General features: G+C 46.3%; 2 protein-coding genes across 10 annotated transcripts in view; one reads left to right on the forward strand and one right to left on the reverse strand.

The window, feature by feature from the left end:
- The window catches only part of cadpsa (Ca2+-dependent activator protein for secretion a), a 279,926-nt gene extending 278,423 nt beyond the window's left edge, over positions 1-1,503 (reverse strand). For 5 of the 9 annotated variants that reach the window (XM_055647589.1, XM_055647592.1, XM_055647588.1 and 2 more), the window contains exons 1-2: positions 1,299-1,502; positions 587-958 (exon numbers count right to left, since the gene is read on the reverse strand). In XM_055647589.1, coding sequence (XP_055503564.1) covers positions 587-928 — 342 coding nt within the window. In that variant the 5' untranslated portion in view covers positions 929-958; positions 1,299-1,502. Of the gene's footprint in view, positions 1-586; positions 1,098-1,298 lie in introns of those variants that run through there. The other 4 variants (XM_055647593.1, XM_055647590.1, XM_055647594.1 and 1 more) reach the window with 3 other exon arrangements.
- Positions 1,504-20,383: 18,880 nt separating this feature from the next.
- On the forward strand, positions 20,384-53,462 carry nampt2 (nicotinamide phosphoribosyltransferase 2). Its single transcript, XM_055647595.1, has 11 exons — positions 20,384-20,600; positions 28,627-28,762; positions 30,323-30,426; positions 32,968-33,096; positions 34,689-34,847; positions 40,244-40,374; positions 43,645-43,870; positions 47,391-47,510; positions 48,866-49,006; positions 49,628-49,753; positions 52,534-53,462. The coding sequence occupies exons 1-11, from the start codon at positions 20,547-20,549 to the stop codon at positions 52,627-52,629; spliced, it is 1,422 nt and encodes a 473-aa protein (XP_055503570.1). The 5' UTR covers positions 20,384-20,546; the 3' UTR covers positions 52,630-53,462.
- Positions 53,463-72,089: the final 18,627 nt, after the last annotated feature.

Genomic DNA, 72,089 nt, shown 5'->3' on the forward strand with positions numbered 1-72,089 from the left:
GTGAGCGAGGGGGAGGATGTTTTTGAGGGGGAATGTTATGGGAGCAGGGGATGGGGGGGTTGGGTTGAAGTTGGGGGATTGGGGGGAGGAGGGGGGGGATGGTTCGGGTTGGGTGAGGGAGGGGGGGGTTGAGAGAGGAGGGGGGAGTGGGGTGAAGTTTGGGGGGTGGTGGTTTGAAGGGAAGGGGGGGTGTTTCGGGATGGAGGGGAGGGGGGGGTTTCGAGAGAGGGGGGGGGGGGATTGAGAGGAGGGGGGGGATTGGGGTGAAGTTTGGGGGTGGTGGTTTGGGAGTGGAGTGAGGGAGGGGGGTGAGAGAGAGCACTGAGTTTTCCGGCCCCCCCGCCCGATAGGAGGGGGTGAGAGGGGGGGGTTGAGGGGGGGAGGGGGGGATTGGGTGAAGGGGTTTGGGGGTGGTGGGGGGGGGAGTGAGGGGGGGGGGATTGAGAGGGGGGGATTGGGGTGAAGGGGGGATTGGGGTGAAGTTTGGTGGTGGTTTGAAGGGGGGGGGGGGATGGTTCGGGATGGAGGGGTGAGAGAGAGAGAGAGAGGAAGGGGGTACAGTTTCACCGCCAATGCCCCCCTTTACCTTCTGCTGCCTCCTGGCCATGTCGGTGGGCTGCTTGGCGTTGAAGGGGTAGGCGATGCATCGCATGACAAAGACGTAGAGCTGCAGTTTTCTCTTCCTCTCCTCCTCCTCTCTCTGCAGCCTCTCCAGCTCCTCTTTCTCCTTCTCGCTCACCACGGACGGGCTGGGGCTGGAGGGACGGATGCTGCTACTGCGGCTGGTGGGCTGCAGGCCGCCGCCACCGCTACTCTCGCTTGTTCTGCTGGGGGACAAGCGGCTGCCGGCCGCCGGTGCCTGCACCTCCTTGCACTCTTCCTCCACCACATCCTCCGTCTCCTCCTCGCTAGACGACGGGTCCAACATCTTTGCAGCCCCTCACTCTTGCCCCCTCTCCTGCGCGCACACAGCACACCAAATAAATGCCAGCAAGGAGTGGGGAGAGAGGGAGAGGGAGGGAGGCAGAGAGAAGGAGGGAGAGAGAAACAGAGAAAGAGGGAGAGAGATGGGGAGAGAGGAGGTGAGAGGAAGGCAGAGGGAGGGACGGAGGCAGAGAGAGAGAGGGGGGAGAGAGAGAGAAGCAGAGATAGAGATAAGCAGAGAGAGAAAGGGAGAGAGATGGAGAGAGGGAGAGAAGCAGGGAGAGAGAGAGAGAGAGAAGCAGATAGATATCACGCCAGTTCTATCTCGGCTTCGCACGGCTTATCTATCAGCAGAGAGGAAACGGATTGCTTACGTTTTAGTGATCTAACTCTGCTCTCCCCGACACAAGGTATTAAGGATGTACACAGTTCAGGATCGAGGCTTTATCCAAACCACAATCCCTTTCTGCCTGCCGGATTCTGTCAATTAAAAAAAACCTGATCGATGTACCCCACTTCCTGCTAGTAGTGTGTGCAGCGCAGCCGAGACACAAGCGGACTGGCCCGGCCCGGTACTGCCCACTCCAAACACAAGGCTGGCCCGGCCCGGTACTGCCCACTCCAAACACAAGGCTGGCTGGCCCGGCACTGCCCACTCCAAACACAAGGCTGGCTGGCCCGGCACTGCCCACTCCAAACACAAGGCTGGCTGGCTGGCTGCCTCTCACATAAAAGCTGCTCTCACTCTGGTTGTGCCAGAACAATACAATGTGGACTCAACACAGGGGGCTTCTGCACTGTGCAGATTCACACACACACACACACACACACGATTTGAGTCAGTGCCAACCTTCACATGAAACTCAACGGCGAACATTGCTGCCCAATTTGCACTAAATGACCGTCGGAGTTCATTCCTTGCGTTTGTTCAAACGAGAGACTGAAATTACTTGTGTGGGAAGGAACTGCAGATGCTGGTTTACACCGACTGTAAACACAAACTGCTGGGGTGTAACTCAGCGGGACTGGCAGCATCTCTGGAGAAAACGGAATAGTGACACTGAATTTCCGCCGAGAAGAAGGGTCTCGACCTGAAACGTCACCTGGGGAGCTGCCTGACCCGCTGAGTTAGTTACTCCAGCAATTTTTGTGTGTCTTCCTTCGGAAGAGAATGACCCAAACGTAAATTCCCTGAGAAAAATGACCCAAACAAGATGTCCCAGCTAAATTGTCCCACGAGTGATATTAATTGGAAGAATTCATTTAAAAGACAGGTGATTTCGAAAGCATAATTTAAAAGCGATGGAAACAATATCAATCTCAAATTGAAGAAGGGTTTCGGCCCGAAACGTCGCCTATTTCCTTCGCTCCATAGATGCTGCCTCACCCGCTGAGTTTCTCCAGCATTTTTGTCCACCTTCGGTTTTCCAGCATCTGCAGTTCCTTCTTAAACACTCAGAATAAAAAGACGTCCCTTTAGAAAGCAGATGAGGAGGAATTTATTTGGTCAGAGGGTGGTGAATCTATGGAATTCATTGCCACAGACGGCTGTGGAGGACAATGGGTATTTTTAACGTGGAGTTTCTCCAATATTCAAGATTCAAGAGAGTTTATTGTCATGTGTCCCTGATAGGACAATGAAATTCTTGCTTTGCTTCAGCACAACAGAATATAGAAGGCATGAATACAGAACAGAATACAGAAATACAGCCAGCACTTGTGTCTACCATCAATATCATATTCACCAGAGGCAGAGCCTTTCAATTTCAATTGGAATATAATATTCAGTAACAAATTACTAAATATGCTGATATTTAACAGGGTGATTAACACAACAGGACACAGGGTGCTGGAGTAACTCAGCGGGACAGGCAGTATCGCTGGAGAGAAGGAATGGGTGACGTTTCGGGTGGGCACCCTTCCTCAGACAATGCTGGCTGACATGGCGAATTACTCCAGCACTTTGTATCCAATTGTGCATTATAATATTATTTGTTGGGGTTCACTATATATTGAATTCTCTAAAAGTCTCTGATTGGAATCCACTCTCCAGCCGCGGGCCATATTGCTCTGACATGACTTATTCAGAGGAAAGCTCCTCGGGATTATTCTGAGGACACAATAGTTGAAAGGTTTAACATGAAACAATGGATAATTTACAATCTCAAAGTAGTCCTCAGCAGAAACCCGTGCCCTGCGCCCCCTGCTGCAAAGTGCTTACGTGGCAGGCAGTCTCCAAGATTTTTTTTTGGAGACCCATTCATAAACTGGGAAATCAATGTTCTCACCACGTTGTGACATTTAAGTTTACAATACCTCCTCAGTTTTTGCAAACTTTTACAGACGGCATTCTGTATGATGTTCTTACATAATCCCCGCCAGAGGAAGCAGTAAATAGGGCAAGTCGGCGTGTAGGAAGGAACTGCAGATGCTGGTTTGCAATGAGGATAGGGCCCTTCTACTTCTTCTTTCATGTGGCGTGCACAGCCTAAAGTTGTTGGACAACTTGTTCTATTTGATCTTCCGTTTGTGCACGCTGGGTTTGATTGCATTAGTTGAAACAGGGCAGACCACGTGAAGGTTGCAATCTTCCACCCCAGACCCTTCTTCAATGAGAGTCAGGGGAGAGAGAGATATTTCTAATATGGAAGTGTACGGTGTGAAAAATGTTGGCATACAATAATTTTAATTTAATTTAGTTTAGTTTAGACACACAGGCCCTTCGGCCCACCAAGTCCGCACTGACCAGCGATGCCCCGCACACTAACACTATCCTACACACACTAGGGACAATTTACATTTATACTTAGCCAATTAACCCACATAACCTGCACGTCTTTGGAGTGTGGGAGGAAACCACAGATCCCAGAGAAAACCCACGCAGGTCACGGGGAGAATGTACAAACTCCGTACAGACAGCACCCTTGGTCAAGATCCAACCAGGATCTCTGGCGCTATAAGGGAGCAACTCTTTCAATTCAATTCAATTCAATTCAACTTTAATGTCATCGCACAAATACAAGTATCAGTACAACGAAATGCAGTTTTGCGTCAGTCCGTACTAGTTGTACATAAAGAAATAAAAAAAAATAGAAAGAGAGAAGATACAGAATAATCAAAAAATACAGAATAATTAAACAATGGGGATGGAGGGACCGGAGAAATCTATCGTCGGGACTCCGAGTTCAGCAATGTGATTGTATTGTTGTAGAAGCTGTTCCTCATCCTACTAGTACGTGACCTGAGGCTCCTGTACCGCCTCCCTGATGGGAGGAGGGCAAACAGTCCATGGTTGGGGTGTGAGGGGTCTTTGATGATCTTCCCAGCCCGTCTCAGACACCGTTTTCGGTGGAGGGCATCCATGGCAGGGAGCGGGGCACCGATGATGTGCTGCGCGGTTTTCACCACCCGTTGTAGTGCTTTCCTGTCCGCAGCAGTGCAGCTGCTGTACCATACCGTGAAGCAGGTGGTCAGGATACTCTCTATGGTACAGCGGTAAAAGTTGGTCAGGATCCGGGGGGACAGGTGGGCTTTCTTGAGCCTCCTCAGGAAGTAAAGGCGCTGCTGTGCCTTTTTGATCAGCTTGGAGGTGTTGAGGGACCAGGACAGGGACCTCACCCACTAAAAATGTTTTCCTCATTTAATTTTTAAACCATTCGTCCTGGCCAAATTGACTCTCTCCTGAAACATTCAGTCTGTTTCCACATACACAGTCCGATTTGCTGAGTATTCCTAGTATTTTCTATCTTTTATTTTAGTTTAGTTTAGAGATATATAACAAATGAAATGTATAAGATTGTTAAAGGCGCTAAAACACGCTAGAGGCAGGAAGCATGTTCCTGATGTTGGGGGAGTCCAGAACCAGGGCTACAGTTTAAAAATAAGGAGTAAGCAGTAGGAGGCCAGTCGGCCCTTCGAGCCAGCACCGCCATTCAATGTGATCATGGCTGATCATCCCCAATCAGTACCCCGTTCCTGCCTGCTCCCCATATCCCCTGATTCCGCTATTTTTAAGAGCCCTATCTAGCTCTCTCTTGAAAGCATCCAGAGAACTGGCCTCTGAGGCAGAGAATTCCGCAGACACACAACTCTCTGTGAGAAAAAGTGTTTCCTCGTCTCCGTTCTAAATCCATGTCCATATTCTTTCTGCCTTTTGGGCCACCTCACACATCTCCATATTAAATCTCATCTCACACCTGTCTGCCCATTCGGATGTGTAGGAAGGAACTGCAGATGCTGGTTTAAACCGAAGATAGACACAACATGCTGGTGTAACTCAACGGGTCAGGCAGCATCTCTGGAGAAAAGGAATAGGTGACGTTTCGGGTTGAGGCCATTCTTCAGTGAGAGTCAGAGGAGAGGGGAACTAGAGGTATGAAAAGGTACTGAAGAAATCGGAGCCTGCATCTATGGTAAATTGGAGGAACAGCACCTCATATTTCGCTAGGGCAGATTTCATCCCCATGGTATGAATATTGATTTCTCCAATTTCAAATAAATCTTGCTTTCCCTCTCTCCATCTCTCCTCCACCCTAGTGATCATGCTACTTTCACTGTTCATATCCCATCGTTCGCTCCTCTTCCCCAGCCAACAAGGGACCATTGTGGGCTCTAGGCCACCCATTCTGATGCAGTGCATCACTATCCTTGGTATTGTTTACTGTACGTCCAATCCTCGACTCGTTGGAAAAGTTTGCAAGTTCACCCTGTAAAACCATGTCTACGTTTAATAAGAACACAAATTGCTGCAGGAACTCAGTGGGCGAGCAGTTCGCCAATGTCTTGTACAATTGTAACAAAACGTCCTAACTTCCTTACTCAATTCCCTGAGTGATGAAGGCCAGCATGCAAGTCTAGCAGAGTTCACCAGTCTGTCTATCTGCAACACTGCTTGAAACTAAAAGTAGCGGTGGTAGGCGGCGCGACTCTCGTCAGCAGCGGCCTCTGCAGCCCGTCTGCGTTTTTATTATTTTTTGTCTATGTTTTTATGTAGTTTTTGTTATTTTTTGTTGGGGTGTGTGTGTGTGGGGGGGTGGGGGTAACCTTTAATCTCTCCCTGCACGGGAGACCCGACCTTTCCGTTGTCGTTGGGGCTGCAACGAGGAGCGGCCTCCAACAGGAAGACCGGGGGCTCTGGTGCCGACGACTCACCTCACCGTTGCGGAGCTGGCCGAGTCCAGAGCGGGTGGAGCGGTGGTGGAGCGCTGCTGCGGCCCGACCTCTGGAGATTCGGAGGCTGCAACTGCGGGTCTGGCGGACGGCGGAACCGGGAGCCCGCGGGTCCCTGAAGGGAGACCGCTTTTCAGGGCTCCCGCAACGGCGACTTCTCCCGCCCGAGTTGCGGGGTCGAAGAGCTCCTGGAGCGGGGCCTTACAGCACCACCCCGCGCAGCTTGGAATGGCCGCGGGACTCTGCGAGCGCACGCCGGGGGCTCTAACATCAAGAACCTGTTGTGCGACCTCGCACCACCCGGCGTGGCTTTAATGGCCGCGGGACAATCGCCATCGCCAGCCGGGGGCTTTGACTTTGACTCTGACTTCGGGGGGGAGTGCAATGGAGAGATAAGTTTTTTTGGCCTTCCATCACAGCAATGTGATGGATGTTTATGTAAATTATGTTGTGTCTTGGGTCTATTTGTTTGTAATGTATGGCTGCAAGCATTTCGGGTTCAAATGACAAATAAATTGTATCTTGTATCTTGTATCTTGTAAAATGAACCCAAGTTTCCGCACAGGGTGAATGCACGGAGTCTTCTGCCCAGAGTAGGGGAATCAAGCACCAGAGGACAAAGGTTTAAGGTGAGAGGGGCAAGGTACAACAGGAAATTGAAGGGCAACATTTTCACTCAGAGAGTGTTGGGTAAATGGAACAAGCTGCCAGAGGAGGTAGTTGAGGCAGCGACTGTAACAGCATTTAAAATCTCTTGGATAGGAAAGGTTTAGATGGATATGGGCCAAATGTGAGCAATTGGGACATGGGGCATCTTGGATGTTGGACCATGGGACCTGTTCCCATGTAATTAAGGGGATCAGGTCCCCGATCTAAATTGCTCTGAATATGGGTCCTGGCCTGAATCATCAATAGACAATAGACTGTAGACAATAGGTGTAGGAGGAGGCCAATTCGGCCCTTCGAGACATCGCCTCCCGCATTCTCCAGGGATGCTGCCTGACCAGCTGAGTTACTACAGCACTCTGTGTCTTCATTCGTCATTATTTCTGAAGCAATCGATCACTTGATGGTACCTCAGCACATTCTTACTCTCACTGTGCATTTCTTAAAATAAGACATTGGAGACGAATTAGGCCAATAAGCCCACTGAGTCTACTCCGCTATTCAATCATGGCTGATCTATTTTTTTCCCTGTCAACCCCATTCTCCTGCCTTCTCCCATAACCTTTGATGATCTTATTAATCAAGAACGTATATCACAGCTATGCACATGTGGAGATTGACAGGTTGTTGATTGGTACGGGTGTCAGGGATTATGGGGAAAGGCAGGAGAATGGGGTCGAGAGGGAATTGTAGATCAGCCATGATTGAATGGCGGAGTAGACTTGATGGGCCGAATGGCCTAATTCTGCTCCCATAACCTATGCACATCTATTGAATTTCCCCTCAACCTTTTTTTGCATCTTGGAGACCAAACCCAGCTTCTACAGTCCCACCTTAGAGCTGAAATCCTTCATTCTGGTTCCAGGCCAGCAAATGTTTACCAAAGACACAAGGAACTGCGGATGTTGGGATCTTGATTAAAAACACCACGTTCTGGAGGACATGAAAACATCTCTGGAGGACATGAAGAGACGAAGCTATGGGTCAGGACCTTCTTCAGGCTCTTCAAATGTTTTCTGAACACTCTCTAAAACTTCTTCTTAAGATGAGGTGTCTCGAGGTGGGTGCAACATTCCAATACTGACCTAATTAGTGCATTGCATTAAGTTAGGTTTCGGGTTATTGTTGTGATGTGTACAGTGAAAAGTTTTGTTTTGCATGTAATTCAATCAAATCAGATAATACTATACTTCAATACAATAAAGTCAAACTCAAGTACATTAGATGTTAGTAGGGTGGCACGGTGGCGCAGCGGTAAAGCTTCTGCCTTACAGCGCTAGAGACCCAGGTTCGATCGTGACCACACACGCTGTCTGTACGGAGTTTGCACGTTCTCCCCTTGACCACAAGGGTTTTCTCCAGGAGCTCCAGTTTCCTCCCACATTCCAAAGACGCGCAGGTTTGTAGATTAATTGTCCCTAGAGTGTGGGATATTGTTAGCGTGTGGGGATCGCTTGTCTGCGCGGACGTGGTGGGCCAAAGAGCCTGTTTCCGCGCCGTGTCCCCAAATTAAACTAAGATAGAGCTATAGGGGGGAAGATAAAGAGTGCGGAATCCAGTTCTCAGCATTGTAGCGCCCCAGTTCCAGAGACAAAGTCCAGTGGCCGCAATGGGGTAGAGGTGAATCGGACGGTGCCCTAGCTTATGGAAGGACCGTTCAGAAGCCTGGTGATGGAGGGGAAGAAGCTGTTCCTGAGTCTAGTGGTGCGCGCTTTCAAGCTTCTCCGAGGATATGACATGGGCATCACACGCCTCAGCACTGGTGAGTAAGGCAAGGCAGCGCCTTTACCACCTCAGGCAATTAAGGAAATTCAAAGTGTCTCCAAGGATCCTCCAGTGCTTCTACGCAGCGGCGGTGGAAAGCATCTTGTCCGGGAATATTACCATCTGGTTTGGGAATTGCTCTGCCAAGGACAAGAAGGCTCTGCAGAGAGTAGTGCGTTCGGCCGAACGCACTATGGGAACTTCACTCGCCCCCCTGCAGGAACTATACAACAGGAGGTGCAACTCCAGAGCAAATAAAATCATGAGAGACCCCTTCCACCCCTGCAACGGATTGTTCCAGCTGCTACGGTCAGGCAAACGCCTCCGTTGCCATGCGATGAGAACGGAGAGGTTGAGAATGAGTTTCTTCCCAGAGGCAATTCGGACTGTAAACGCCTATCTCACCAGGGACTAACTCCACTGAACGTTTTTCCTTCCATTATTTATTATGTAAAAGAATATGTGTGTTATGATTGTGTTTATAATTTGTTTGGTTGTTTTGTTGTTTGTCTTTTGCACAAAAGTCCGCGAGCATTGCCACTTTCATTTCACTGCACATCTCGTATGTGTATGTGACAAATAAACTTGACTTGACTGTACCTTGCACTGGACAGGAGTGGGGAGAATATAGAATGTGGCTTTCCTACCACTGACCTAATGAGAGATTGTATATGTTGAGGGTAACTTTCCCATATCTAGACTCAAGGCTTCTATCTATGAATCCCAGTAAATCACTCTCCAACTTGCCGTGCTATTGTTAAGGATGTATGTATGTTCACCAACATCTCTCTGTTCCTCTGCAAACTGTAGAACTGTACTCTTTAGTCTGAATAGTCATTCAGTCTTTTTTCTGGCCACGTTTATTTTTCCTTTATTTGAATTTCAACTTCCCTACAACTGCTCTGTCTAACATGCAATTCCGTACCTGGTTTCAATGTGGTGAGTGCAAGAAAGTACCAGATGCATTCACAGTTGTCAAATTTCTGAGTTATTGATTAGCCCCAATTACATTTTTTTTCACCAAACGATCAATAACATTCATTTACTGTTGATTTAAATGCCACAGCGGATACAGGTTGGCAGCAACGGTTCCTGATCAGTCGCCGGCTGGCCTTCCGCACGGGCACGCACACGGGGTTGACCTCTACAACTGGAGGAGAGAGAGAGAGGGAGAGAGAGAGAGGCTGAGAGAGAGACTGAGAGGGAGACTGAGAGAGAGAGACAGACAGACAGACAGAGACAATGAGAGAGAGGCACAGAGAGAGAGTCAGTCAGAGACAGAGAGAGAGAGGAGAAAAGTGGAGAGGAGAGGAAACAGACACAGAGCAAGAGGGAGGCAGAGAGAGAGAGAAACAGAGAGAGACAGAGACAGTGAGAGAGAGGCACAGAGACAGAGTCAGAGACAGAGAGAGTCAGAGAGAGAGAGAGAGAGAGAAAGAGAGAGAGAGAGAGACAGAGAGAGAGAGAGAGAGAGAGAGAGAGAGAGAGAGAGAGAGAGAGAGAGAGAGAGAGAGAGAGAGAGAGAGAGAGAGAGACACAGAGAGAGAGAGAGAGAGAGAGACACACACACACACACACAAATAATTTGCAGCAAGCAAGACACTTTTTGATCAAAAGACATACAAGGCTGAAGTAACTCAGCGGGTCAGGCAGCATCTCTGGAGAACATGGACAGGTGGTGTTTTGGGTGGGGAATTTCTTCAGACTGATTAAAGGGGGGAGGGGGGGGGGGTAGAATGCTGGGAGAGAGGAGGGGCAGGACAAAGCCTGGCAGGTAACAGGTTGATGCAGGTGAAGGGGGGGGGGGGGGGGGGGGGGGGGGTTGATACTTACATAGATGAAACAGTGGCTGGAGATGAAATGACGGAAGGTATCATATTGTGTTGTGAATTGAATTTTGTATTTACTTTGTGTACTAGTCATGTCTCTACTATTTATTTCATTCCCCTTACATGTTCTTCCTCTACCTGCTAAATTTTTGTAAGGTGTCCTTGAGATTCTTGAAAGGCGCCCATAAATAAAATTTATTATTATTATCAGGCAAAAGGATGAAAGAGTTGCCAATTGTGAAGTTAGAGGAGGAATGCTGGTGGAAGGAGAGGGGGAGGGGAGAAATAAGAGTGAGTCCAGGTGGGTGGGGGAAGATGTAAGGGGGGGGGGGGGGGGGGGGTTGGTAGTTACTAGTGAGGGTGGCACAGTAGTAGAGTTGTTGCCTTACAGCACCAGAGACGCAGATTCAATCCTGACTAGGGCTGCTGTCTGTGTGGAGTTTGCATGCTCTCCCCGTGACCGCGTGGGTTTTCTCCGGGTCCTCTGGTTTCCTCCCACATTCCAAAGACGTCCAGGTTTGTCGGTTAACGGGCTTGTATAAATAATCCCCAGTGTGCAAAATAAAATTAGCGTAGGGGGTGATCGCTGGTCGGCGTGGACTTGGTGGGCCGAAGGGCCTGTTTCCATGCTGTGTCTCTAAAACTAACAATAACATTTGAAAATTCAATGCTCAGACTTAGTGTTGTGAGCTAACCAAACGGAATATGAAGTGCAGTCCCTCCATTTTGCGCGTGGTCTCATTCTGTCAATGGAGGAGGCCCAGGACAGAAATGTAGAAAATAGGTGCAGGAGTAGGCCATTCGGCCCTTCACCCCAGCACCGCCATTCAATATGATCATGGCTGATCATCCAAAATCAGTCCCCTGTTCCTGCTTCCTCCCCATATCCCTTGATTCCATTAGCCCTATGAGCTAAATCTAACTCTCTCTTGAATACATCCGGTGAATTGGCCTCCACTGCCTTCTGTGGCAGAGAATTCCACAGATTCGCAACTCTGTGGCTGAAAAAGTCTTTCCTCATCTCAGTCCTAAATGGCCTACCCCTTATTCTTAAACTGTGGCTCCTGGTTCTGACGTTCCCCAACATTGGGAATATTTTTTCCTGCATCTAGCCTGTCCACTCCCTTTAGAATTGTATTTGTTTCTATAAGAAATCCCCTCTCATCCTTCTAAATTCCAGTGAATATAGGCCCAGTTGATCCAATCTTGCATCATATGTCAGTCCCGCCATCCAGAGAATTAACCTGGTGAACCTACGCTGCACTCCCTCAATAGTAAGAATGTCCTTCCTCAAATTAGAACAAAACTGCACACAATACTCAAGGTGCGGTCTCACCATGGCCCTGAACAACAGCAGAAGGACCTTGTTGCTCCAAAACTCAAATCCTCTTGCAATGTAGGCCAACATGCCATTAGCTTTCTTCACTGCCTGCTGTACCTGCATGATTACTTTCAGTGACTGATGTACAAGCACACCCAGGTCTCGTTGCACCTCCCCTTTTCCTAATCTGACACCATTCAGATAATAATCTGCCTTCCTGTTCCTGCCACCAAAGTGGATAACCTCACATTTATCCACATTATACCGCATCTGCCTTGCATCTGCCCACTCACCCAACCTGTCTAAGTCACCCTGCAGCCTCATAGCATCCTCCTCGCGGCTTACACTGCCACCCAGCTTTGGGTCATCCGTAACTGTGGGCCGAAGGGCCTGTTGCTGTGTTGTGCCGTTGTGTCTTCTATAGATGAGTATATTTCGCCACTATGCTCAAATCCTCTCGCTGGGAAAGGTCAGGAGATCCATTCGGCCTTGGACTGAGTCGGTCTGAGCGCAAGTGTTGGGTGAAACGATCGCCGTGTCGACGCTTTGTCTGGCTGATGTACAAGAGGCCACATCGGGCACGCCAGATGCAATAGACTGGATTGTCAGGCTGTCATCCTGAACAAGAAATATTAAATCCTGACACCATCTGTTGATGCAGACGGACCAAATATCTCACGGCAATATTCCAAAAACTCTCGTTCAAATTTTCCCAGTTCTCGTCCAATAAATATGCCTCGGGGAACAACATGTAAAATAGAAAACATGGTTATTTATTTTACATTTTGTTAGTTGCACAAGGATTGGCTGCTGCTTGCCTTTCTAACAACTGTGACTGCATTTTATAGAAGTCTTTAATTAACTGTGAGTGGACAAAAATGCTGGTGAAACTCATCGGGTCGATACCCTTCTTCAGATTTAATTAATTGTGAGATATTTTGGTGAAACAGATGTAGTTTTATCCCAACAAGGAGTTACCAGAGAACATAGAGTTGTCTAGCACAAGAACAGGCCGTTCGATCCACAATGTCTGTGCCAAACATAAGGCCAAGGTAAACTAATCTCATCTGCATGTCCGTGATCCAGACACTTCCATCTCTTTGCATATCCATGTGCCCACCTAAAAGCCCCTTAAATGCCACGGTTGTATCTGCCTCCACCACTACCTCTGGCAGTGTGTTCCAGGCACACAGCACCCTCTGTATAAAAACAAAACTATCGTGCCCCTCATATATCGCTTGGGTAGTTTACACCCCAGCGGTATGAACATTGACTTCTCCAATTTCAGATAGCCCTTGCTTTCCCTCTCTCTCCATCCCCTCCCCCTTCCCAGTTCTCCCACTAGTCTTACCGTCTCCGCCTACATTCTATCTCTGTCCCGCCCCCACCCCTGACATCCAAGAAGGATCTCAACCTGAAACATCGCCCATTCCTTCTCTCCAGAGATGCTGCCTGACCTGCTGAGTTAGTCCAGCATTTTGTGTCTACCTTCGATTTAAACCGGCATCTGCAGTTCTTTCTTACACAAGTTGCCAGGTGTGGGCAAGTTGGGCCGAAGGGCCTGTTTCAACACTGTATCACTCTATGACTCTGTGACTATGTCTCGTGACTCCTCGTTTAAGGCTGGGCGAATATTAAGGAAGATCAGTCTCACCTCGTCCAACATGTTACCTCTTTGATGCTCATTTGGACCAGTTTGTTGATGAGGATTGGACCCAAGTGGTGAAGTCCACCCTGGTCAGTGGGGAGCAGGGTTTTGAAAGCAAGTGCTGCTTCATAATGCTGTTGACAGCATGTTCATTAACAAGGCGATGGAGAGCAGACTGGTTGGGCAGTAAATTAACTGGATTGGATTTTGTGAACAGAATGTTCTCGAGTAAATTTCCACCACCAATAGATCAATGCCAGTTTTGTAACTGCTCAAAGACAGCTCAGAAAGAGGCACGGCATGTCCCAGAACACCCCTCAGGCTCGGGCAGTATTTCATCAACCAGTATTCAGTCCAATCAGCCATTACGTGCTGTCATGTTAGGAGGAATTAATAGGTTTGTGAAGTTGGGGTTCCCAGAGAAAGTGGGGAGAAATCATTCACTTGTTACCTCTGTCTGGCTTTCATAGGTTCATACATTATAGGAGCAGAAATAGGCCATTCGGATCATCGTCTATTCCACCATTCAATCACAGCTGATCTATCTTTCCCTCTCAACCCCATTCTCCTGCCTTCTTCCCATAACCTTTGACACCCGTACTAATCAAGAATCTGCCAATCTTCGCCTTAAAAATATCCAATGGATTCCACAGATTCACCACCATCTGGCAAAATTCCTCCTCATCTCCTTTCTAAAGGTACGTACTTTTATTCTGAGGCTGTGGGCTCTGGTCCTAGACTTTCGCATGAGTGGAAATATCCTCTCCACAGCTGCTCTATCCAAGTCCCTCCTCATCCTTCTAAACGCCAGTGAGTTCAGGCCCAACGCTGTCCAATGCTCATCAAGGTGCCAGGGATTATGGGGAGAAGGCAGGAAAATGGGGTTGAGAGGGAAAGATAGATCAGCCATGGCGGAGTAGACTTGATGGGCTGAGTGGCCTATTTCTGTTCCTCGAACTTATGAACCGATCATATGTTAACCCAATCATTCCTGGGATCATTGTTGTAAACCACCTCTGGACCATCACCCATGCATCACATCCTTCATGGAAACATAAAAACATAGAAAATAGGTGCAGGAAGCTATTCGGCCCTTCAAGCCAGTATCGCCATTCATTGTGATCATGGCTGATTGTCCCCTATCAATAACCCGTGCCTGCCTTCTCCTCATATCCCTTGACTCCACTAGCCCCTAGAGCTCTATCGAACTCTCTCTTAAATCCATCCAGTGACTTGGCCTCCACTGCCCTCTGTGGCAGGGAATTCCACAAATTCACAACTCTCTGGGTGAAAAAGTTTTTTCTCACCTTCCTGAGATACAGGTCCCAAAACTGCTCACAATTTTGGACTATATACAAAGTATTTAGGGCACTTCCATCATTGCTGATAGGGATGTACCAGACCTGTTTACAGACTGGCTGCGTGAGGCAGCGCAGGGCGCCTTGTCGCTGGAGAGGGCCGCTGGAGGCCCGGCAGCAGCCTGGGGCTCAGCTGGATTGGAGGCCGATCCAAAGGGCCGAGCGCATGGACTGGACACGCCCTGCTGCAGCACGGAACAACTTAACAAGAAACTGCGCTTGAAATTGTCGCTAAATCTGGGTTCTTATTGTCCGCAGGAACTGCAGATGCTGGTTTAAATCGAAGATAGACACAGAATGCTGGAGGACTCATCAGGACAGGCAGCATCTCTGGAGAGAAGGAATGGGTAGACGTCTGAAGAAGGGTCATGACCCAAAACGTCACCCATTCATTCTCTCCAGAGATGTTGCCTGTCCCGCTGAGTTCCTCCAGTTTTTTGTGTCTGTCCTGCTTAATCCAAAAATAGCCTGGTGATTTTCTGCCAAAGTTACAGTGGGCCATTAGGAGTCATCAGTTGACTTGTAAACATTAAGGTTGTGAGTCAAGCTGAAGATTCTGATATTATGCCAGAAAGTGCTCATGTCTTTTTGTATTTAATATCTAATATTGAGTGGCAAATAATTTTGTTTTAATGGGTTTTAGCCCTGGTAAATTATTAGAAGGAGCATGTACACTGTTATAATATTGCCATGAAAGTTACGCGGAGTCATGGTTTTTTAATGAGTTTTCACCAATAATTCTTTACACTATGTGCCTTAATGGACGTGGATAAAGTGGACTGTCAGTGGTTTAATTTGATCATTCCCTGAAATTGAGACAAAATTCATAAGCAATTCGTGTTTTATTCAATTGAGTAAATTAAATTAACTACCAACAGAATCTAACCCACTTATGTAACTAGCAGTCTAAACCATTAAACAATCTGTAGTGACCAGCTGCAGGTGGAAGTCTGTATCACAGACAAAAAAACAAAATTCTTCAAATTTCTTTAGTCAGATGGTGGTGAATCTTTGGAATTCATTGCCACAGGGGCAAAGTCAATGGATATTTTTAAGGCGGAGATTGACAGATTCTTGGCCAGTCAGGAGTTACGGGGAGAAGGCAGGAGAATGGGGGTATAGAGGGAAAGATAGATGATTGAATGGCGGAGTAGATTTGATGGGCCGAATGGCCTAATTCCGCTCCTATAACTTGTGAATAGTGCATGTGTTTCTGAATGAGGGGAGCAAGATTTTGGGTGCAGTTGGAAAATGGAAATCATGTATTGAGAATTATTTTTAACATAGAACATAGAACAGTAGACAGGAAACATCTCTGGTGCAGGAATGGGTGTAGATTGTCACTGGATACGCGGGGTAGCAGAATGACGGAAGAGAAAATGTCGGCAGGATTTTTGCCTGGTTCTTGTTTTGTATATTTTTTAAATTCTGAAGAGTTTATTTTGATGTAAAAAAGGAGGAACTTGAGGTAGGTAATATAACAGCATTTAAAATAATGCTGAACAGTTACATGGATAGGAAGAATTGGGAAGGATAGGCGCCAAATGTGGGCAGACATCACCAGCTTAGATGGGGCATCTTGGTTGGCGTGGATGAGATGGGCCCAAGGGCCTGTTTCTGTGCTGTGTGACTGTGACTCTGATAGAGGGAGGATGTTTTCAGCCGGAAGATAGCTTTGCTGTTAAAATATTGTTGTAGAGGACAGGCAACAGCTGGGCCAGGTCGCAGCCAGGCAGTCTGCTGGTCCCAGCTGCACTAAACCTTGGCAACAGAGGAGAAAAAAATCCCATTTAGAAATTCACACCAGCACTTTATAAAGTCATACAGAATTCAAAGAGAAAAAATGTAGTTTGGAGAAAGAGCGCGGAAACAGGCCCTTCGGCCCGCCGAGTCTCCTGCCGACCAGCAGTCCCCGCACATTAACACTATCCTACACACAATTTTACATTTTATACCAAGCCAGTTGACCTACAAACCTGTACGTCTTTGAAATGTGGAAGGAAACCAGAGCCCCCGGAGAAAACCCACGCAGTCACGGGGAGAACGTACAAACTCCATACGGACAGCACCCGTGGTCAGGATCGAACCCGGGTCTCGGCCCCTGTAAGGCAGCAACTCTACCGCTGCGCCACCGTGCTGCCCTCTCTCACTAATTTTGCTTCTTTTGGAAACCAAGTTACAGCCGGTAATCGACTCCGACACATTTTAAATGGTAGAAATGTGACCAGCAATAACTTCTTTTAAAAAATCATATCGACATTCCAAAATAGGCGGAAGGCAAGAAATCAATGGGCTGTAACAAAGCGTTATTTAAGTTCGTGAAAGAATTTTGTAGCAACTAGAAAATATAGCTATATTTATTAGATGTATTGGTGTAACCTACGATAAATAAGTCTCGCTGATTCTGCGATTATATATATTACCAATGATGGATCAGCCCCTTCTCTATTGGTAATGAAAAATAAAATTAATTTTCAGATAGGGATTCATCTGTGCCCTATTTCCTCCCCGTGCACTGCGTAATATTTTAGGCTGGTGACTCATACTACCATGAGACTTTGCTAGTCTTGGGTGCCTAGAAATTGCACATCGTGCATCAAACTTAATTCGTTCCACGGCAATTGTGGAGAGAGAATTAAAAAAAAAACAATACCAAGTCAGTTGTGTTCCACATTATCAACATATAGATTGCATCAACACATGGTCTAGTTTAGTTTGTTGCAATGTGTACAGGGGTACAGTGAAGAGCTCTTGTTGCGGGCTTTCCAGTTAGAGGAAAGACAATACATGATGGCACCTCTCCTCTCTGTGGATTGTCACCTTGTGTGGAGAAGCTTGTGTGGACCTGAGATCCTGAGAGCGATGCCGTCTGGAGCGATGCTCCTGGTAGGGCCACCCGTGGCGGTGAGGTCGAAGGGAAGGTCTCTGACAAAGACCTCAACGGTGGACCAGGCGGAGGACGATGGCTGACCTCAGTGGAGCGTCACAACGGCTGGGAAGGTGGATGAAGGCTGCGGCAGAAAAGGGTCTCCGGTCGTCTTGGACTCCAACCCAGATCCTGACCCAGATCTGTCAAGGACCGTGGGGTGGCTGTCTGTGCACCAGTCTCCCTACATTAAACAAAGTCACACACACAGGCATCCTCCAAACCTGGAGACACCCATGGTCAGCTATGACTAAGAAGAAAGGATGGCGCCTCTTCAATGCGGGCTTAGTGGGCCTGTTTCTGTACACTTGCTAATTGTGGATGTACATAAGCATGACTATACTCTACCTCCAGCTCTTTGTGTCTATCTTCGGTTTAAACCAGCATCTGCAGTTCCTTCCAACACATTAGTTTAGTTTATTTTCACCTGTATCCATCACACTCTACCTAGGTATATGTGGCCACTTTTTCTGCGCTTGAGAGGCAGCAGTTGCTGCTGTAAGCCAATCCATGTCATTGAGTTCTGGATTTACTCTTTGTTCGAACTGTTAAATATTATGATAGCGAATCCCAGGAGAGAGCAATGTTTGAATATTTTGTCCTTGCACGTCTCATTATATGAACAGTATGTGGATGATAAATTGAGTTAAAGAAATATATGTCACCTATTGATGTGTTGGCTTCTTGTCGACCAGTTCACATTTTCACCGTGGAGAGCTATTCAATGCCAGCCTAGGTTCGTATGCAGTAAGTCAACAATCTAACACGTTCTATCTTAAAACAAAAGTGAGTCCGCTCTTCAGTTTTTGCCAATGTTGTGTGTCTGAAAACTATCGACTGTTAACCCATGCATTAATTTACATGCCCTGATTTATTATTTACCTTTTTTAGTCTGGTCATCGATCAAATCGCGCAATCCTTCTTCCTGCATTATCGTCAGAATTTCAGACAGCACAGAAATGTGGCCGTTTCCACAGCAGCCCGGGTGAATCAATTGGCAGAAGGTTTCACAAATAGCACATGTTAAGAATGTAGAAAGGGAATGCCATAAAATCTATCAATATAAGAGGTAGACCAAAGTATAACCATATAACCATATAACAATTACAGCACGGAAACAGGCCATCTCGGCCCTACAAGTCCGTGCCGAACACTTATTCTCACTTAGTCCCATCTACCTGCACTCAGACCATAACCCTCCATTCCTTTCCCGTCCCTATCCAATTTATTTTTAAATGATAAAATCGAACCTGCCTCCACCACCTCCACTGGAAGCTCATTCCACACAGCTACCACTCTCTGAGTAAAGAAGTTCCCCCTCATGTTACCCCTAAACTTCTGTCCCTTAATTCTCAAATCGCTTCACATTCACGTACTCCACATTGAATCCCAACGTGGAAATGTTAAAGACCTTCTAAGAGAGCATAGACTTTAGACTTTAGAGATACAGCGCGGCAACAGGCCCTTCGGCCCACCGAGTCCACACTGACCCTGTACACTAACGCTATCCTACATGCACAAATATACAATTTTTACCAAAGCCAGTAAACCTACAAACCTGCACGTCTTTGGAGTGTGTTCAGGCCACGGGGGTGCAGACTGCCCAAGCGGAATATGAGGTTCCGCTTCTCCAATTTCTGATGGTGCTCACTCTGGCAATGGAGGAGGCCCAGGACAGAGAGGTCGGATTTCTGAGGATGACCAGGGAGAGGATACGACTACTTAAGGATAAAGGTGGGGATGTAGGCTTGGAGTGACGGGGTGTAGGCAAGGCACTAAACCAACTTTGTATTGGTATTGACCATGAAGAAGGACATGGTGGATGAGATCAATATTGGGTCGACTAATAATCCTGGGCATTGTGAGGGTATCATGTTTGGCATGGACACTGTGGGCCGAAGAGCCTGTTTCTGTGCTGTACTGTTCCATATTCCTCTGCAGCTGAGTTTCATCTTCCCATGAGGCCCACCAGCGCTCCCCATTCACTGACCACGCCAACCCCATCCCATGGACATTCCCCCTCCCTTTCCAAATGTCCCCCTCATAATCCGCTCATAATCCAATCATTGAGTTGTACAGTGATACAGCGTGGAAACAGGCCCTTCGGCCCAACTTGCCCATGCCAACCAAGATGTCCCATCTACTCTAGCCCGCATTTGACCCATGCTTCTCTAAACTAGTCTTTACATGTACCTGTCCAAATGCTTTTTAAATGGCTCCACTCCACTCCTTTACTACTCCTCGTCTGTTCCTTACACTCACACCATTACCTCCCCATAGCCTCATCACCTCCACCCCAAGTCTGTCACTCCAATCCACTCTTCTCTCCTCTTGCTCCCTTCCACCCTTCCTCTCTGCATTCCTCCCATTTCCCTCCCTTCCCTCTTCTCTTCCCACCCTCCCTACTCCACCCCTCCCCATCTCCTCTTCATTCCACCTCTCTCCCTCCCTCTACCTTCTGCCTCTCCCCTCCCTTTCACCCCCATCCCTCCCTCTCCCTTCATCCCCTCTCCATTCCTCTCCCCTCATCTCCATTTCTCTACTCTCTCCCTCGTCCACGCTCTCTTCCTCCCTCCTCACCTGCCTCTCCCCCTCTCCACTTCCTCTTCTTTCCTCCCCTCTCTCTTCCTCTTCTCCTCCACCCCTCCTCCTCCCTCTCCCTCTCCTCCCTTCTCTTTACTCCTGTCTTCTCTCCTCTCCTCTCTTTCCCCCCCCCCCCTTCCTCCCCTCCCCCCCTCCCTTCTCCCCTCCCCTCTTTTCCTCTCTACTCCCCTCTTCTCCTCCTTACTCCCTCTCTCCTCCCCCCTTCTCCTCTCCTCTCCTCTGTGACGGCCGGTGACGTGAGGTGAGGCTCCGGTCCGGTCCGGTGCCGCTGCCGCCCGGCTGCAGCCTCGCCTCGCCCCCGCTCCGCACACACACACTGCCCGCGGCCGGAGCCGCCATGGCTGCAACCACCCCCGACTTTAACATCCTGCTGGCCACCGATTCCTACAAGGTAGAGGGGGGTCCGTGAGCGTGGGTGGGATCCGCTGTCTGTAATCCCAGGGTGGTGGCTGGGGTGGACTTAGGGCCAGCAACCATGCACTGACCACTGAGACCCCCCCCCTACTGACCACTGAGACCCCCCCCTCCCTCCGTCCTGAGGACCACCTTCTACTGACCTCACTGACCACTGAAATTACCCTCCACCATACTGGCACCACCCTCTGTCCTGAGGGGACCTTCTCACTGACCTTCTCTCTGACTACTGAGACCACCCCGCCCTCCTCCATGCTGAGACCGCTGTCCATCCTCCTCCACACTGAGACCACTCTCCATCCTCCTCCACACTGAGACCACTCACCATCCTCCTCCACACTGAGACCACTCTCCATCCCTCCACACTGAGACCACTCTCCATCCTCCTCCATACCAAAACCACCCACCACCCTCCTCCACACTGAGACCACCCACCATCCTCCTCCACACTGAGACCACTCTCCATCCTCCTCCACACTGAGACCACCCACCATCCTCCACACTGAGACCACCCCCCATCCTCCTCCACACTGAGACCACCTTCCATCCTCCTCCACACTGAGACCACCCTCCATCCTCCTCCACACTGAGACCACCCACCACCCTCCTCCACACTGAGACCACCCACCCTCCCCCACACTGAGACCACTCTCCATCCTCCTCCACACTGAGACCACCTTCCATCCTCCTCCACACTGAGACCACTCACCACCCCCCACACTGAGACCACTCTCCATCCTCCTCCACTCTGAGACCACTCTCCATCCTCCTCCACACTGAGACCACTCTCCATCCTCCTCCATACCAAAACCACCCACCACCCTCCTCCACACTGAGACCACCCACCATCCTCCTCCACATTGAGACCACCTCCATCCTCCTCCACACTGAGACCACCCTCCATCCTCCACCTCCCCTGCCACTCCCACCCCTCACCATCCCCCACCCTGAGACCACCCTCCATCCTCCTCCACACTGAGACCACCCACCATCCTCCTCCACACTGAGACCACTCCCCATCCTCCTCCACACTGAGACCACCCTCCATCCTCCTCCACACTGAGACCACCCACCATCCTCCTCCACACTGAGACCACACTCCATCCTCCTCCACACTGAGACCACCCACCATCCTCCTCCACACTGAGACCACCCACCATCCCCCACCCTGAGACCACTCTCCATCCTCCTCCACACTGAGACCACCCTCCATCCTCCTCCACACTGAGACCCCCCACCATCCTCCTCCACACTGAGACCACCCACCATCCTCCTCCACACTGAGACCACCCACCATCCTCCTCCACACTGAGACCACTCTCCACCCTCCTCCACACTGAGACCCCTCTCCATCCCCACACTGAGACCACTCTCCATCCTCCTCCACACTGAGACCACTCTCCATCCTCCTCCACACTGAGACCACTCTCCATCCTCCTCCACACTGAGACCACTCTCCATCCTCCTCCACACTGAGACCACTCTCCATCCTCCTCCACACTGAGACCACTCTCCATCCTCCTCCACACTGAGACCACCCTCCATCCTCCTCCACACTGAGACCACCCTCCATCCTCCTCCACACTGAGACCACCCACCATCCTCCTCCACACTGAGACCACCCACCATCCTCCTCCACACTGAGACCACTCTCCATCCTCCTCCACACTGAGACCACCCACCATCCTCCTCCATACTGAGACTGCCCTCAATCCATGGTGTTTGGGAAGGTCACACATCGAAGGTCACACAAGGTCTTAATGATCTTAAGATAATAAGCCTGGATACTGCCCGATTCTCCTCCACCCCATTGCAGACATGCACTTTATCTCTGCAACTGATGCACTACAATGCTGGGAACTATATTCTGGACTCTGTATCTTCCCCTTTAACTATTGTACTTGAGTTTGACCTGATTGTGGTATATCCGATCGGGTTGGATAGCAGGTGATATAAAATGCTTGACTGTATCTCGGTACATGTGACAATAGTAAACCTTAAGCTTAAACCTAATTTGTAGAAATAAGGCTCGACCCAACTAAAGTGATTGGAATTCACAGGGATATGCAAGAAGTAGCAGTGAAATATATTCAGAAGATAGACACGAAATGTTGGAGTAACTCAGCAGAACAGGCAGCACCTCTGAAGAGACCCTTCAGTCTGAGGAAGGGTCTCGACCCAAAACATCACCCATTCCTTCTCTCCAGAGATGCTGCCTGCCCCGCTGAGTTACTTCAGCATTCTGTGTCAATCTTCGGTTTAAACCAGCATCTGTAGTTCCTTCCTACACACATAGTGAAATATTCTGCCCAGGGCACAATTAGGAAGCGGTTAGCTGCTGACTACATCTTCATACATCAGCCATGTGTCTGGGTGAATGGGAACATTTTCTTACCAACCTGCTGGATACTGGATGCTCACTCTGTCACCTTCCTGTCAGCTAACAACGAACCTTTCTACATTTCCTTATCATCATCTGCTTTGATCTATCATTTTCACACATTACCCTTCCATATCTCTCATTTCTCCTGGCTCTCAGTCTGAATAAGGGTCTCGACCCGAAACGTCACCCATTCCTTCTCTCCAGAGATGCTGCCTGTCCCGCTGAGTTACTCCAGCATGGTGGGTCAATGTTCGTTTGAAGGACCCAGTATTTGTATTGGAAGTACCTGAGCTGAATCTTACTGCCGTTGGTTTGTACATGCACAATTACTACTTGGCTGAAGAAGGGAATTACTACTCCGAAGAAGGGTCCCGAATGGAAACGGCGCCTATCCATGTTCTCCAGAGATGTTGCCTATACTGATTTATTCCTGCACTTTGTGTCTATTTTTAATACTAGGCCCGTTTTGACAAGAAGTGTATTATTTTTCAAGATTCTAGGCAGATGATGATAATGGTTTATTCAGTTTCATTACATTCATTTTAGCTGTCGGCAATGATTGATTGAAAGATCCAGGCCCTTCGGCCCACTGAGTCCGTGCCGGCCCGTGGTCGCCCGTTCACACTAGTTCTACGTTATCCCACTTTCACGCCCACTATCCGACACACTCGGGGCAATTTACAGAGGCCAATTCACCCACAAACCCGCACGTCTTTGCGATGTGGGAGTAAATCCACACGGTCACAGGGAGAACGTGCAAACTCCACACAGAGAGCAGCTGAGGTCAGGATTGAACCTAGGTCTCTGCCGCTGTGAGTAGCAGCCCTAGTGCCCCAGTTTCCTCCCGCATGCCAAAGACGTACGTGTTTTTTAGGTTAATTGGCTTCTGTAAATTGCCCCTAATGCATAGGGAGTGGGTGTGAAACATAGGCAGATGACCGACAGACAGCATGTACTCGGTGGGCCGAAGAGCCTTTTTCTATGCTGTATCTTTCAATCAACAAAACTCCAAGCAACAGGCTCCCAAAGAAGATGCCACGATGCTGTTACCCAAAACTAATATCTGCAGTGAGCCATCTATAAATATAATGGCAAATGTCCAGTGTTTGCATTTTGTCCAAGATCAATCTAAAGAATTGACACATTGAGAAGCTACTTAAAAATCTACATTCCCAGTAACGATACGGTAAAAAATAATTATCCTGATTACTGCAGTGTCTGGTTCACTTTCCATTTGATTAGATGGAACTACTGTGTATTGATGTCACAGCAAAATATTTGTCCTGATTGTGAATTAGTGCTGTTAGCTACAACCTTGAATCATATGCACTGGTTTTCTTAATTATCTTCATTTAATCTTTATTCTTGTGCAGTAAAGGTAGATTGAGGGGGGGTCTTATAGAAACTTACAAAATTCTTAAGGGGTTGGACAGGCTAGATACAGGAAGATTGTTCCCGATGTTGGGGAAGTCCAGAACAAGGGGTCACAGTTTAAGGATAAGGGGGAAATCTTTTAGGACCGAGATGAGAAAAAAAAATTTCACACAGAGAGTGGTGAATTTTCTGGAATTCTCTGCCACAGAAGGTAGTTGAGGCCACAGTTCATTTGGCTATATTTAAGAGGGAGTTAGATGTGGCCCTTGTGGCTAAAGGGATCAGGGGGTATGGAGAGAAGGCAGGTACACAGTTTAAGAATAAGGAGGAAGCCATTTAGAACGGAGACGAGGAAACACTTTTTCTCACAGAGAGTGGTGAGTCTGTGGAATTCTCTGCCTCAGAGGGCTGTGGAGGCAGGTTCTCTGGATGCTTTCAAGAGAGAGTTAGATAGGGCTCTTAAAAATAGCGGAGTCAGGTGATATGGGGAGAAGGCAGGAACGGGGTACTGATTGAGGATGATCAGCCATGATCATATTGAATGGCGGTGCAGGCTCGAAGGGCCGAATGGCCTACTCCTGCACCTATTTTCTATATTCTATGTTTCTATGTATGCCCTGTCTCATTACCTTAAAATTAATTTGTCCAGTAAATAATTCTGAAATAAGCCGGGATGACATGTATTTTACCTTTTTTGCTAAGTACCTGTACCATCTTTGATTTGTGTTTATAATTCATATCTTTACTGTTATGAATCGACTGGATTTACCTTGCACTAAACATTATCCCTGTCATCGTGTATCTGCACACTGTGGGCGGCTCGATTGGAATCATGTATTGTCTTTCTGTTGTCTGGACAGCTGTCTGGACAGCTCGCAACAAAAGCTTTCACTGTGTCTCGCTACACGCGACAATAAACTAAACTCAACTCAAGACTACAGTTCATAAGTGATAGGAGCAGAATTAGGCCATTCGGCCCATCAAGTCTACTCCGCCATTCAATCATGACTGATCTATCTCTCCCTCACAACCCCATTCTCCTGCCTTCTCCCCATAACTCCTAACACCTGTACTAATCAAGAAACTATCTATCTCTGCCTTAGAAATATCATTTTTATTATTATCAAAAAATATATAAATATGATTTTTATCATAGTAGATATCTAGACTGAAGCCAGCTGCAAGTATAACCATATAACCATTACAGTACGGAAACAGGCCATCTCGGCCCTTCTAGTCCGTGCCGAACACGTATTCTCCCCTAGTCCCATCTGTACTAATCAAGAATCTATCTCTGCCTTAAAAAATATCAATTGACTTGGCGTCCAAAGCCTTCCACAGCAATGAATTCCACAGATTCACCACCCTCTGACTGAAGAAACTCCTCCTCATCATCTTCCAAATGGAGCGTCCTTTAATTCTGAGGCTATGACCACTGGACTCTCCCACCAGTGGAAACGTCCTCTCCTCAGTTGAGATACAGGGAACTGCAGGTGCTGGAATCTTTAGCAAAACACAGAGTGCTGGAGTACCTCAATGGGTCAGGCAGCATCTCTGGAGGACATGGATAGGTGACATTTTGGGTGGGGACCCTTCTTCAGACGGCAGTGCAGTTGAACATCAGAGGAGCCTGACTTCTATGTTCAACAGATCTAGTATCTGAAACAGATTGCCAATTTCGCTGCCAGTGAAAATGGGCAATTGGAGATGTTGTTTAATGAACCAAGTGGAATCAATATCGTACTACTTACTGTTCCAGATAATATTAAACTGTTGATAACTAATATTGTCCCTGAGTGTTAGTGTAAATCATTCTTTAGAGCCTGGAGAAGAAAAGTAAGTATTTAAAATCTTTACCATCCATTCAATGACCTAAATAAGGTTCCGTTACACAAGTGCAGAAACAAGGAACTGCAGATGCCGGTTTATACCAAAGAAAGACACAAAATGCTGGAGTAACTCAGCGGGTCGGGCAGCATCTCTGGAGAACCTTAACACAAATGTTCCTTTCCTTTCTTGCTCCTCGCTCAATTCTATTCTCTTCCACTTTTTTTCTTTTGCTTTCATTCTTCCCACTCTCCCTTCAATCTTGAGCTCATGCTCTTAGAGTCATAAGAGCAGAATCAGGCCATTCGGCCCATCAAGTCTACTCTCCCAATCATGGCTGATCTACCTTTCCCTCTCTACCCCATTCTCCTGCCTTCTCCCCACAACCCCTGAACACCCGTACACAAGTATTAATTGACCTTTGATGTTTAAGAAGGAACTGCAGATGCTGGAACAATCGAAGGTAGAAAAAAATGCTGGAGAAACTCAGCGGGTGAGGCAACATCTATGGAGCGAAGGAATGGGTGATGTTTTGGGTCGAGACCCTTCTTCAAACGGAAATCAACCTCTGTTTGTCTTCCTCTAATTCTACACAACATAGTAATCCTAACCTTTTCAAAGATTGTGTCGTTGGTCATAAGAGAGATACAGCATTTAGTCGATATTCAATACCTCTTTATTGTTACGTGTACCTAGGTAGGTACAGTAGAATTATTTGTTTTGCATACAATCTAGTTCAATCATATTGTACATAATCACAATTATACGTACGATTGTGGTATGCTTAAAGATACAGCATGGAAACAAGCCCTTTGATCCACCAAATCCATGCTGACCATCGATAGACAATAGACAATAGGTGCCGGAGTAGGCCATTCGGCCCTTCGAGCCAGCACCGCCATTCAATGTGATCTTGGCTGATCATCCACAATCAGTACCCCGTTCCTGCCTTCTCCCCATATCCCCTGACTCCGCTATCTTTAAGAGCTCTACCTAACTCTCTCTTGAAAGCATCCAGAGAATTGGCCGCCACCGCCTTGTGAGGCAGAGAATTCCACAGACTCACAAATCTCTTGTGTGTAAAAGTATTTCCTCATCAAGTTCTAAATGGCTTACCCCTTATTCTTAAACTGTGGCCCCTGGTTCAGGATTCCCACAACATCGGGAACATGTTTCCTGCCTCTAGTGTCCAATCCCTTAATAGTCTTATATGTTTCAATAAGATTCCCTCTCATCCTTCTAAATTCCAGAGTATACAGGCCCAGCTGTTCCATTCTATCAACATATGATCTTCCCGCCATCCCGGGAATTAACCTTGTGAGCTACGCTGCACACCTTTAATAGCAAGAATGTCCTCCCTCAAATTTGGAGTCCAAAACTGCACACAATACACCAGGTGTGGTCTCACTAGGGCCCTATACAACTGCAGAAGGACCTCTTTGCTCATTTACTCAACTCCTCTTGTTATGAAGACCAACATGGCATTAGCTACCCTCCAATCCACTGGAAAACCCAGGGCGAATATACAAACTCCACACAGACAGCACCTGTAGTCAGGATCGAACCAGAGTTGTTGGTGCCGTGAGGCAGCAACTCTACTGCTGCACCACTGTGCCATCCCTAAAATTTCTACTAAGGAAATACACAAAGAATCACTTGTAAAATGCACCAACTAGTATCTCTCAAGTATCAAGGTCTTATCTTGGTCTTAAAGGGCCTTTGCCCAGGGAATTCCCATTCCCCCCCCCCCCCCCCCCCCCCCCCCCCCCCCCCCCCCCCCTATTCTTGTAGACCCCCCCCCCCCCAATTCTACTAATTGCCCACACACTAGTGGTTATTTATACTGGCCAATTAGCCCATCAATTACCATATCTTTGAGACATGGGAGGAAATTGGAGCACTCCAATGGTCACACGGAGAACGTGCAAACTCCACACAGACAGCACCCAAGGACTGAATTGAACCTGAGTTTCTGGCGCTGTGAGACAGAGGCTTTACTAACTGTGCCGCTATGCTTCTCAGATTTATAAGGAGTAGAAAATGTATTGAAACTTTTTGAGACGGCTCCGTCTAGACTATCCTTGTGCGGCACAGTGGCGCAGTGGTACAGTTGGTGCCTGCGGCCTCACAGCGCCAGAGACCCGGGTTCGATCCTGACTTTGGGTGCTGCCCGTACGGAGTTTGTACATTAACCTGCATGGGTTTTCTCCAGGTGCTCCGGTTTCTTCCCCACACTCCAAATGATGTACAGGTTTGTAGGCTAATTGGCTCGGCATGATTGTAAATTGCCCCTAGTGCGTGTAGGATAGTGCTAAGTGTGCGGAGATGGCTGGTCGGCTCGGACTCGGTGGGCTGAAGGTCCTGTTTCCGCGCTGTATCTCTAAACTAAACTAAAAAATGTTGTGTTTTTTTCCTTCAGGTCACCCACTTTAAACAATATCCACCAAACACCAGCAAAATCTACTCTTACTTTGAATGCCGGAAAAGAAAAAATGATGAGTTCAAAGAAATTGTCTTCTTTGGCTTACAGTATATTCTGAAGAAATATTTATCAGGTAATAAATGTAGTGACTCGGGATCCAAAAATATGTCTTCTAACGAGATGAGCAGACCCATCACAGTTCTGCATAACTACATATTTTATTCTCGTTTGCCAGCTAGCCTGCAATGGGACTCATCCCAAACGGTTTAAAATTCATGAGCTATCACCTTAGATATTTAGTCGTAGAAAATTGCATTTAGAAAGTTCAGAGACGTACCGGCAACAGTTGCATTTGCACCTCTTGTCTGGCACAGGCTCTTGTGAAGGAATGAACTGCAGTTGCTGGTTTCAACCAAAGATAGACACAAAAAGCTGGAGTAACTCAGCGGGACAGGCAGCCTCTGGAGAAAAGGGATGGGTGACGTTTCGGGTCGAAACCCTTCTTTTGTAATAGATGTCAGTCAATAGTCTATTTCTTGTGATGGAGACGGTGAGATCTAGAAAGGGAGGGAGGTGTCGGAGGGTCCAAGTACATTTGAGTGCAGGATGGAAATTGGTGGTGAAGTTGATGAAGTCCATGAGTTCTGCATGGGTGCAGGAGGTAGCATTGATGCAGTCATCAATGTAACGGAGATAGAGTTCGGGGACAGGGCTAGTGTACGCCTGGAACAGGGATTGTTCAACGTACCCTACAAAGAGGTCAGCAGACCTGGGCTCATGCGGGTGGCCATAGCTACGCCTTGGAGTTGGAGGAAGTGGGAGAAGTCAAAGGGGAATTTGTTGCGGGTGAGGACCAGCTCCGCTAGGCGGAGTAGAGTGTTAGTAGAGGCAAATTGGATGGGTATTCGGTCGAGAAAGAAACTGAGGGCTTTAAGGCCTTCCTGGTGGGGGATGGAGGTGTAGAGTGACTGAACGTTCACAGTAAAGATCAGGGAGTGGAGGCTCGGAAAGCGGAAGTCATTAAAGAGTCAAAGGGCGTGTGAGGTATCTTGGACATAGGTCGGGAGAGATTGGACCAGGGGGGATAGGATGGAGTCGAGGTACATGGGAATCATTTCCGTGGGATAGGAGCAGCAGAAATAATTTGTCTGCCACGGCAGTTGTGTTTGTGGGTTTTGGGGAGGAGGTAAAAACGAGCTGTGCCGGGGCTGGGAAACGATAAGGTTGGAGGCTGTGGAAGGCAGACAGACAGCCAGAGGTGATGAAATCAGGAAGGCATTTGAGATTAAGGCCTGGTGCTCATCTGCGGGATCATGGTCCAAGGATAAGTAGGAGGAGGTGTCTGAGAGTTGTCAGCTGATGGAGGTCAGCGCGCCAGACTACCACAGCAACTCCCTTGGTCAATAATATAACTGGAGGCGATCGCGGTATTTGATTTCCCATCACCAAAATGTAGCTCACTTTCAGTTTAATCATTTAAAAAATTGTTTGATGGAAGTAGACTATATTTGAAGGCCCCCGCGGTCAGTGAAAATACAAACAGTACTTAATGGCTTCAATTTGCCTGATTCACATTATCAATTCGGGTATCTAGCGATTGTCTGTGGATAGATGTTTCATAAAAAAGATCTTCCTTTCATAAGAGTCTTGCCATATGCATTATCAATTTTTCTCATTAATAAATCTCACACAGGTTCAGTTGTGACAGAGGAAAAGATTCAGCAAGCCAAACAAATCTATCACCTTCATTTCAAGCACTCTATCTTTCACGAGGATGGATGGCGGTACATTTTAACGGTAGAAAATCTATTAGAATATAGTTCCATTTGGATCATTTCTATGAGTTGATCCTGTTCATGATGCAGGATGGTTTAGTGGTAAAACTGTAAATGCAGATATATCACTCTACACAATGGGCAGCACGGTGGCGCAGCGATACAATTGCTGCCTTACAGCGCCAGAGACCCGGGTTCGATCCTGACGACGGGTGCTGTCTGTACGGAATTTGTACGTTCTCCCCGTGACCTGCGTGGATTTTCTCCGGATGCCCCAATTTCCTCCCACATTCCAAAGGCCTACAGGTTGCAGGTTAATTGGCTTCAGTAGAAATTGTAAATCGTCCCAATAGTCAATAGACAATAGACAATAGGTGCAGGAGTAGGCCATTTGGCCCTTCGAGCCAGCACCGCCATTCAATGAGATCATGGCTGATCATCCCCAATCAGTACCCCGTTCCTGCCTTCTCCCCATATCGCCTGACTCTGCTATCTTTAAGAGTCCTATCTAGCTCTCTCTTGAAAGCATCCAGAGAACCTGCCTCCACCGCCCGCTGTGGCAGAGAATTCCACAGACTCACCACTCTCTGTGAGAAAAAGTGTTTTCCTCGTCTCCGTGCTAAATGGCTTACTCCTTATTCTTAAACTGTGGCCCCTGGTTCTGGACTCCCCCAACATCGGGACCATGTTTCCTGCCTCTAGTGTGCCCAACCCTTAATAATCTTATATGTTTCAATGAGATGCCCTCTCATCCTTCTAAATTCCTGAGTGTACAAGCCCAGCTGCTCCATTCTCTCAGCAAATGATAATCCCGTGTGTGTGTTGGATAGTGCCAGTGTATGGGATAATTGCTGGTCGGCATGGGACACAGTGGGCTCAAGGTGCTGTTTCCACTCTGTATCTCTAAACTAAAGTCTCAAGGCTTGATTGGATCCATGTATAGTACAGGCATAGAGCGATACAGGCCCTTCAGCCTATCTTGCCCACACTGGCCAACATGCCCCAGCTACACTAGTTCCACCTGCCTGCTCTTGAGCCATATCCCTCCAAATTTGATCTATGTATCCATGTATAATCTGATTTGGCTGAAAGGCACACAAGCAAAGCTTTTTGCTGTACCTCAGTCCACATGACAATAATGAACCGAAACTTACAATACAATACAATACAATTTATTTGTTATCATTTGAACCTCTTGAGATTCAAACAAAATTTGGTTTCTGCAGTCATACACACAAGAAAAAGAACCAAGACACAACTTACACAAACATCCATCACAGTGAATCTTCTCCTCACTGTGATGGAAGGCAAAGTCTTATCTCTCCCCTGCTCTCCTCCCGATGTCAGAGTCAAAGTCCCTGGCGGGTGATGGTGAGTGTCCCGCTGGCATTAAAGCCGCGCCGAGCGATGCAAGGCCGCGCTCCGGGTCTTGGTGTTGGTTACCCCGGCGGGCGCTTGCAAGTCCCACGGCCGTTAAAGCCGCGCCGGGCGATGTAAGGCCCTGCTCCAGGTACTTTTCAACCCCGCAACTCGGGGTTGCAGAAGCCCCGAAAACGCCGTTGCGGAAGCCCCGAAAAGCGGTCTCCCACCAGTGACCCGCGGGCTCCCGGTGTTACTGTCCACCAGACCTGCGGTTGGAGCCTCCGAATCTCCAGGGTCAGGCTGCTTTAAACTAAAGCTTCCTTAAATGTATTAATTTGGAATCTTGTTTTGGTATTTTGCTGCATAACTAACAGTACTGATCTTCTGTTGCTTATTATCCAGAATATATACTCTATTGTCCCCATAGTTACTTTTCAAAGGTTTACATGAGTTCTTAGATATTACCTTGCCCACTGTGACTAACAAATGTACAACTTACTACTGCTCTGACACAGTGATAATCTGTAACTTTAGTCCCAAATGGATAGTAGCTGACCAATGCCGTGCCAATCCCACATCAAGATAAGGGAGATAGTTCCACGGATTAAAAGACTCATAAGAATTTTTTGTTCTCACAATTCTCCAAGTTTACAAAACTGGTTTGGACAGGTGCCTCCGTTTCAAACCATGTTCATTCTGTATCTGAATTTTGAACGTGTGGAAAGTGGAACATAGAACACTGAGGCCCTTCGGCCCACTATGTCCGTGCTAACCATGATTAGGAGATAAACTTATCTGATCTGCCCGCACATGATCCATATCCATCTATTCCCTGCAAGTCTATGTACCTATCTAAAAGCTTCTGAAACACCACTGCCATATCTGCCTCCACCACCACCCCACGGCCGCGCGTTCCAGGCACCCACCACCCTCTGTGTAAAAGACTTGCCCCGCACATCTCCTTTAAACTTTGCCCCTCTTACCTTAATGTAACACCATCTGTCCTTTGACATTTATACCCTGGGGAAAAAGATTTTGGCTGTCCGCCCTATCATGGCCTTTCATAATTTGTCATCTAATGTTTGATTATTGTGCATTTGTACCCACCTATTCATTGGCTTTCATGTCCTTTTGCATGAAAGGGTCATTTGACCAGTTGGTGTGTTATTTGGAAGTTTACTATAGTATTCTTTTACCTCAGAAACACAAAGGACACCTACCAATCCGAATTAAAGCTATTCCTGAAGGGAGCATCATTTCACGGGGAAATGTCCTTTTTACTGTGGAGAACACAGACCCTGATTGTTTTTGGCTGACAAATTACATTGAGGTTTGTTGACATAACTATTAAATCACAACGGCTGATCCTGGTAGAATTTCTGGATGTTTTTTTAGATGTCATTGTATAGCTACCATTAACTGATACATTAACTCGGGTGGTGCAGCTGGTAGAGCTGCTGCCTCACAGCGACAGGGACCCCAGGTTCGATCCTGACCTCGGGTGCTGTCTGTGTGCGGAGTTTGCACGTTCTCCCTGTGACCGCGTGGAGTCGCTCCGGGTGCTCCGGTTTCCTCCCACGTCCCAAAGACGTGCATGCTTGTCCGCTAATGGGTTTCAGGAAGTAGTTCCTGGTATCCAGGGGAATGGTAGAATTTAGGGAAAGTTAATGGGAATGCAGGGATAATTAAAAGAAAAGTGAGATGAATGCAGGATCAGTGCGAATTTGTGGTAAAAGGTCGTGGCAGATCGAGTGGGCCAAAGACCCGATTTCTGAAAACACATGGAACTGCAGATGCTGGAATCTTGTGCTGGAGTAACTCAGCAGGTCTATGTAGCGTCCATGGAGGGAATGGCCAGCTAATGTTTGGGGTGGAGCCCTCTTTAGACTGTAGTAGGGGGGAAAAGCTGGAAAACAGAGATGGGGGAGGGACAAAATCCGGCAAGTGATAGGTGGATACAGGTGGGGAGGGGGTGATTTGCAGGTGACGGGCACTCGATGGTCAGGTGAGGGGTGTTTGTTCCTGTGTCTCTGTATAGAAGATATACGGTATAAAATCATGAGAGGAATAGTTAGCGTCAGTGTACAGTCTTTTACTCAGAGTAACGGAATCAAAAAAACCAGAGGACATAGGTTTAAGGAGGGGGGGGGGGGGGGGGGGGGGGGATTTGATAGAAACCTGAGGTTTTTTTACACACAGGTGGTGGTTGTATGGAATGAACTGCCAGAGGAGGTAGTTGAGGCAGGTACCATCACAACATCTAAATAAGGGGTTGGACAGGCTAGATGCAGGAATATTATGTTGGGGAAGTCCAGAACTGGGACGCAGTTTAAGGATAAGGGGGAAATCTTTTAGGACCGAGATGAGAAAATCATTTTTTACACAGAGAGTGGTGAATTTGTGGAATTCTCCGCCACAGAAGGTAGTTGAGGCCAATTCATTGGCTATATTTAAGAGGGAGTTAGATGTGGCCCTTGTGGCTAAAGGGATCAGGGGGTATGGAGAGAAGGCAGGTACGGGATACTGAGTTGGATGATCAGCCATCGAATGACGGTGCAGGCTCAAAGGGCCGAATGGCCTACTCCTGCACCTATTTTCTATGTTTCTATGTTTCTATAACATTTGGACAGGTACATGGATAGGATGGATTTAGAGGGATATGGGCCAAAAGCAGGTAGGTGGGGCTAGTGTAGATGGGACATATTGGTCGGCATGGGCAAGTTGGGCTGAAGGGCCTGTTTCCACATAGTTTGACTCGTGTGTCTAAGTCTGTTAAAAACCGAGCACACTTTTCGAAAAGTAATAGAAATACAGACTTTGAGATTTAGTGGGTTAAAATGTAATGAATTACCTTCATTTTATCTTTTGTTTTCTCCAATAGTACTCTCTCAGCAATGATTCTGAATACTTTTGTCCCAACAGACGACTCTTGTTCAGGTCTGGTATCCGATCACCGTTGCTACCATCTCCAGAGAGTTCAAGAAGATAATAGCTCTGTACCTGAAGAAAACCACTGGTGGTTTGGATGATCTGGAGTTCAAGCTACATGACTTTGGTTATCGGGGAGTTTCATCACAGGAGGTACTCGCTTCTCAAATACCAGTTTGACATTGGATGTACAATTCTGCAGTGATTTATAATGTCATTTTAATTTTGCTTGAAGTTGAGGTTAATTATTGTCACACGTGCCGAGACGCAGTGAAGACCTTCGCCTTGCGTGCTATCCAGTCGCAGAGACACACAGCACAAAGACAGGTCCTTTCGCCCAACTGGGCCATGCCGACCAAGATGTCCCCATCTAAGCTAGTCACGTTTTCAGTTTGTGACTGCTATTTTCTATGGATGTGCAGGGAATGGAGGGATATGGATTACGTGCAGGCAGATAAAAGTTGGTCTTGGCATCATGTTCGGCCAGACATTGTGGGCCGAAGGGCCTGTTCGTGTGCTGTACTGTTGTATGTGTATGAAGGAACTGCAGATGCTGGTTCTGAGAAAACAAATGTGCTTGTGTTAGTGGGGTGGTGTGGCTGTACTGTTCTATTTCCTTGTTCTACTTCCCTTTATTTTAAAACTATGGAGGAAAATATTGTGTCACCTGCATGTAGACTTGGGGAAAATCTTCCTTATGTAAGTAATCCCTTCACTTCCTGTGGCTTCTAGCATTTTCAAGTGTAGATGGTTCTTGAATAATATTTCCATGAGCTCGCTTTTAAACTTCAGGTTGGGACTTAATCCATTTCTTTTATCTAAAGAGTGGTAATACGCAAAGGAAAATGTGATCATTTTTGGTTGAAGTAGCTGTCAGCTTATTCAGCATTTTTTTTTAATGCAGCAGTTTTGTAATTTGTTGCAATCTGGTGAAAATGTTGGAAACTTTCCTTGAGAATATTCACAATTCATATTCCAACATCAGTTCAGTTTATTTTGCGGTGCCTCAGGAAGGCCGTCAGTATCCATAAAGACTCCTCACACCCGTGTAATGTACTGTTCGAACTACTTCCCTCCGGCAGACGTTACAAGGCCTTCTATGCCCGAACCTCCAGACTCGGGAACAGCTTCATCCCCAGAGCTATAGCGGCTCTGAACCGGCCCTGCTGAGTGCCCCCCATGGACTGTCTCCCTCGGATGGTCACGTCACACACACACATCTGCACTTTAGTCCGTTTGAACTGTTTTGACTATTTTAATGTTCTTTTTACAAGCCATGTTCTCGGGGTATCTAAATCTAAATTTTATTAGTCATTTAAGTTATGACATCGGATGGAAGCTGCATTCCAAATCTCGTTGCACTTATGTGCAATGACAATAAAACATATTATTATTATATTATTATTATTTATTGTCACGTGTACTGAGTGAGGTACAGTGAAAAGCTCATGTTGCGATATATATAAGACAATATATAAATACAATCGAGCCATTTACAGTGGATAGATAAGGGATTACGTTTAGTGCAAGGTAAAGCCAGCAAAGTCCAATCGAAGAGTCCAAGGGTCACCAATGAGGTAGATAGTAGTTCATCATTCGACTGGACTACTGCAACTCACTTCTCCTTGGCATCAGCTCCACCTACATCAACCGACTCCAACTGGTCCAGAACGCAGCCGCCCGACTCATCACCCACACCAAATCCTGGCATCACATCACTCCAGTCCTCAAACAACTTCACTGGCTTCCCATCTCCCACCGGATCACCTACAAAATCCTGATCCTCACCTACAAAGCCCTCCACCATCTGCCCCCCTCCCCATATCTCACTGACCTCCTCTCCCCCTACCAACCCTCACGGTCCCTCAGATCCACATCAGCCGGTCTCCTCTCCATCCACAAATCCAACCTCCGCAGTTTTGGGGACAGAGCCTTCTCCAGGGCAGCTCCCAGGCTCTGGAACTCCCTCCCCCAACTGATCCGCAATTCCGTGTCCCTCACCATCTTCCAGTCCCCCCTCAAGACCCATCTCTTCACCTCTGCCTATCCTTAGCCCCACTTCCCCCTCCCTTTTCATCTGTGCTTGAATTGCCTCATATTGTGTTTTGAATTAAATTCTGACTACTTTGTGTACTAGTCATGTCTCTACTATTTATTTCATTCCCCTTACATGTTTTTCCTCTACCTGCTAAATTTTTGTAAGGTGTCCTTGAGACTCTTGAAAGGCGCCCATAAATAAAATATTATTATTATTATTATTATTATCACTGTTCTCTGGTTGTGGTTGGATGATTCAGTTGCCTGATAACAGCTGGGAAGAAACTGTCTCTGAATCTAGAGGTGGGCATTCTCACACTTCTGTGCCTTTTGCCCGATGGGAGAGGGGAGCAGAGGGAGTGTCCAAGGTGTGACTCATCCTTGATTATGCTCCTGACCCCTTGCTGAGGCAGCGTGAGGTATAAATGGAGTCAATGGAAGGGAGGCTGGTTTGTGTTATGGTCTGGGCTGCGTCCACAATTTGCTGCCGTTTCTTGCGAACTTGGATGGAGCCATCCCCAGACCAAGCCGTGATGCATCCCGACAGAATGCTTTTTGTATGGCTCATCTCTAGAGGTTGGTGAGAGATCAGGACATGCTGGGGAAAGTCAGCAGTTTCAGCTGCCTCTGTGGACAAAGAAAGAGAATGAACTGATCAGAATGATAGCCCTTCAGCAGAGCTGGAAACGTGAGAGTGTTTTAAATTGCAGAGAGGAGCAAGGTGGAGCGAAGAGAGGGAATGGATTTGCTCGCATTTTTTGTGCATGGAGTGTGCCAGGTGCCTGGAACACATTGACGGAAACAACGGTGGAGGTGGATACAACAGTAGCATTTGAGAGGCTTTCAGGCAGGCGCATGTTTCATTGATGAAAAGGAACCCCGGATGCTGGTTTATACCAAAGATACACATAAAGTAACTCAGCGGGTCGAGTAGCATCTCTGGATAAAATGGACATGACATTTCGGGTCGGGGTCGGACTCAGTTTGAAGAAGGGTGCAGATGCTGCCTGTGTGGAGTTTGTACGTTCTCCCTGTGACCACATGGGTTTTCTCCGGGTCCTCCTGTACTCCAAAGGCGTACAGGTTTGTAGGTTAGTTGGCTTCTGTAAGTTGTAACTTGTCTCCAGTGTGTAGGATAGTGCTAGTGTACGGGGTGGTCTCTGGTCTGGTCAGCGCGGACTCGGTGGGCTGAAGGGCCTGTTTCCGCGCTGTAGTTAGAGTTAGATAGAGCTCTAGGGGCTAGTGGAATCAAGGGATATGGGGAGAAGGCAGGCACGGGTTATTGATTGGGGCCAATCAGCCATGATCACAATGAATGGCGGTGCTGGCTCGAAGGGCCGAATGGCCTCCTCCTGCACCTATTTTCTATGTTTCTATGTTTCTATGTTTCTATCTCTAAAGTCTAAAAGTCTAAACTTAGAAACATAGAAACATAGAAAATAGGTGCAGGTGGAGGCCATTCAGCCCTTCGAGCCTGCACCGCCATTCAATATGATCATGGCTGATCATCCAACTCAGTATCCCGTACCTGCCTGCTCTCCATACCCCCTGATCCTTTAGCCACAAGGGCCACATCTAACTCCCTCTTAAATATAGCCAATGAACTGGCCTCAACTACATTCTGTGGCAGAGAATTCCAGAGATTCACCACTCTCTGTGTGTAAACACAGTAAGATTCCTCGATGCCTGTCAAACGGAATTGCCATTCAAGTGTTGGCTGGTTCAGCGACATATCATCGGAAATAAATTTCAGGAAAACATTTTTCTTTCTCTGCGAACAAGGTTCTTTTCAACAGAACTGCCAGTTGTGATATACTCTGTGTGTAAAACAAAAATGATTACTGACCATGAACCTAAAGAGAAAAACCTCAAAACAGGCACATTCTTAATGACTTATTAACATGATATATAACATAAATCAGTCAGCATAACTTAGGGCTGTAATATTGAAACTTAACCCCTTTCTAGAAAATATAGGGGAATGTATTTACAGTGAAAGAAAAAGATTATTGTAGTTTTCTGATGAATTTGTCCATTGTTTTCCGAATAATAATCAGGTTTTCTCAATCACCTTTCAATTTGACATTTCACATACACAGGAAAATGTCTTCCTCAATTCACTGCATGCAATTATGTCTAATGTGACCAAAAAAATGTAATGCATAAATGATATTATGAATGCCAAACTTTAATAAACTTAACATTTGTGCTTTTTGAATTGTGGAACAAGGCCAAGAGTTTTGGATTGAATGAGGTGTAATTACTAATCTGGTGTGCCATTAATAGACAATAGACAATAGACAATAGACAATAGACAATAGGTGCAGGAGTAGGCCATTCGGCCCTTCGAGCCAGCACCGCCATTCAATGTGATCATGGCTGATCATCCCCAATCAATTCCTGCCTTCTCCCCATATCCCCTGACTTCTATTTCGTTTGAACCTCGAGAGGTTCAAATGATAACAAACAAAATTGTATTGTATTGTATTTTTAAGAGCCCTATTCAGCTCTCTCTTGAAAGCTTCCAGAGAACCTGCCTCCACCGCCCTCTGAGGCAGAGAGCGTAACATTTTCAATATAACATATATTATATAACAATCATATAACAATACACCTAACATTTTCAGTTCAAAGCTGGGAAATTAGGTATGTTTTTGATCGTATCGTTCAGGAGCAATAGATAAATCGCACCTTCTAGGAGTGCATTGAAAACTTAAATCATTAGAATCTGCATTTTATCCATTGGTCGTTTTGAACAAGATGCATTTTAAAAGCAGCACAGTGGCCCACCAGGTAGAGTTGCTGCCCAACAGCGCCATAGACCTGGGTTCGATCCAGACCTCAGCTGCTGACTCTGTGGAGTAGGCATGTTCTCCCTGTGACGACGTGGGTTTCATAGAAACATAGAAAATAGGTGCAGGAGGAGGCCATTCGGCCCTTCGAGCCAGCACCGCCATTCATTGTGAATGAATGATCCCCCTTCAATGGATGAATGTATGAATGAATGAATGAATGGATGATTGAATGAATAAGTTTATTGGTCAAGTATTCACATACAAGGAATTTGCCTTGATGCCCAGCCCACAAATGACAACGACAGACAGTGACAGTTAGAAATGACACATAAAACATTAAACATTAATAATAAAACATTGTTGATTAAACATGGAATTAAATAAAATATCAGAGCAAAAGGAGGCTACAGATTTTTCGTTATTGAGTAGAGCTACTACTCGTGGGGAAAAAAGCAGTTTTTACGTCTGGCTGTGGCGTCTTTGACAGCCTGGACTCGCCTTCCAGATTGCTTGGCCTTTTGCCTGTCCTCTGCAGTAGGAGGGCCTGAGATATGTTCCCATTCTTTACATCACATCCCCATCCAGCCTGTCCACATCTGGTGCCTTAAATGTACGTATGATCGACGCAGCCGAAGCCTTGGGAAGTAAATGTTTGGAAAGTGTCCCGGTCTCCGGGTGAGCGTGTATTGATGGGTATGGTGTTTGCTTCCCTTGCAGTCTGCAGCTCTCGGAGGCGCGGCGCATCTGGTGAACTTCCAAAGCACAGACACGGTGGCAGGGCTGGTGTTGGCCCAACAGTTCTACAACTGCCGAATGGCCGGGTTTTCAATCCCTGCAGCAGAGCACAGGTAAGAAACATTTTGTTTTGTTTAGTTTTAAAGATACAGGCCCTTCGGCCCGCCGAGTCCGAGTCCGCGCCCGCCAGCGACCCCCGCGCACTATTATGGGGCTGTCCCACTGTACGAGCTAATTCAAGAGTTTCTCCCGAGTTTCCCCTGATTCGAAATTACGGTAATGGCCGCCCGTGGGTACTCGGGGCTCTCGTGGACATGTTTCAACATGTTGAAAAATCTTCACGAGTCTTCCCGAGCTTACCGCGTTTCCCGAGTACCTGCCGTTAGGAGTATGAGCCACTAAGGGACGTCCCAAGCTCCGACGTACCGTCAACGTACATACTACATGCTTACCACGAGCTTGATTTTTTTTTTTTTAAACTCGGGAGAGCTCTTGCAGTGGGACAAGTGGTACAGTGGGACAGCCCCATAACACTATCCTACACACACTAGGGACAATTTTACATTTACACCAAGCCAATTAACCTGCACGTCTTTGGAGTGTGGGAGGAAACGGAAGGTCTCGGAGAAAACCCGCGCAGGTCACGGGGAGAACGTACAAACTCCGTACAGACAGCACCCGCAGTTAGGATGGAACCCGGGTCTCTGGTGCAGTAAGGCAGCAACTCTACCGCTGCGCCACCGTGCGGGGGAGATCATCGTGCGATATTTGAAACTCCTGATTGTTTGTACAAGTTGCAATATGAAGTGATCAAACTGCACCAACAGATAACTGAAAAAATATATTCTAATAATGTGCTTATTATTTAATTAATGTCTTTAATATACTTATTTCTCTTGCGTTAGACACACGTTATGAAGGGTCCTGACATGGAACGTCACCTATCCTTGTTCTCCAGACATGCTGCCTCACCCACTGAATGACTGTAGGCGAGTGTGTGTGTGTGAGTAGTGTGCATGAGTGTGCAAGGGCGAGTGTGTGCACAACTGAATGTACAAGCACGTGTGAGTGGGCGAGTGTGAGTAAGTGTGATTGAATGTGTGTGCAAGTGAGTGTGTGTGAGTGAGTGTGTGCGAGAATTAGAGTGAGTGTGTCTGTGTGTGTGCGAGAGAGTGTGAGTGAGTGTGCGCGTGTGCTTTCTCTTGCAACATCCAACTTACTGTATACAGTTCTAGGAAAAAAGGCACAAAGTGCTGGAGTAACTCAGCGGGTAAGGCAACATCCCCAGAGAACATACACAGGTGATGTTTCAGGTTGGGACTCTTCTTCAGACTTAGCTGCTTTAACTTAATAGAAACATAGAAAATAGGTGCAGGAGGAGGCCATTCAGCCCTTCGTACCGCCATTCATTGTGATCATGGCTGATCGTCCCAAATCAATACCCTGTGCCTGCCTTCTCCCCATATCCCTTGATTCCACTAGCCCCTAGAGCTCTATCTAACTCTCTCTTAAATCCATCCAGTGAATTGGCCTCCACTGCCCTCTGTGGCAGGAAATTCCACAAATTCACAACTCTGGGTGGAAAAAGTTTTTTCTCACCTCAGTCTTAAATGGCCTCCCCTTTATTCTAAGACTGTGGCCCCTGGTTCTGGACTCACCCAACATTGGGAACTTTTTTCCTGCATCTCGCTTCTCCAGTCCTTTTATAATTTTATATGTTTCTATAAACCCTTCCCTCATCCTTCTAAACTCCAGTGAATACAAGCCTAGTCTTATCAATCTTTCCTCATATGACAGTCCCACCATCCCAGGGATCAATCCCGTGAACCTACGCTGCACTGCCTCAATCACAAGGATGTCCTTCCTCAAATTAGGAGACCAAAACTGTACGCAATACTCCAGATGTGGTCTCACCAGAGCCCTATACAACTGCAGAAGAACCTCTCTACTCCTATACTGAAATCCTCTTGTTACGAATGTTGGGAAAGTCAGTGAAATTAGAACAATTGCGATCATTCACAAAGTGCAGGTACAATAATCCTCACCGCAAAGTTATTACTATGCTTTACATGACCACAATAACACTTTATCACAGAGCTCTTTACTGATGAGACTCGTTTAGGTGCTTGGTTGCACTATATCCTGTATTTTTATTTACAGAATTACATTAAAAAAGCTCAAGAGATAATCCCTGCAAGCAGAATCCATTATTAATTTAAATGTATTCCTTAGCGCAGTGAAGTTTGCTTCCTTTTGATGTTAACAAATACATTTTCTACTTATTCTGCTGTACTTTTAATGTATATTTTATGATATTGTAACCAAGAATTTAGATGAACAATTATTTCTTCTACATTGACTACAAAGGTTATGCAGATTGCATGATACAATCAGTACCCCGTTCTCTTGACTCCGCTATCTTTAAGTGCTCTATCTAACTCTCTCTCTCCCGTATCTGAGGAAGGATGTGCTGGTGTTGGAGAGGGTCCAGAGGAGGTTGACGAGAACTATCCCGGGGATTAAAAGCGTTAACGTACGATGAACGGAACCTTTGACATCCTTATCTAAACTAATCAAGAACCTGTCAATCTCCGCTTTAAAAGTACCCAATAACTTGGCCTCCACAAAGCCCTGTCCCACAGTACGAGTTCATTCAAGAGCTCTCCCGAGTTTAAAAAAAAGTCAAACTCGTGGTAAGCACGGAGAATGAACGTAGCGGGTACGTCGGAGCTCGGGGACGTCTCTTAGCGGCTCGTAACGCTAACGGCAGGTACTCGGGAAAAGACTCGCTAACGGCAGGTAAGCTCGGGAAGACTCGTGAAGATTTCTCAACATGTTGAAAAATGTCCACGAGTGGCCATTACCGTAAATCTCCGAGTTCGAATCGGGGCAAACTCGGGAGAGCTCTTGGAATGAACTCGTACCGTGGGACAGGGCTTATAGCGGTCGGTGGCATTGAATTCCACAGATTCACCACCCTCTGGCTCAAGAAATTCCTCCTCGTCTTCATTCTAAAGGCACGTCTTTTTATTCCGAGTCTGCGCCCGCTGCCCCGACACCCTTCCACAAGTGGAAACATCCTCTCCACATCCACTACACTATATCCAGGCCTTTCTCTGTTTGGTAAGTTTCAATGAGGTGTCCCATCCCCCCCATCCTTCTAAACTCCAGCGAGTCCAGGCCCAGTGCGGTCAAACGCTCATCATACGTTAACCTGTTCATTCTCGTAAACCTCTCCAACGCCGCCACATCTCTCCTCGGCCACACGGGGCACAACCGCTTTCCTTTTTCATTTGAAAGTTGGAATCTGTTTGCGCCCATGCTTGGGGCGATGCATGTATGGACTTTGAAGACATTTGCCGTATGATTTGTTGCCTTTGCAGTACCATCATTGCATGGGGCAGGAGTCGGGAGAAGGATGCCTTCGAGTATTTGCTCCAACAGTTTCCGTGCAATCCCATTTCCGTCGTCAGTGACAGCTACGACATTTTCAATGCCTGTCGGCAGATCTGGGGAGGTGACCTGAAGGACAAAGTCATGCGACGGAACAAGGATTCCGTGCTCGTTATCCGACCCGACTCTGGCGACCCGGTCAAGACCGCCATTGAGGTACTTACCAGACTGAAAAAAGTTAAGGAATTATTGCCATGGTTGGCACTGGCTTTTGCACCCAATTTATAGACAATAGACATTCGGCACTTCGAGCCATCACGAGTGTATGGAACAAACTGCCACAGGAGGTAGTTGAGGGTGGGCCTGTCCCACCATTTAAGAAACTGTTAACACTCACAACAAGTCAAAGAAATTTCATCGACTACAGTATAATAACCGGGAAAAAATTAATATTAAAATTTTGGAAAGGCCCTACGACCCCCACCATTAAAATATGGATTGTGGAAATGTCGGAGACCCTATATCTAGAAAGAATTTGACTTGTCTTAATGGACAAACAAGAACTTTTTGATAAAATATGGGCTCCATTCATTAATTATCTGACGGGATAGACTGGCCCGGCATGAAAACCCAACTGAAACTTGAACTTGGGATTAGATGAAAAGTCATATTTTATAATCTACGAACCTATCTCAAATGACGTATTATAAGTAATCCATTCCATCTTTTTTGTTCTTTTTTTGATATTTGTAACTTTTCTCTCTCTTTCTCTTTTTCTATATTAAAAAAACCCACTAGAAGTAGGTAATTGATAATTGAAAATATTAATAATGTATGACTGATGTATATGAAACGTTGTTTCACTATAATATGCAACTATACTTTATAATATGTCTACTTCTAATAAAAAATATATATTTAAAAAAAAATTAAAAAAATAAACTGTTAGACAGGTACCTGCAAAGAGTAGGAGTAAACGGGTCCTTTTCACAATGGCAGGCAGTGACTAGTGGGGTACCCCAAGGCTCAGTACTGGGACCCCAGCTATTTACAATATATATTAATGATCTGGATGAGGGAATTGAAGGCAATATCTCCAAGTTTGCGGATGACACTAAGCTGGGGGGCAGTGTTAGCTGTGAGGAGGATGCTAGGAGACTGCAGGGTGACTTGGATAGGCTGGGTGAGTGGGCAAATGTTTGGCAGATGCAGTATAATGTGGATAAATGTGAGGTTATCCATTTTGGTGGCAAAAACAGGAAAGCAGACTATTATCTAAATGGTGGCCGATTGGGAAAGGGGGAGATGCAGCGAGACCTGGGTGTCATGGTACACCAGTCATTGAAGGTAGGCATGCAGGTGCAGCAGGCAGTAAAGAAAGCGAAGGGTATGTTAGCTTTCATTGCAAAAGGATTTGAGTATAGGAGCAGAGAGGTTCTACTGCAGTTGTACAGGGTCTTGGTGAGACCACACCTGGAGTATTGCGTACAGTTTTGGTCTCCAAATTTGAGGAAGGACATTATTGCCATAGAAGGAGTGCAGAGACGGTTCACCAGACTGATTCCTGGGATGTCAGGACTGTCTTATGAAGAAAGACTGGATAGACTTGGTTTATACTCTCTAGAATTTAGAAGATTGAGAGGGGATCTTATAGAAACTTACAAAATTCTTAAGGGGTTGGACAGGCTAGATGCAGGAAGATTGTTCCCGATGTTAGGGAAGTCCAGGACAAGGAGTCACAGCTTAAGGATAAAGGGGAAATCCTTTAAAACCGAGATGAGAAGAACTTTTTTCACGCAGTGAGTGGTGAATCTCTGGAACTCTCTGCCACAGAGGGTAGTTGAGGCCAGTTCATTGGCTATATTTAAGAGGGAGTTAGATGTGGCCCTTGTGGCTAAGGGGATCAGGGGGTATGGAGAGAAGGCAGGTACGGGATACTGAGTTGGATAATCAGCCATGATCATATTGAATGGCGGTGCAGGCTCGAAGGGCCGAATGGCCTACTCCTGCACCTAATTTCTATGTTCTATGTTTCTATGTACATGGATAGGACGGTTTTGGAGGGATATGGATCAAATGCTGGTAGGTGGGACTAGTGTATCTGGGACATGTTGGCCGGTGTGGGCAGGTTGAGCCGAAGGGCCTACTTCCACGCAGTATCACTCTATGACTATTATTGGCTGATGCCCACCTTCTGCACTAAACTCCCTGACTGATGAAGGCCAACATGCCTAAAGCCTTCTTCACTAATCTTTTCATCTGCAGCACTGCCTTCAAGAAACTGTACCTGTGCTCTGTGACCCATCTGCTCCACAATACTCCCCAGGGCCCTGTCATTCACGGTGAAGGTACTGCCATGGTATGACTTCCCAAAACCTTGTATTTATTTATCTCCATTTGCCATTCTTCGGCCCACTTGCCGAAGATTGCATTGTAATCCTTGATAGCCACCCTCACCGTCCAGATACAGCCTATTTTAGTGCCATCGTCAAACCTCCTGATCATGCCTTAGTTCTAGTTCAGTTTAGAGATGCAGCACGGAAACAGGGCCTTCATCCCACGAGTCCGTCCCCGTACACTAGCACTATCCTACACACACAAGGGACAATTTACAAGCCAATTAACCTACAAACCTGTACGTCTTTGGAGTGTGGGAGGAAACCGGAGCACCCGGAGAAAACCCACGCGGGTCACAGGGAGAGCGTAGAAACTCCGTACAGACAGCGCCCGTAGTCAGGATCGAACCCAGGTCTCTGGCGCTGTGAGGCAGCAACTCTACCGCTGTGCCACCGTGCATTCTGTAACAAAAGAGACGCAAGTTGTTTTTCTATGTTTTCTTTTCCTGTCAGAGTCTGTAGAGGAGTAGATAGCTCTGGGAAATGGGCCATTTGTCACTTTGAGCATCAGCTTATAAAGTTTGCTTTGTTTCAATCTAGTTATGTATCACAACCCCAAGATCTGGAGAGCAGTTTTTACTGCACTAGTGGGGCTATTTCATCTGTACCAATGGATTGCTCGAGAGCATTAATTTGTGCCCATTGGAGAGATTTTATGTTCTAGCCTCAATGTTGTATAAAAGTTTAGACTTCACAATCTCATTTCACACTACCGTTGTGTAATGGTAACGTTTCTGAAACAGCCCCAGATCCATTGACTCCATCAACGTATCACATTGCCTCGGCAAGGCCACCAGCATAATCAAGGACCAGTCTTACCCCTGTGATTACTGTATGTGCCTGATTGTTGGAGAGATACATTAGACAATAGGTGCAGGAGTAGGCCATTCAGCCCTTCGAGCCAGCACTGCCATTCAATGTGATCATGGCTGATCATCCCCAACCAGTACCCCATTCCTGCCTTCTCCCCATATCCCCTGACTCTGCTATTTTTAAGAGCCCTATCTAGCTCTCTCTTGAAAGCATCCAGAGAAACAGCATCCAGCATACAGCATGGAAACAGGCCCTTCGGCCCACTGAGTCCACTTCTATGTTATCCCACTTTCTCATCCACTCCCTACACACCAGCATCAATGTTACAGAGGGCCAAATACCCAACAGACCCGCACGTCCTTGGAATGTTGGAGGAGACCAGAGCACCCGGAGATGCAGCATGGATGAGATGTAGCTAAGATGACGTGCATATTTTTATATAAGTTATCACAAATCTGAAAGGCTGCAGTTTAAATCATTCTTCCGCCATGGATCACCTGACGTCATTTTTTTTTTCCTACCTGCAGGTTCTGAGAATTCTGGAAGAAGTCTTTGGAAGCACTCCCAACAGCCTGGGATATAAGACGTTGCCAGCCTACATCCGACTCTTTCTGGGAGATGCTATCAACCTGGGTTCCATAGAAGAAGTGCGTGAATTTTGTTGCAGTGGCATAGAAAGGAACTGCAGATGCTGGTTTATTCCAAAGTTGGACACAAAGTGCTGGAGTAACTCAGGCAGGGTCCGGGCAGCATCTCTGGAGAAAATTGATAGGGGATGTGTCGGGTCAGGAAGCCTTCTTCAGACGGAAACATTTGTTCTCACAGAGTTGTGAGTCTGTGGAATTCTCTGCCTCAGAGGGCGGTGGAAGCCGTTACTCTGGATACTTTCAAGAGAGAGCTAGATAGGGCTCTTAAAGATAGCGGAGTCAGGGGATATGGGGAGAAGGCAGAGGCGGGGTACTGATTAGGGATGATCAGCCATGATCACATTGAATGGGGGTGCTGGCTCAAAGGGCCAAATGGCCTACTCCTGCACCTATTGTCTATTGTCTATTGAATAGGATCGGAGATATAAGGTCTTCACAACCTGCTGGCATTGGATGCTTGTTTGAAAGACCCAATATTTGAATTTGGAAGTACCTGAGGTGAGACCGTCTCCCAATGTTTTGTACGTCCAAAATGACTACTTGGCCGAAGAAGGCAATTACTGCTCTGAGGAAGGGTCCTGACCCGAAACATCACTTATCCATGGTCTTCAGAGAGGCTGCCTGACTAGCTTTAGTTTAGTTTAGAGATAAAGTGTGGAAACAGGCCGTTTGGCCCACCAAGTCCGTGCTGACCATCGATCCCCGCACATTAACCCTGTCCTAAAAGCACCGGCGACAATTTAAAGCCCTGTCCCACTGTACAAGTTCATTCAAAGAGTTCTCCCGAGTTTGCCCTGATTCGAACTCGGAGATTTACGGTAACGGCCACTCGTCGGTACTCGGGGCTCTCGTGGACATTTTTCAACATGTTGAAAAATCTTCACGAGTCTTCCCGTGCCTACCGCGTTTCCCGCGTACCTGCCGTTAGCGTTACGAGCCGCTAAGAGACGTCCCCGAGCTCCAACGTACCCGCTGCGTTCATTCTACATGCCTACCACGAGTTTGATTTTTTTTTTAAACTCGGGAGAGCTCTTGAATGAACTCGTACAGTGGGACAGGGGCATTACAGTTATACCAAGCCACAAACCTGCACGTCCTTGGAGCGTGGGAGGAAACCGGAGATCCCGGAGAAAACCCACGCAGGTCACGGAGAGCACATACAAACTCCGTACAGACGGCACCCGTAGTCGGGATCGAACCCGGGTCTCTGGGACGGTAAGACAGCATCAGCACCAAAGTTACTCCAGCGTTGTGTGAATCATGTTTTTCAGTGTTTTGTGTTCATTCGGGTCACCAATGGAGGAAGTTCCACACATATGGTGAATGTAAAGCCTGGCTATTGTTTTGCTTTCCAGATCCTAATAGCTTTGAAGAAGGAACACTGGAGCACTGAGAACCTAGCGTTTGGGTGCGGAGGTGCACTCCTGCAAAAGCTGAACAGAGACACCTTGAACTGCTCTTACAAATGCAGTTACGTTGAACAAAATGGAAAAGGGGTAAAGATAAGTGTATTGTAGATTTGAGATACGAACGATCAGAAACCAGGGAGTATAGTTAGTGCGAATGGTCAAGCAAGGGACCGTCAGTTTGAATGGCCCCTTGAGAATGCAGAGTGGGTTATAATGAGAGGGGTTACTCCTTATCCTAAATGGCTTACTCCTTATTCTTAAACTGTGGCCCCTGGTTCTGGACTCCCCCATTGGGAACATGTTTCCTGCCTCTAGCGTGTCCAAACCCTTAACAATCTTATATGATTCAATGATATACCCTCTCATTCTTCTAAACTCCAGAGTGTACAAGCCCAGCTTCTCCATTCTCTCAGCATATGACAGTCCCGCCATCCCGGGAATTAACCTTGTAAACCTACGCTGCACTCCCTCAATAGCAAGAATGTCCTTCCTCAAATGAGGGGAACAAAACTGCACACAATACTCCTGGTGTGTTCTCACTAGGGCTCTGTACAACTGCAGAAGGACCTCTTTGCTCCTATATTCGACTTCTCTTGTTATAAACTTGTTAATCTTGTTATTAACTCGCTAATCAAATATGCGACAGTGGCAGTCGGCGGCACTTGATCTTAATCCCTCATTTAATTACTTTGTGTGCTTTATAATTAGCTGGATGTCTACAAACAGCCAGTGACTGACCCGGCCAAAGTTTCGAAGAAGGGCCGACTAATCTTGCGGAGAAATCCGGATGGAATCATTGAAACGGTGGAGGAAGGGAAGGGCAATCCGGAGGAGGTATGAGCCCAGGGAAGACTTTCCGCCTCACATTCTCTTTTCACTAACAATCATAGTCATAGAGTGATACAGTGTGGAAACAGGCCCTTCGGCCCAACTTGCCCACAGCAGCCAACATGTCCCAGCTACACATAGTCCCACCTGCCTGCGTTTGGGTCTTATCCCTCCAAACCTGTCCTATCCATGTACCTGTCTAACTGTTTCTTAAACGTTGGGATAGTCCCAGCCTCAACTACCTCCTCTGGCAGCTCGTTCCATACACCCACCATCCTTTGCGTGAAAAGGATACCCCTCAGATTTCTATTAAATCTATTCCCCCTTCACCTTAAACCTACAGTATGTCCTCTGGTCCTCGATTCATATCTTTATGAATGGAGGTTGGAGTAGAGAAATAGGAGAAGCAGATGGTAAAGGTTGATCTGAAAAAGGGTCCCGACCCTTAATGGACAAAGTGTGCAGGATAAAACTAGTGGACGGGTGATCCAGAACAAGGGGTCACAGAACAAGGGGTCACAGAACAAGGGGTCACAGAACAAGGGGTCACAGAACAAGGGGTCACAGAACAAGGGGTCACAGAACAAGGGGTCACAGAACAAGGGGTCACAGAACAAGGGGTCACTGAACAAGGGGTCACAGAACAAGGGGTCACAGAACAAGGGGTCACAGAACAAGGGGTCACAGAACAAGGGGTCACAGAACAAGGGGTCACAGAACAAGGGGTCACAGAACAAGGGGTCACAGAACAAGGGGTCACAGAACAAGGGGTCACAGAACAAGGGGTCACAGAACAAGGGGTCGCAGTTTAAGGATAAGGGGGAAATCTTTTAGGACCAAGATGAGGACATTTTTTTTTTTCACATCTGTAGAATTCTCTGCCACAGAAGGTAGTTTAGGCCATAGTTCATTGGCTATATTTAAGAGGAGGTTAGATGGGGCCCTGGTGGTAAAGGGATCAAGGGGGAAGGAGAGAAGGCAGGTACAGGATACTGAGTTGGATGATCAGCCATGATCATATTGAATGGCGGTGCAGGCTCGAAGGGCCGAATGGCCTACTCCTGCACCTATTTTCTATGTTTCTATGATCACAGGTCGGCGTGGCCTCGACGAGCTGCCTGTGAGAGAGGAACTACAGAAGACCCAGCGTGGGTGGACCTCTGTGGGGAGGGGGGGGGTGAAGAGGAATGGGGACCCACCCTGGGGGGCCGCCATGGGGGGGGGGGGGGGTAAATTTGTAACCTATTTAAGCACCCTTTATGGGCAACTATTTGCCAGCAAAGAATTTCACTGACCTCGTTATGTGACAATAAAGCATTCAATTCAATTCAATTCAATTCAATGAAGGGCCTGTATTTTTACACAAAACCAAATGAAATTAAACTCAATTAGGCCTCGATGACCCCACACGACTTGCCTCTCAGTGCTGTCAGATGTGGCGATCCTTTACGGTGAGAGAGGAAAGATTGAATATGAACTTGAGGAGTACGTTCTTCACACAGAGGGTGGTGGGTATTTAGAACGAGCTGATAGAGGAGATAGTCGAGGCAGGTACCATAACAACATAAAAGACATTCGGATAGGTCCATGGACAGGAAAGGTTTGGAGGGATCTGGGTGAAATGCGGGCAAATGGGACGAGCTTAGATGGGGCATCTTGGTGGGCGTGTTGCAGTTGGGCCAATGGGCCTGGTTCCACACTGTATCGCAGGTAAAGACAATTCAGCTTGTATAAAATAATTCCAAGATTAATGATTGACCTAAGCAAATAAAAGGCTTTTAATAATGTTGAATTTATCTCTAAGTTAAGGTGGGGGTGGGTGGGGGCACAGAGGCACAGCTGTAGACCTGCTGCATCCCAGCGCCAGAGTCCCAGGTTCGATCCTGACTTCAGTTGCGATCTGTGCAGAGTTTGCACGATCTCCCTGTGACCACGTGAGTTGATCTGGTTTCCTCTCGCATCCCAAAGAGGTGCGGGTTTGTAGGTTAATTGGCTTAAGTAAATTTCCCCTAGTGTGTAGGATGTGAGAGTGGGATAAGATAGAACTAGTGTACGAGTGATCGCTGGTCGGCGTGGACTTGGTGGTCCAAAGACCCTGTTTCCATGCTGTATCTCTAAATTTAAATTAAACTAAATGGGGCCTTTGGCCCACCCGAATCCACGCTGATCACTGATCCCCTCACACTAACACTATTCCACACACACACCAGGGAAAATTTACAATTTACCAAGCCAATTAATCTACAAGCCTGCACGTCTTTGGAGTGTGGGAGGATAGAAACATAGAAACATAGAAATTAGGTGCAGGAGTAGGCCATTCGGCCCTTCGAGCCTGCACCGCCATTCAATATGATCACGGCTGATCATCCAACTCAGTATCCCGTACCTGCCTTCTCTCCATACCCTCTGATCCACTTAGCCACAAGGGCCACATCTAACTCCCTCTTAAATATAGCCAATGAACTGGCCTCAACTACCCTCTGTGGCAGAGAGTTCCAGAGATTCACCACTCTCTGTGTGAAAAATGTTCTTCTCATCTCGGTTTTAAAGGATTTCCCCCTTATCCTTAAGCTGTGACCCCTTGTCCTGGACTTCCCCAACATCGGGAACAATCTTCCTGGATACTGGAGATCCCAGAGAAAACCCACCCATATCACGGGGAAAACGTACAAACTCCGTGCAGACAGCACCCCTAGTCGGGATCGAACCCGGGAATCTGGCGCTGTGAGGCAGCAACTCTACTGCTGCGCCACCAGATAGTAAATGCTAAACGTATATTTTTACAGGACCTCTTGGTTGCTGTTTTTGAAAACGGGATCGTACTCCAGGACTACACACTCGACAAGGTTCGAGAAAATGCAAAGCTCCATCCAGCCTGTTGACCTGCAGTGGCGTGAGCAGGCGAGAGAACTGCCCGATAAAATCTGTTAACCGGTGATTCACCTTCAACAACAAAAATGCAGTTGTCTGGAAGTACTAACTATCGAACTGTGGGGCTGCTTTAACAAACAGAGTCAGAAACCAGCAAAGATTACAGTTAGTGATTTTCACCAACCCACCCAAAGAAACGAGACGAGTTTGAAGATTTCATGTGTAAAATTATTCAGTTAAAAACTCAAAACCATAGCATGTTTTATTAAAATTTTGATAAATCAGACGTGTAATGTTTGACTGAAGAAACAAAAGTAGTTTGAAGATTTCATGAGTAAAATTATTGAGTAAAAACTCAAAACCATAACATGTTTTAGAGCAATTTTGATAAACTTGACGTAATGTTTCACTGTCGACAAAAAATGCTGGAGAAACTCAGCGGGTGAGGCAGCATCTATGGGGGAAAAGGAGTAGGCGACGTTTTGGGTCGAGAACCTTCTTCGTAGTCGAAGGGAGGTCGAAGGAGGTCATCTTCACTCTCCACTATTCGGTGTCCAATTATCCCGAAGTTAGTTGTAGCTAGTCGAAGCTGGTCTTCAACATAGTCGAAGGAGGTCTTCAACATGTAATTTTTTCAAACTTTTCTAAACTTGCCAATTAGGTCGCCCAAGTGGGACAGCCCCTTAACTATATACGGCATGCTGGTCTGTGCTGTTTCCTAACATCACAAACCATGTTTGACCTATGCCCCACACCTGGGCAGCACGGTGGCACAGCGGTAGAGTTGCTACCCCTCAGTGCCAGACACCCAAGTTTGATCCTGTGCGGAGTTTGTACAGTACGTCCTCCCCGTGACCTGCGGGAGTTTTCTCCGGGAGCCCCGGTTTCCTTCCGCACTCCAAAGATGTACATGTTTGTAGGTTAATTGGCTTGGTAAAATTGTCAATTGTTCCCAGTGTTAATGTGTGGGGATCGCTTGTCGGCGCGGACTCAGTGGGCCGTAGGACCTGTTTACGCACTGTATCTCCAAACTAAGCTAAACCTGATTGATTTTTAAGCACATTCTAATTTAACATTCCATTGACCATCTTTAAATCTAATGGTTGAAATATATAATTGGTTCTATTATGGCAGTTTGCAAAGAGATATCACCCTGAAAATTTCCTCTCATAGATAATTATTTCTTGTCTTTATCAAAAGGGTTTATACATTGAAGTTTTGTTTTCTTTACAATTTAGGGACGGCACAGTACTGCAGCGGGTAGAGCTGCTGCCTTGCACTGCCTGACCTTGGACGCTGTCCGTGTGGAGTTTGCACGTTCTCCCTGCGACCGGGTGGGTTCCCTCCTGTTCCCACCCACACCCCAATGACGTGAGGATTTGTCCGTTAATTGTAGCCTCTGCAAACTGCCTCTAGTGTTGGGGAGTGAACGAGAAAGTGATGACTGACAATGAATAAGTTTATTGACCAAGTATGTTCACATACAAGGAATTTGCCTTGGTGCTCCGCTCGCAAGTAACAACACGACACACAGTAAACAATTTAGAATGACACATAAAACATTAAACATTACGAATAAAACATTATACTTTAAACATGCGAATGAAATAAAATACCAGTGGAAACTCCAGACTTGGTTATTGAGTCGAGCTACTGCTCGAGGAAAAAAGCTGTTTTTATGTCTGGCTGTGGCAGCTTTGACAGTAGGATAACAAAGAACTAGCGTGAAAGGGTGATCGATGGTCGGCATGGACTCAATAAGCCGAAGTGCCTGATTCCATGCTGTATCTCTAAACGAAGCCACAATCATTCTTTCATGACTTTTTGAGAATGGAAAAAGAAATAGCTTTTAACCATCCGTGGAAGTTTGATTTGTTGCAGTACTGGAGAAATAATTTCATTCTCCATATATTGGGTCTAGATTAATAGTTAAAACACCGATTCCACTTAACGTCACTGCTCTGGGTAAAGAAAGAATTCTGGTTAAGAATGGTTTAATAACACTTGCTGAATCCTCATCTTTTTTATGTGTCACAGCAATTGATGATTCCGTGAAATACGCACAAAACAAACCGTTTCAATGGTGAAAGCTTGAATAATGACCCATGAAGAAAATCACTTCCCTTTAATGAAAGCTCGGTAACAATGCAGAGGCTGCGTATATTTTAAACGTGATAGAAGCAGAATTAGGCCCATCAAGTCCACCCCGCCATTCAATCATGGCTGATCTATCTCTCCACCCTAACCCCATTCCCCTGCCTTCTGCCAACAACCCTTGCAACCCGTACAAATAAATAATCTATCTATCTCTGCCTTAAAAGTATCCATTGATTCAAGACTGCGGACAATACAGCTCACCCCCTCCATGACACACTGGTCAACCTGAGGAGCACCTTCAGCAACAGACTGGTTCCACCAATTTAAATTGTCCTCGTGTGTGTAGGATAGCGTTAATGCGCGGGGATGGCTGGTCGGTGCTGACCCGGTGGGCCAAAGGGCCTGTTTCAGCGCTGTATCTCTAAACTAAACAAAACTGAACTAAAATGCTGTTGCTATCTAGTTTCCATTGATTATTACCCAAGTAACTTTAATGTTCCCTTATGCAGGATTTTTCTCAGTCATGGAAAAGCTGCAAGAGATAAGTTAGATTAGTAAGAGACAGCTTTGGAAATTAAAAAACCGGGTCTGTTTAAATAATAGGCGTTAATATGAGAGCAATCATTCCAGGCTCAGTGTCTTAGCAACCGAACTGTTCAGGCACATGATGCTTAATCTACTTCCTTGCATTCCTGCAGTGAGCAACTATTGATGGACCCTTTACCCTGAGGGCCGCGTTGTGATAAATACCAAAGCTTACAAGCGCATGATGTGAAGAAGGCCATCTATTCAGACCTTTGTCAGTAACTAACAGAGCGGCATCTGCAATGCCATTGTAACAAAATGGAGGTAGACTATTAAATGTCAAAGACGGAGGGCATAGCTTTAAGGTGAGAGGGGCAAAGTTTAAAGGAGATGTGTGGGGCAAGTGGGTGTCTGTAACACACTGTCAGGGATGGTGGTTGGGGCAGATACAATAGTGGCGTTCAAAACGCAATTACATAGGCACGTGAATATGCAGGGAATGGAGGAATATGGATCACGGACAGGCAGATGAGATCAGTTTATCGTGGCATCGTGTTCGACACAGACACTGTGGGGTGAAAGGACTACTGCTGTGCTAAACTCTCCTATGTTCTATTCCAATGGCAATTGAGGCATGCAGGGAGGGGAGGGATATGAATGTGCAAGCAGAAATCACTTTAACTTGCCATTAAGTTGAGCACAGACATTGTGGGCTGAAGGGCCTGTTTCTGTGCTGTACTGTTCTCTATGGTCTATATAATTTTCTATTAAGTCGCTGTAATTCCAGTGAATCAGAAAGTTAGACCAAAGGGGAAATTTGGCCAATCATCTCCACCCTGTTGGGCATTTACAGAAGTGACAATAGACAATAGACAATAGGTGCAGGAGTCGGCCATTCGGCCCTTCGAGCCAGCACCGCCATTCAATGTGATCATGGCTGATCATCCCCGATCAGAACACCATTTCTGCCTTCTCCCCATATCCCCTGACTCCGCTATTTTTAAGAGCCCTATCTAGCTCTCTCTTGAAAGCATCCAGAGAACCTGCCTCCACCTCCCTCTGAGGCAGAGAATTCCACAGACTCACAACTCTCTGTGAGAAAAAGTGTTTCCTCGTCTCCGTTCTAAATGGCTTACTCCTTATTCTTAAACTGTGGCCCGAGCTGCAGATAAACTTTATAGATTTAGATACAGCATGGAGACAGCTGCTTCAGCCCACCGGGTTCCCAAGTTGATCACTCGTCCACACTAGTTCCATGTAATTCCAATGTAATTTGAGTAGGGATGTAATGTTAAAATTGTACAAGGCATTGGTGAGGCCAATTCTGGAGTATGGTGTACAATTTTGGTTGCCTAATTATAGGAAGGATGTCAACAAAATAGAGAGAGAGTACAGAGGAGATTTACTAGAATGTTGCCTGGGTTTCAGCAACTAAGTTACAGAGAAAGGTTGAACAAGTTAGGGCTTTATTCTTTGGAGCGCAGAAGGTTAAGGGGGGACTTGATAGAGGTCTTTAAAATGATGAGAGGGATAGACAGAGTTGACGTGGATAAGCTTTTCCCACTGAGAGTAGGGAAGATTCAAACAAGGGGCCATGACTTGAGAATTAAGGGACTGATGTTTAGGGGTAACATGAGGGGGAACTTCTTTACTCAGAGAGTGGTGGCTGTGTGGAATGAGCTTCCAGTGAAGGTGGTGGAGGCAGGTTCGTTTTTATCATTTAAAAATAAATTGGATAGTTATATGGACGGGAAAGGTATAAATGGGGTTATGGTCTGAACGCAGGTGTGTGGGACTAGGGGGGAATACGTGTTCGGCACGGACTACAAGGGTTGAGATGGCCTGTTTCCGTGCTGTAATTGTTATATGGTTATATGTTATCTCACTTTCACATCCAATTGCTAAGCTAAGGGCAATTACTGAGGCGAAATGAATTCACCTACAAACCCTCACGTCTTTGGGAAGTGGGGGGAAACCGGAGCACCTCCTACGTGGAGAACGTTCAAAACCCCACACAGACTACAGATCCCTGCCTCAGAGGGCGGTGGAGGCCGGTTCTCTGGATACTTTCAAGACAGAGCTAGATAGGGCTCTTAAAAATAGCGGAGTCAGGGGATATGGGGAGAAGGCAGGAACGGGGAACTGATTTAGGATGATCAGCCTTGATCACATTGAATGGCGGTGCTGGCTCGAAGGGCCAAATGGCCTACTCCTGCACCTATTGTCTATTGTCTATTATCCCGAGGTCAGGATCGAACCTGGGTCTCTGGCGCTGTGAGGCAGCAACTCTACACCCTGCAGCCACCACGCCACACAAGTGGTCTTGACTTGGAAATGTATGAAATAATCCTATATTTGACATCAGTGAACCTGAATCTCTGAACAGCACTGAGTACCTTCACCAAGAAGTGCCTCACTACCAACATCTCAAGGACAATTAGGGATGGGTAATGATAGACGACACAAAGTGTTGGGGTAACTCAGCAGGTCAGGCAGCACCGCTGGAAACTGGCTGTAGGTGGGCGGGAAGAAAGAAAGGTGGACGAGAGGGATGCTGCCTGACCCACTGAGTTACTCCAGTACTTTGTATCCTTTTTTTTGTAAACCAGCATCTGCAGTTCCTTGTTTCTCCATGAATAATGACTGGTTGCCTTTCCTTAGATGCCCAGATAACAAGAAATTAATAAATACATTATTAAAAATATCAATAAATGTAACATTTTTTTTCCCCTGTGAATTAATATTTTAGTTTTTGGTTATATAAGGATATGGAATTTCAATTTTTCCCAATTAGAAATAATACAGTTTCATTTATTTGCACTATATATTCTGTATTAAAATGTAACTATTGAAATCCATTCATCACATTACGTCAATTTTGAAGGCTGTGATAACACCATTTCCATATTTTAACTTCCATGTTTTAGCTCACAATAATTGATTTGTTCAAGTTTTAAAACTTGCAGCAAGTTTGTGAAGGAAGGTTTCTTTGTAATGTTCCTAATTTCAATGTGTGATGGAAAGCACATTTAATTCTGTGAGACTCTGAATTTAAAAAAAAAAAATCGTAATAAATATGGCCATTAGTGTGAGGGAATTTTACTGAGATCATAAATCATATGAACAATGGATTGAGCTTAATAATTCTTATCATGAATAATAGAAACTGATAAAGCATGTAATGTTAAAAAATAAGTAAAATGAAAACTTCTTAATACTGTAGTCATAGAATCATAGACTGATACAGTGCAGAAACAGGCCCTTCAGCCCAACTTGCCCACACCGGCCAATATGTCCCGACTACACAAGTCCCACCTGCCCACGTTTGGTTCATATCCCTCCAAAACTGTCCTATCAATGTACCTGTCTAACTGTTTCTTAAATGTTGGGATAGTCCCAGCCTCAACTACCTCCTCTGGCAGCTTGTTCCATACACCCACCACCCTTTGTGTGAAAATGTTACCCCTCAGATTCCTATTAAATCTTTTCCCCTTCACCTTAAACCTGTGTCCTCTTGTCCTTGATTCACCTACTCTGGGCAAGAGACTCTGTGCATCTACCCAATCAATTCCTCTCATGATTTTATTCACCTCAATATGATCACCCCTCATCCTCCTGCGCTCCAAGGAATAGGGACCCAGCCTACTCAACCTCTCCCTATAGCTCAGACCCTCTAGTCCTGGCAACATCCTCATAAATCTTCTCTGTACCCATTCAAGCTTGACAATATCTTTCCTATAACACGGTGCCCAGAACTGAACACAATACTCCAATACTCAAATACATCACCAATGTCTTATACAACTGCAACATGACCTCCCAACTTCTATACTCAATACTCTGACTGATGAAGGCCAATGTGCCAAACGCCTTATCCACATGCGACTCCACCTTCAAGGAACCATGCACCTGCACTCTTAGATCCCTCTGCTCTACAACACTCCCCCAGAGCTCTACCATTCACTGTGTAGGTTCTGCCCATGTTATACGTCACAAAATAAAAACACCTCACCCTTCTCTGTACTTAATTCCATCAACCATTCCTCTGCCTACCTGGCCAATCGATCCAGATCCTGCTGCAATTTGTTCACAACCATCTTCACTATCTGCAAAACCACCCACTTTTGTATCATCAGCAAACTTGCTAATCTTGCCCTGTATGTTCTCATCCAAATATTGATATCAGTATATAATATAATGCCATTTGATATAATTATCCAGCATGTTTTAACTGTTCTTTTCTCCCTGAATATTGAATAAATAGCCAATATTATTACCCAGAAATATCGTTACATTTAACCTTGGAATTAGATCATTCATTTTGGACAATTAAATAATCAATTAAATGTAAGTTGTGCTAATTCACTGTCCAATTGAGAAAGGGGAATCTTTCACTATTTGAGTTTCATTTGATCGATTGATTGATTGATGGCTACAGAATAGAAACAGGACCATCACCCCACCGAGTTCTTGCCGACCCTTAATCAGCCGCTCACTCTAGTTCTATGTTAATCCACTTCTTGATGAGTACAGGTGTCAGGGGTAATGGGGAGAAGGCAGGACAATGTGGTTGGGAGGCAAGAGATTGATCAGCCATGATTGAATGGCCAGTAGACTTGATGGGCCAAATGGCCTGATTCTGCTCCTATCACTAATGACTGTATGACCACTCCCTACACACTAGTTCAGTTTAGTTTATTGTCACGTGTACTGAGGTACAGTGAGAAGCTTTTTGTTGCGTGCAGACCAGTCAGCAGAAAGACAATACATGATTACAATCAAGCTATTTACATGATAAGGGAATAACGTTTAGTGCAAGGGTAAAGCCAGCAAAGTCAAGGATAGTACCGATTTACAGCAGCCAATTACCCTACAAACCTGCACGTCTTTGGGATGTGGGAGGAAACCAGAGCACCCAGAGGAAACCCACCTGGTCACGGGGAGAACGTGCAAACTCCACACAGACTGCACCCACAGTCAGGATCGAACCTGGTTCTTTGGCGCTGTGTGGAAGTGGCTCTGCCAGCTGCACCACTGTGCTCCATACAGGAAACTGAAGTCATGTTTCCCTGACTCATTGTACCTGCTTTATAATTGTGAATAAGCGGAAACAAATGTTTTCTTGACAGAAAAGCTTCCAAAAATGTTTTTGGAAACAAATCACCGGTTAGGACTTTGATATTTGATAAGAGGGGAAAAAAAAGGCAGGTGAGGAGTTCAAACTAGACAGCAATGACTAATGGGCCTGTCCCACTTGGCGAATGTTTTAGGCAACTGCCGGCGACTGTCGTAGTCATAGCAGGTCACCAAAAAAACGGTGAAACCTACGTCATCCTGGCAACAACACCGACGTCAGGAGAAGTCAAGCTACGTACATTGGCGTCAAACCCACTCTCGCCCAAACATTTTCAATAAATTGAAAATTCAGCGGTGACCAGAAAGACGCTACGACTTTTTGCGTGCCTGAGGAGACGACTCCCAGCGACCACCGGCGAACGTGTGGCGACAAACTAGTCGCCTGTAATTGTCGGAAAAAATCGCCTAAGTAGGACAGGCCCATTAGCCAACGTTGCTCAATCTGATACCAGCGGATACTTGCACCTCATCTCTTGTGGATGGTGTATTTTAGTCCTGTGTTTGAATTCCATCAATATCTGGCCACTTAAGTCAATCAATTAAAAATCATGGAATTAAAAGGTTCATTTTTTCAATGCATTTGCTGATTGTTATAAAAATCCAATGGTTTCATTAATATCTTTGGGGGAATGAAATTCTGCTCCAGCTATTAACATTTAAGAGTCGTTTGGACAGATGCATGGTGGATAGGGTGGGTTTAGAAGTTAATGGGCCAAGCGTGAGCAGATGGGACTAGATGGGGCATGTTGGTCGGCACATGCATGTTGGGCCAAAGGGCCTTTTTCCATGCTGTATGGAATGATGACTTTGTGATGGATGCAACCGATATATAGATGATTGAATGGGCATGGACATGAGATGATCAAACGATGTCATGTCTAGGATGCAAATCCGTGTGAAATGTTAAACAACAAAGATTAGTCTGAAGACGAGTCCCCAACCCGAAACGCCATCAGTCCGTGACGTCCACCAGTGCTGCCCGACCCACTGAGTTCCACCAGCACTTTATGTTTTGCATGGGAAAGATGGGCTGCCACATTATGAAGGAGTGTAGAAAGGAATTGCAGATGCTTGTATATATCAAAGATAGACACAAAGTGCTGGAGTAACTCGGCGGGTTAGGCAGTTTCTCTGGAGTAAAAGGATGGGTGTTGTTTCGGTCCGGGACCCTTCTTCAGAAGATGTTCAGAATAAGGTCCCGACCCTTTTTCTCCAGAGATGCTGCCTGAGTCGCTGAGTTATTATGCCCCTGTCCCACTTAGGAAACCTGAACGAAAACCTCTGGAGACTTTGCGCCCCACCCAAGGTTTCCGTGCGGTTCCCCGGAGGTTCCCAGAGGTTTTTGTCAGTCTCCCTACCTGCTTCCACTACCTGCAACCTCCTGCAACCTCCGGGAACCGCACGAAAACCTTGGGTGAGGTGCAAAGTCTCCAGAGATTTCCGTTCAGGTTCCCTAAGTGGGACAGGGCAGTACATACTCCAGCACTTTGTGTCTATAGCCACTATCTACATTATGAAGAATCTTGCCTGGGTATTAGGTACTGATCGCCTGCTGTCCCCGCCTCTTCCTTTCTTCTTCCTGCCCTCCCACCCCTACATCAGTCTGAAGGGTCTCGACTCGAAACATCACCTATTCCTTCGTTCCATAGATGCTGCCTCCTCACCCGCTGAGTTTCTCCAGCATTTTTGTCTACCTTCGATCATTACCTATTGACAATGGTCACAAACACTCTGGGTTTGAGATATCGCCGCAGGATAAATTTGCAAGAATAAGACTCTGAGTTTAACGACAAATTTCTCCTCGTTTATCTCCTTGCAACCTCTGCCAGGTTGAACATTTTATCACTTACTCCCCCAGATTAATTAGTGCGGAGGAGTAGGTGGAGGGGAAATGGATACGGAGCTCGGAGCGGGCGTTCCAGCTGGCACCAACCGCATTGTCATCTGTTCATTCATTTGTACCTGGAACCCTCTGCCAGGGGTTGGTGGTGGAGGCCGATACGACAGTGGCATTGAAGAGAGTCTTGGATAGGCACATGGGATATGCAGCGAATAGAGGAATACGAGTGATGTGCAGGAAGATCAGAGTTGATCTTGGCATCATGTTCAGCACCGATTTTGTGGGCTGAATGGCTGTACTGTAATGTGCTGTACAGTTCTATGATCAGCCACGATCATATTGAATGGCGGTGCAGGCTCGAAGGGCCGAAAGGCCTACTCCTGCACCTATTTTCTATGTTATGTTTCTACGTTTCTATGTTTTATGTTCTAAATATAGGGGACATGTTAAAGAGGTTTGCAGATGAGGCTAGAATTGGCTAAGTGCTTGACCTTGACATGGAAGATTTAATGTTGCAGATAAACAGTTAACAAAGCATATTTAACCCAGAGAAGTAAGAGGAAATGTATTTGGGAAGGTACAAAAAGGTAAGGGAGACACGGTGGCGCAGCGGTAGAGTTGCTGCCTTACAGCGCCAGAGACCTAGGTTTGATCCTGACTACGGGTGCTGTCTGTACGGAGTTTGCACGTTCTCCCCGTGACTGCGTGTAGGTTTTCTCCGGGTGCTCCGCTTTCCTCCCACATTCCAAGGACGTACAGGTTTGTCGGCTGACAGGTTTCGGTAAAAATTGTAAATTGTCTCTCGTGTGTAGGATAGTGGTCGTGAACAATAAATGGGAGAGTTATTGAATGGGGTGGAATAACAAAGGACCTTGGAATATATATATACAGAAGCTTATAGCTACTCTAACAGCTCAGTTAGCAGGTTAAAAGGCATACAGGATGTTTTATTTTATTAGCTGAGCCACAAAACACAAGAGCACGAGGTAATGCTGAAACTGTATGCAAAATTAATGAGGCCACAATTTAAGTACTGCATCAGTACTGGTCATGACGTTATAGGAAAGATGTTAACATGCAGAGAGAGAGTGCAGGACAAATTCATGAATATACATGCAAAATGCTGGAGTAACTCAGTGGGACAGGCAGCATCTCTGGAGAGAAGGAATGGGAACCGCTCCCTTATCTCCAGAGATGCTGCCTGTCCCGTTGAGTTACTCCAGCATTTTGTGTCTATCTTCGGTGCGAACCAGCATCTGCACAAATTCATGAACATGTTGTCAAGACCAGAAAACCGGATCTCCGATGAACAGCTACATGAGCTAGGAACAAGGAACTGCAGGTGCTGGTTTACCAAGGAAAGACACTAGAAACATAGAAACATAGAAATTAGGTGCAGGAGTAGGCCATTCGGCCCTTCGAGCCTGCACCGCCATTCAATATGATCATGGCTGATCATCCAACTCAGTATCCCGTACCTGCCTTTTCTCCATACCCCCTGATCCCCTTAGCCACAAGGGCCACATCTAACTCCCTCTTAAATATAGCCAATGAACTGGCCTCAACTACCCTCTGTGGCAGAGAATTCCAGAGATAAGTGCTGGAGTAACTCCGCAGGTTAGGCAGCATCTCTGGAGGACATGGATAGGTAACGTTTTGGGTTTGGGTCCCATCTTCAGACTGATTGTAGCAGTGGAGGTGGGGGGAGAAAGTGACAGCACAAGGCCAGGTAGGTCATGGTGAGCTAAGATTCTTTACTTTGCAATAGGGGAGACATAATCGAGGCAGATAAAATTCCATGGTGACTGGATCGAGTGAATAGGGAAGGCCTGTTTCCTGGAACGGAAAGGTCAAAAACAAAGTTCAATTCAGTTTAGTTTTGTTTATTGTCACGTGTACCGAGGTACAGTGAAAAGCTTTTGTTGCGTGCTGTCCACTCAGTGGGAAGAGAACACCCGTGATTACAATCGAGCCATTGACAGTGTACAGACACATGATAAGGGAATAACATTTAGTGCAATGAAAAATCAGTTAAGTCCCATCAAGGATAGTCTGAGGTAGATAGTAGTTCAGCACTGCTCTCTGGTTGTGGTAGGATGATTCAGTGGCCTGATAACAGCTGGGAAGAAACTGTCCCTGAATCTGGAGGTGTGTCGTAAATGTTTAAGAAGGAACTGCAGATGCTGGAAAATTGAAGGTAGACAAAAATGCTGGAGTAACTCAGCGGGTGAGGCAGCATCTATGGAGCGAAGGAAATAGGCAACGTTTCGGGTCGAAACCCTTGGGTTGCCTATTTCCTTCGCTCCATAGATGCTGCCTCACCCACTGAGTTTCTCCAGCGTTTTTGTCTACGTGCGAGTCATAAATATTTGGTCGATGGGTTAGACAGTTTATACCATCCTTGTTTTCCTGAGAATCTGCCTGACCCACTGAGCTAGTCCAGCCCTTTGTGTCTATCTATGCTCATGTCAATCTAAATGCCCCCATCTACTCTAGCCCCACCTGCCTGCATTTGGCCCATATTCCTCTTTAAATCTTTCCTATGTTTAAATTGTAAAATGAATTTCCAAGTCCTTGCATTATAAAGTAAATATTGAGCAAAAGGAATGTAAACACATAAAACCAAGTGTACTTACGAATTACATCAGTTCCTCATCTAATATTAATCAATAGCATTTCATGAAGGATATAAAGTGCCTGTCCAAAAGAAAGAAATGAGCAGGGAAAGCAGTATCCGTCACTCTGTGAAGGAAGTAATGAGATGAACATGTTCCACATCACGAGTAGGGTGTCTGGTGTACACAGTGAGACCACACCTGGAGTATTGTGTGCAGTTTTGGTCTCCAAATTTGAGGAAGGACATTCTTGCTATTGAGGGAGTGCAGCGTAGGTTCACCAGGTTAATTCCAGGGATGGCGGGACTGTCATATGCTGAGAGAATGGAGCGGCTGGGCTTGTACACTCTGGAGTTTAGAAGGATGAGAGGGTATCTTATTGAAACATATAAGATTGTTAAGGGTTTGGACACGCTAGAGGCAGGAAACATGTTACCGATGTTGGGGGAGTCCGGAACCAGGGGTCGGAGTTTAAGAATAAGGGGTAAGCCATTTAGAACGGAGATGAGGAAACACTTTTTCACACTGAGAGTTGTGAGTCTGTGGAATTCTCTGCCTCAAAGGGCGGTGGAGGCCGGTTCTCTGGATACTTTCAAGAGAGAGCTAGATAGGGCTCTTGAAGATAGCGGAGTCAGGGGATATGGGGAGAAGGCAGGAACGGGGTGCTGATTGTGGATGATCAGCCATGATCACATTGAATGGCGGTGCTGGCCCGAAGAGCTGAATGGCCTACTCCTGCAACTATTGTCTATTGTCTATTGTCTTCATAAGAGGTTGGGAACTAAGACTAGGAATTGGCCAGTTGGCTCGTCAACTCTTTTTTTTTAATTTTTTTAAAAAATATTTTTATTTTATTAGAAGTAAGTACAGTCATATGGCACCAAAGTGCCTAATATATATTTTCATAATACATTTTATGTACAACTTCTTTTTTTTTTGTTACATTGAAAAAAGATGAGAATAAGAAAAAGAAGTTAGATAGTAAAGGATAGAAAGATGTGAAATATATAGTGTGTGAAGAAAGAAAACGAGTAAATGACGAAAGACTGCTAAATGGACTTTGCCCCCTGCCAAGTATCGCGCACAAACCCCCAACCTGGACACACTGCAGCAGAGCCACTGTTGTGCCGCTGCCGGTCGGAACGCCTGTTGATGTTTAGTAGAGTGTTAAATTTGTTCATGATACATGTATTTTTATTTCTATTTATTTTTCATGCACACTGAATGGACACTGGTTGAGCAACGTTTTTTTGTTTCCTCTGGGTATGCGAATACTCAGGAAATGACAATAAGGATATACAATACAATACAATACAAGTTGAGAGAGAAAATAGAGAAAAGAAAATAAAATAAAAAAGAAAAGGAGATCATTATTTATAATCTTGACCAACCCTCGTCCAGTCCTGAAACAGTTATTTTTTACAATTGTGTTGCACCGTATGATTCCAAAAAAAACGACGAATGGAGACCAACTCGTTATGAATTGGTCTGATTTATCCATTAGGAGGAATCGCATTTCCTCAAGATGGCTCGTCAACTCTGTCGTCGAAAAATATCCTAACTGATCCAATCTTGACCTCAGTGCCACTTTTTCACTCTCTCCCCATCATTCACAAGTCCCTAGATAGACACATAAAGCTGGAGTAACTCAGCGGGTCAGGCAGCAACGTGAGGGAAAAGGAATAGGTGACGATTTGGGTCGAGACCCTTCTTCAGACTGAGTTCTTAGTCGTGACCCGAATCCATTCCTTCTCTCCAGAGATGGTGCCTGAGTTACTCCAGCATTTTGTGCCTATCTTCGGAGTAAACCAGCATCCGCAATTCCTTCTTCGGAATCTTTATATTTGAATGAGGATTATGTCTTATTTTTCCATTCCCAACTTCCATGACCTTTCTTCATTAATCAACTTTTTTGTGGAATATTTATTTCTCACTGAGACATGAAATATTTCTTTAAATGTCTGCTGCTGATGAACTGCCAGTCCCTTTAATCTATATTCCTTTTCAGCCCTTCTTAACTACCACTGTCCCCATTCCCAATAAATAATTGCCTTTATTTAAGTTTCAGGTGCTGAAGACTCAAGTTTCTCAGTCCAACAGAATTTAAAATTCGACCAACACACTTTCCGAAAATAGCCTGCTCCCTGATCAGTTCCTCCACTTAAGAAACCATTCCCATACAAGTATCGGTCAAATATACAATTCCTGTGAACTTATTCACAAGACTCCCCTTGCCAGATTGATTCATCTAGTCCATATGTAATTAAAGTCACCCATATTTATTGTCACCCTTTCTTAAAAGCTTCTATGTCTATGGAACTGATGCACCACAATGTGCTACAATGCTGAGAACTATATTCTGTACACTCTGTATCTTTCCCTTTGTTCTACCTGTTGTATTTGAGTTTAATCCGATTGCATTTATGTATGGCACACCTGTTCTGTTTGGATAGCAGGCAAACCAACGCTTTTCACTGTATCTTGGTACGTCATAGAGTCATACAGTGTGGAAACAGGCCCTTTATCCAACTTGCCCACGCCGACCAACATGCCCCATCGACACAAGTCCCACCTACCTGTTTTTGGTCCATATCCCTCTAAACCAATTCTATCTATGTACTCATCTAAATGTTTCTTAAACGTTGCGATAGTCCCAGCCTCAACTACCGCCTCCGGCAGCTCGTTCCATACACCCACCGCCCTTTGTGTAAAATTGTTACCCCTCAGGATCCCATTAAATCTTTCCACCCTCACCTTAAACCTATGTCCTCTGGTTCTCAACCCCCCCTGCCCTGGGCGAGAGACTCTATGCATGTGTCCGATCTATTCCTCTCATGTGAACATAATAAAGTGAAACCTAAACCTAAATTGGTGAGATTAGGGACACCAAATATGCATATCTTTTCTTTCAGGCTCTGGAATTACTTAACTTGTTCAAGGCATGTTAGCACGGTGGCGCAGCGGTAGAGTTGCTGCCTCACAGCACCAGAGACCTGGGTTGGATCCTGACTACAGGTGCTGACTGTGCAGACTTTGTACCTTCTCCCTGTGACCGCATGGGATTTCTCCGGGTGCTCCGGTTTCCTCCCACACTCCAAAGACGTACAGATTTGTAGGCTAATTGGCTCTGGTAAAATATTGAATCGTCCCCGGTGTGTGTGTGTAGGATAGTGCGAGTGTGCGGAGATTGGCATGCCGAAGGGCCTGTTTCTGTGCTGTATCTCTAAACTAAACTAAACTAATGTCTGTGGAATTCTCTGCCTCAGAGGGCGGTGGAGGCCGGTTCTCTGGATGTTTTCAAGAGAGAGCTGGATAGTGCTCTTAAAAATAGCGGAGTCAGGGTATATGGGGAGAAGGCAGGAATGGGATATTGATTGGGGATGATCAGCCATGATCACATTGTATGGCGGTGCTGGCTCGAAGGGCTGAATGGCCTACTCCTGCACCTATTGTCTATTGTCTATTGTCTTTGGCATCATCAGTCACTGCGCCTTTGATAATGATAAGATGCGCACTCCCTGAAAACCGCGCATGTATCGAATGATATGGTTTCATTCCTGGCACAGACCGTTGAGAGATATGAATGATAGTGCCTAATGCTGTCGCCCAGAGCTAAGACCAAATTGTTCTGTGGGATATCTACTAAACATGCATAGCCTTCAGCTCCCAGTCCCAGGAGAATCCTTCCATTGTGGGATTATTAAGACGGAGACTGGCAGGCTGCCAGAGTTCTATCTTGCAGTGGAGTGTTCTTGCAATAATAAGTGAATGATAGCATAGTGCGTACATTAGTAGTTTAGTTACTCAGACACCTGGACGGAAATGAATTTGGATCTGTCCATGGTGGTTGGAGAATTTAATTCACTCAGTTATATTATCAGGAATATAAATCTTGTATCTGCATTGGTTACCATGAAGCAGCAACACACGAGACCCCATCACTAACTCAAGAGCGATTCTGACCTTCCACCTGCCTCATTGGAATCCCTCAGACTATCTTTAATCAGACTTTACTGGAATTTATCTTGTAGAATAGAATGCCTGTTATTGTCATTCAAACAGCTTGGTTTGAACAAAATTGCATTTTCTAGTCTCAACATTACAAAAAAACTCCAAGCCACCCACTTAACACAGTTTACACAAACATCCATCACAGTGAGTGTCCAACACCTCCTCATTGTGATGGAAGGGAAAAGTCTTATCTCTTCCCTTTGTTCTTCTGCCGCGGTCCAGCAGTCCAACTGCAGCGTCGAGACGACTGGGGCTCCCGATGTTAAAGCCCCCGGCGGGCGATGGTAAGTCCCGCGGCCATTAAGCCGCGCCGGGTGATGTTAGGCCTCACTCCGAGTCACTTAACCCCGCGATTCCGGCAGGAGAAGTTGCCATTGAGGGAGCTCCAAAAAGCGGTCTCCCACCAGGGACCCGCGAGCTCCAGATGCAGCCACCCGCCACCACAGCTCTTCGCGTTCCGAAGTCGGCCAGCTCCGCGATGTCAGCTCCGCAGGCTCCGCGACTGGAGCCCCCAGGTTGGTTCCGGCCAGAGGCCGCCAGCGGCTCCACGATGTTAGGCCCACGACACCGGAGACCCAACAGGGAAAATGTCGGGTCCCCGTACAGGGAAGAGATTAACGGTTTCCCCCACATCCCCCCCTCCACCCCCACATATAAAAAATAATAAAAACTAGAGTGAAAACATGCATTTAGAAACATAGAAATATAGAAAATAGGTGCAGGAGTAGGCCATTCGGCCCTTCGAGCCAGCACCGCCATTCGATATGATCATGGCTGATCATCCAACTCAGTATCCCATCCCTGCCTTCTCTCCATACCCCCTGATCCCTTTAGCCACAAGGGCCAATATTTTACCGAGACAAACTTAAAAAAAGACAAACCGATTGCAGTCGAGTAGTCCAGCACTAAACATTATTCCCTTTACGTGCAGGAAGGAACTGCAGATGCTGGAAAATCGAAGGTACACAAAAATGCTGGAGATACTTAGCGGGTGCAGCAGCATCTATGGAGCGAAGGAGATAGGCAACGTTTCGTGCCGAAACGTTGCCTATTTCCTTCGCTCCATAGATGCTGCTGCACCCGCTGAGTTTCTTCAGCATTTTTGTGTACCTACAGCATTTTCAATCTATCCACGGTTATCACCTGTGGGACGACAGATGGCGCAATGGGCTAAGTGTTCGGCTGGCGACCGGAAGGTAGCCGGTTCGAATCCTGCTTGGAGTGCATACTGTTGTTGTGTCCTTGGGGCAAGACACTCCACCCACCTTTGCCTGTGTGTAAATGTAATGCAATTATGTGAAGCACTTTGGGGTCAATACAAGTTGACTAAAAATGTGCTATATAAATATTATTATTATTATTATTATTTATCCTGTATTTTAAATTGGAGTACAACTTTCTTGAAATGAGAGGTTGGATCTAGATCTTTATTGCCATAGCAGATTCGGTGCTGCTCTTTCAAGAGGATTAGCTGGTCATGTATTATTTGCAAGTCCTCACTGTCTATGACTTCACTATTGTTGCTTCGCTATAATCATTGCAATGACTACACTTCGGAAAAAATGTAATTAGCCGTGAAGTGCTTCAGACTATCCTGAGGACATGTGAGTTGTTACTTCCAAATGTTTAAACGTACGATGACTTCAGGAGAAAATACAGAGCATCTATTTCTTTCAGAATTTCACAACCAGGGGCCACAGTTGAAGAATAAGGGGTGAGCCATTTAGAACAGAAACACTTTTTCTCACAGAGAGCTGTGAGTGTGGAATTCTCTGCCTCAGAGGGCGGTGGAGGCAGGTTCTCTGGATGCTTTCAAGAGAGAGCTAGATAGGGCCATTAAAGATAGCGGAGTCAGGGGATATGGGGAGAAGGCAGGAACGGGGTACTGATTGGGAATGATCAGCCATGATCACATTGAATGGCGGTGCTGGCTCAAAAGGCAGAATGGCCTCCTCCTGTACCTATTGTCTATTGTCTATTCTGAGCCTTCTGAATTTTGTAGTCGGCAGGGCAGTACTCTTGGACAATTTAACATTTTTTTTTATCAAGCCAATTAACCTACAAACCTGTACGTCTTTGGAGTGTGGGAGGCAACCGAAGATCTCGGAGAAAACCCACGCAGATCACGGGGAGAATGTACAAACTCCATACACCCGTAGTCAACGTGGAGTTGAATCGGACAATACCCTAGCTTATGGAAGGACCGTTCACAAGCCTGATAACAGAGGGGAAGACACTGTTCTTGAGTCTGGTGGTGCGCGCTTTCAAATCCGGGTCTCTGGCGTTGCATTTTGCTGTAAGGCAGCAACTCTACCGCTGTGCCACCATGACTGTTCTGTTCTACCGCTGTGCCACCGTGACTATTGTCTTTCTCTGACCATTCCACCCCTAATGCGCAGTGATAGTGGTAATTTTGCTTAGAATTTGACTACGTTTTATTACCCAAGGCAGGACCCGAGGCAAAGTTGGCACATTGATGAATTGTCGTCATATAATCTCTATCTCGACAAACTGGCAGGACCAGAGGAGGAACGTTTCAGGGAGAAAGCACACCGATGCCTCAACGTCCTGAGGAGACTGGGAAAATTCAGCATTTCTCCAGTGACTCTTACAAACTTCTACAGATGCACCATAGGAAACATAGTGTCAGGTTGCATCAGAGTTTGGTTTGGGAACAGCTCTGCCTGCGACCACAAACATTGACAGGGAGTTGTCGATATACTGTAGCCCAGTTGATTTACCACACAGACCGGACTTCACACCATTGACTCCATCTACACTTCGCTCTGCCTTGGAAAAGAAGCTAGTCCCACCCCGGTCATTCCTTCTTCTCCCTGCACCTGCCCAGCAGAAGGTACAGAAGTTTGAAAGCACGCACCACCAGACTCAGGAACAGCTTCTTCCCCTCTGTCATCAGGCTTGTGAACGATCCTTCCATGAGCTAGGGCACTGTCCGATTCACCTCCACCCCATTGAGGACATTGGACTTTGTCTATGGAACTGATGCGCTACAATGCTGAGCACTATATTCTGCACTCTGTATCTTCCCCTTTGCTCCACCTATTGTATTTGAAGTGACTTGATTGTATTTTTGTAAGGTATTATCTGATCTGTTTAGATAGCACAAACAAAGCTTTTCACTGTACCTCGGTACACGTGACAATATCAAACCTAAACCTAAACCTGTTCAGTTTAGTTTAGTTTAGAGATACAGCGTGGAAACAGGCCCTTCGGCCCACCGAATCCG

Source organism: Leucoraja erinacea, chromosome 16, assembly GCF_028641065.1.
Source record: "Leucoraja erinacea ecotype New England chromosome 16, Leri_hhj_1, whole genome shotgun sequence".
Taxonomy (NCBI): Eukaryota; Metazoa; Chordata; class Chondrichthyes; order Rajiformes; family Rajidae; genus Leucoraja; species Leucoraja erinaceus.

Coding starts and splice junctions, on each gene's coding strand:
- nampt2 (XM_055647595.1), top strand. CDS start 20,547: ATGGCTGCAACCACCCCCGACTTTAACATCCTGCTGGCCACCGATTCC. Junction 34,848..40,243: donor GGGGAGTTTCATCACAGGAG/GTACTCGCTTCT, acceptor CTTCCCTTGCAG/TCTGCAGCTCTCGGAGGCGC. Junction 40,375..43,644: donor ATCCCTGCAGCAGAGCACAG/GTAAGAAACATT, acceptor TTGCCTTTGCAG/TACCATCATTGCATGGGGCA.